The sequence below is a fragment of the Leguminivora glycinivorella genome, chromosome 23, assembly GCF_023078275.1.
Source record: "Leguminivora glycinivorella isolate SPB_JAAS2020 chromosome 23, LegGlyc_1.1, whole genome shotgun sequence".
NCBI lineage: Eukaryota > Metazoa > Arthropoda > Insecta > Lepidoptera > Tortricidae > Leguminivora > Leguminivora glycinivorella.
The window spans coordinates 8,157,767-8,229,855 of record NC_062993.1 but is presented as its reverse complement, the minus strand read 5'-3'; the positions used below and the strand labels follow the sequence as shown (position 1 = coordinate 8,229,855).

Sequence of the window (72,089 nt, the reverse complement as noted above, 5' to 3'; positions counted from 1 at the left end):
GAGAGGGGTTGATGAAATTCTTAACCCGTCACCACGCTAACTTTATAAGGTTTAAAGTGTTAACATAATACTACTTACTACTGGCCTTAGCGTCTATTTCAGACGATTTATGGTGCAATGTCCGAGAGACATCGCTTTTGATGACTAAAGACACATTATGCAAGAGCGACATATTTAACATAATAAATCCTTCAATATTTGTTACATTAATATTTTATGTAAAACTTAAATAATAACCACAAAATTAAAATTTTGAAAAAACCCCCGACCCTGACATTGTGGTCCGATTTTCATGAAACATGGCTAAGAACACTCCCGACTAACTCAGCTTTCAAACACAAAAAAAACCTAAATCGGTTCATCCGTTTGGGAGCTACGATGCCACAGACACACACACACACAGAAAGACAGCCAAACAGACACAAACACACACACACACACACACACACACACACACACACACACACACACACACACACACACACACACACACACACACACACACACACACACACACACACACACACACACACAGACAGACATTTCAAACTTATAACACCCCGTCGTTTCTTGCGTCGGGGATTAAAAACAAGCCATTTAAAATAACTAGCGAAAGTTCCTCCATTAAAAACTCGTATTAAACATTTACACACAACTTTAATAGCCAAGGAACCACCAAAAAGTCATAAAAATTAACGAACTGTCAAACAACGGATATGACAGGCGACAAGCTGTCAGCCGGCGGTGACAGGAGACAACTGTCAACTGACGATCATGAGCTCGTAACGACTTTAACGATACCACTAAATTAACAGAGTGTAAAACGACTTCAGATATTTAATATTCGAAAATCAAAGTTTAAGTGTAGGTATAAAGCTATTTTACAAGTTTACATTGTGACGTGTGGATGGAGTATAGTGAGGCTGAGGCATGATATCAAACGTATGTGAATGATGAGATTTGATGAGACGACGGGCGATACAGATGTGTCAAATGAGTTGCAATGTCTCTCGTAAAAGTAGGTACGGTCAACCAATTAGGATCCTAGGCCACTCTAGAACCGCACCTCGGACACTGGCGATCAAATATATGAAAGAGGCGCGTTCCTAGCACACATTCTAAGCTCGTGTAGGCTCGCTCTATTCTAAGCTCGCTAACGAGTACTATGCTTGTATGAGTGGCATATGACAGGTCGACTGTTCGCGTTTTTGACAGGCGGTAACTGTGAGGTAACCGAGAGGGGGTGGGCAGCACTTTCAGCGGGGAGCGGGAGTGGCCATACTGTACGATAGTACTCTTTATTATACTGTGCTAGAACTCTGTCTTATTGACACCATGCATTATTGGCCATTGAAATCACTTTTGACGTTGACTGTGAAAAGGTTCTACATTGGCCTCGGATTCAAATTGGTTGACTGTACTTATGTACCTACGAGCCATTAAGATATAATTTTGATGTCACAATTTCAATTGGTGACTTTATGGTGTTAAGATGCTAAATAAAACCCAAAAATACACGGTGAAATGACCGTCGAAACTTTGTATAGTGATTTGTGAGGTCATAATGAACAAGATTTGTATTGGTCGAAGCTATTGGTGCATGTTCTATTCGGTAGGGATGTAGTAGAGTTTAATAAATGAAACACATGTTGACTCTCCAAGGCCTCAATATGTAATGTCGATTAGAATACAGATAGAATAAGCTGATCATTATGAGTAATACAGTTTCCATATATAAAGCATCTAGCCTACTTAATCTAATTAGGTATGCTTACACATCACACCTTCCCCCCTATTTTTTTTTTTTTTTTTTTTTTAGAAAAGAAAAAAAAAATATTACACAAAAAAAATCATGTTTAACAAACTTTCAAATTAACCTACAATAAAAATACAGGTCAATCACTTTTATGTGTTATTGTATAATACGACACGCTCATAATTATGGTGAGGTGATTACTCTCTTAGGTTACGATAACAATAATATAATGAAATGTGACGCACACCTGGTGCACCGATGAGTCAATGATTATGACTAACTTATTACTAGCATAACTCGTTACATAAAATAAGGAATAGTTCTATTTTTATGGATTACATTTTGTTTATTTCCTATAGAAACTTTTACATTAACATCCATGTCTTCAATAACAGAGTATGGACCTAAATACACTGGGTCCATTTTTTCACGTCCTTCTTTTTTCACTAATAATAAATCGCCTATTTTATACTTAATTGGATTACATGTTTTATCATATCTTTCTTTTCTTAACTGCTTTGACATAATTAAATTATTTCTGGCGTCTTCCTGAGCCTTTTGCAATCTATACCTTAAAGCTATCGGATAATCATCGAAGTTATACACAGGATCTATATTATTATTAGTTATATTAGTTGGTAAATTACAAAGTTTTCCGAATACTAATTCGAAGGGAGTATACTTAGTTTCAGAATGCATAGTCGTGTTATAACTGAAGCACCAGAATTGAAGCCAGTTGCTCCATTCGTGAGCCTGGTTATCCGTCTGGATTCTGAGGAAAGCTCCCAGGGCCTTATGAGAGTTCTCCAAAGAACCGAGACTCTCATGGTGATATGCCGTGGATTGTATCTGATTTATTTTTAACAATTTACACGTATTTCGCATAGTTGAAGAAATAAATTCAGAACCTCGGTCTGTTGCTATCTCGCGCGGGATGCCGTAATGTAAAATAAAACCTTCAACGAATGCTCGCGCGACCGTTTCGGTCTCTTTATTGGGTAATGGGTAAGCCCATACGTACTTAGTGAGCTCGCACTGTATCGTCAATATGTAACTATACCCGTTGTTATCTTTAGTTAAAGGGCCAATTAGATCTAGATACACTTTTTCACATGCCGATGTGGCTGTGGTAGTAATAGACATCGGTTCTTTTATGTGTTTATGGAATTTTTGCTTTTGGCATTTATCGCATTTTTTTACAAAAGCTTTTATGTCATTTTCCATGCTTGGCCAGTAGTAGTGACGTTTTATATTATTCGTCATCCTACGCATACCCGCGTGTCCGCTAGTGGGTAAGATATGAAAATCATTCATGATGACTCGCCTGTCATCTTTATTCTTTACTTCTTTTGCACCCTTTATAATACATAGTCGTGGCCCGGACCACTTACTTATATTTTTTATATGTTGAGCTAGCTCTTTGATAATCTTTTCATTGTCTTTGTTTTTAATAACGCATATTTCGTTAATGTTTATAATATTGCAGAAAGCTTCCAATTCCCTCATGAAGAAAGCTCGTTTCATACATGATAGGGATACTGGTGCAACGCTAATAAGTGACAATGAGGGTGTATATACAAACGTATTGTTTCTGCTATAAATACAATCATTCATTTTCGCACACTTGCGATACTCTTCTGAATTAAAACTTAATTGTGTTGAATTGTTAGGTTTTTTTAGAATTTCGGCCACGTTTGGGTGATCAATCCAACCGTTTTGGAAATCCGTAGTGCCGGCATTTTTTTGCCTTTCTTTCTCTTCCATTCGCTTCTTTTGCCCACGTGTTGTTACGAACATAACTCTTTCACTCATGTCTTTCAGCTGTTCACTAGTTATCTCAACCCTTGATAATGCGTCTGCAGCCACATTATCTTTACCTTTCAAATACTCTACCACAAAATCGTACTCCTGTAAATACAATTTGAACTTGGTTAGGCGGCTGGAGGGATCCTTCATGTTAAATAAATAGACTAACGGCCTATGATCCGTAATTACTCTGAAACGTCGTCCAAATAAATAAGGTCTGAAATATTTTATTCCCCACAAAATAGCTAAAAGCTCTTTCTCAATGGTGGGATAATTTTTCTCCGCTTTGTTCAGGGGTCTACTGGCGTAAGCAACAGGTAAACCATCTCCGTTTGATAAAACGCAGCCTATCGCTATCCCTGACGCATCGGTGTGTATTCTAAACTCGTTATCTTCTGAAAAGTTAGGATATTGTAGCAATGGTGGGTTACTCATTGCTGTTTTTAGGGTATTAAATGCATCTGAACATTCATTAGTCCATACAAAGTCTACGTTTTTTTTAAATAAATTATTTATTGGCTGAGCTATTTCGGCAAACTTCGGAATAAATTTTCTGTAATAGTTCGCAAACGCTACGAACCTTCTAGCTTCATCTTCATTTTTTGGAGTTGGATAATTTTTAATCGCTAAAATTTTGCTTGGATCTGGTTTGATTCCATCTGACGTAACTAAATGGCCTAAATATAAAATTTCCTTTTTTAGAAACGTACATTTTAGTGGGTTAAGTTTAAAGTTGATCACAGATTTATCATGGGACCAATCGTGAAATCGCAAAAAAAAACTGTTTCATACATTTTGACTGTCATAATGCCGCTCATTTCTATGGACCAGATAATTTTTTTTTCGCGATTTCAGCATTGGTCCCATAATAAGAGTTGTTCATTGTTGTTGTTGTTGTTGTTGATGATCGTCCTAGGACACCCCATAGGTGCATAGGGCCTCCACAAGATCCTTCCAAGCCTTTCTATCTTGAGCCACCGCCTTGGCCTCGTTCCAACTCAGTCCGAACTCCCGCAACTCGTTCTCTACGCTCCGCCTCCAGGTGTGTACGGGGCGTTTGCGGGCTCGCTTTCCTCCTTGATGCCGCCACTCAAACGCGATACTGGCGCTGTTGGTAGCTCCTCTTCGAAGGGTATGACCGATCCATCTCCATTTCCGCTGAGCCACTTCCTGTGCAATCGGAGGTTGTCGGCATACACTCCACAAATCCTCATTTCTTATGGTCTTCGGCCAGAAGATACGGAGGATCGACCGGAGGGACTTATTGACAAACACCTGTAGTTTGTGCGTTAGCCCCTTTGTCACTCTCCATGTCTCACAGCCGAAGAGCAGCACGGACTTGACAATGGATTCGAAGAGGGAGATTTTTACGCGGCGAGTAAGCACGTTTGAATCCCAGACAGGCTTGAGTTGAGCAAATGCAGCTTTTGCCTTCCTAATTCTGCTCTCGATGAGTTGTTCATTATGACCTCAAAAGTCACTATGCAAAGTTTGAAAGGTCCCTTTTATTTTGGAATTTATTTGGAATTCCTTGCCGGCGCGGCGGCTATATTTCCGAGCTCATATAACCCGGCAACCTTCAAATCAAAAGTGAACAGGCATCTTCTGGGCGAGCTCACTCCATCGTAGGCCACGTCTTTGCCTTTGGCTAGTCTGTGGTCAAGAGTAAGCCCATTTATAATAATATAAAAAAAACCCCTGTATATCCCAATATCTGGTAGAAAAGTGACTCTGTTTATTTATTGCCACGTCAAACGGGATTACGGCACTGCAAAATCTGCGCAGAATTAGTTTGATCACACTTTATTACTTCAATCTCGCATTAAAACCGAGTTTTCGATTCCTATTCGAACAATCATATCGTCACTACTTTTAAAAATCTCGTATCTCACGCTGCTCCTCAAAGTTAAAACGCAGTAAGTCTATATGCATTCCATACATACTTACTACAATTTTCTATTCATTGACAGACGAAGATACAAATTTTTTTAAAAGTAGTGACGATATATTACCAAATAGGTAGTTAAAGCTATCAATTCCCTGTCCCACATTACCAGAAATATAATTATGACATCTCCATAAAAACATGCTTATTATCTCTCATCCCTAATAGGTGGGCGGAACAATATTTATAGTGTAGCCCCATCTATTATTAACTGACAAATAATCTTATTAATCTATTATTATAACTTTAAAACTCAAAATCATACGAAATGTAACCTTAAGAGCGTTATAACATTTCGGCGTCGGGCGAAATTAGGTATTTTACCCGCCGCGCGAGCCCAATATGCCGACCCTTTCTAGCACGTCTTATCACTCGCTCGCACTACAATAATGGACAAAACAATCTTGATCCTTTCTATGGAATTTTGATAACAACCACAATCTACTATCTCGATATAAACTTTTGGTTTCTAATAAACATTATTTTGTACGAAAATACGAGAATATAGCGCGAAATAATATCAATTATGTTAAAATTTATTTAAAAAATTAAAGTAATAATTATAAAAGTAGATCCCATCCCAAATATTTGCTTTTGTTATATGATAAGTATTAGAGTAAAGTATAATTATATCAATACTAGCTTTTACCCGCGGCTTCGCCCGCGTAATAAAAGTATTCATTAAGATTTTCATTTGGATCCGTAGGGACCGTAGGTTTCTCTGTAGGTATATTTATCTGCGATTATTTCGATTGCACATAATACTTTTGCTTGCAATGATTGTAGAAATATTACACATCGACCACAGCGTAGGAAATTCTATATACGCTGGGGAAACCTTTATAAACATCCCACATAGCCCGTATTTCGACACTATGATCGGTGGGTAAAAAGAACTTTTTTCTATTATTCCTTACAATTTTTTACATTTTGCTTATTATACTTATCGCAAACGTAATCTTCAAGCAAGCAAACAACGATCGTCTTAGAGCACATTGATTGTAAGAGACCGCCGACCGATTATCCGTATCCCGCTAACGATACCCATATTATCCGTATCCGTATCCGTATCGCTATCGCTATCGCTATCGCTATCGCTATCGCTATCGCTATCGCTGTCGCTATCGCTGTCGCTATCGCTATCGCTATCGCTATCGCTATCGCTATCGCTATCGCTATCGTATCGCTATCGCTGTCGCTATCGCTATCGCTATCGCTATCGCTATCGCTATCGCTATCCCTTCTTCTTCAGTCGGTCCCTCGCTGTCGCTATCGCTGTCGCTATCGCTGTCGCTCCCTATCGCTGTCGCTATCGCTATCGCTATCGCTATCGCTATCCCTATCGCTATCCCTATCTATCGCTTATCGCTATCTCGCGCTTTGTACGCTGTCGCTATCGCTGTCGCTATCGCTGTCGCTATCGCTGTCGCTATCGCTGTCGCTATCGCTGTCGCTATCGCTGTCGCTATCGCTGTCGCTATCGCTGTCGCTATCGCTGTCGCTATCGCTGTCGCTATCGCTGTCGCTATCGCTGTCGCTATCGCTGTCGCTATCGCTGTCGCTATCGCTGTCGCTATCGCTGTCGCTATCGCTGTCGCTATCGCTGTCGCTATCGCTGTCGCTATCGCTGTCGCTATCGCTGTCGCTATCGCTGTCGCTATCGCTGTCGCTATCGCTGTCGCTATCGCTGTCGCTATCGCTGTCGCTATCGCTGTCCCTATCGCTATCCCTATCGCTATCCCTATCGCTATCCCTATCGCTATCCCTATCGCTATCCCTATCGCTTTCCCTATCGCTATCCCTATCCCTATCCCTATCCCTATCCCTATCCCTATCCCTATCCCTATCCCTATCCCTTATCAAGATGTTTAATGATATAACACTTTAAGTTCTCGCGCTTTGTACACATATTTAAAGTCACATACAGGTCGAACGCGATTAATTAACATTATTTTTACCTTTTTTCCCAACGTTTCGGCCAGGTTGCACTGGCCGTGGTCGCGGAAGACTGACGTCCCAGCAAAATGTCACCGGAGATGTAAACAACACAAAACTACCCGATATTAATTTATATAAATGTTCGGGGTAGACAAATAAATATAATCTACCCGCTTTTAGTTAATGTTTATTTCCCACCATGTTTATTTTAAAGGTAAAAATAATGTTAATTAATCGCGTTCGACCTGTATGTGACTTTAAATATATGTTTAATGATTTCTTATCAAGTGCTAAAATATAAAGTTTCATGGTTTTATCATTTAAAATTAAGAAATGCCATACAAACTTTCAACCTCTTTTTCAACCCCTTCATCCCTTTTTTTCGAAATAAAAAGTAGCCTATGTTCTGTCTCAGGGTCTAAAGATTGTCTGTTCCAAATTTCATCAAAATCGGTTGCGTGGTTTAAGCGGGAAAGCGTAACAGACAGACAGACAGACAGACAGACAGACAGACAGACAGACAGAGTTACTTTCGCATTTATAATATTAGTATAGTAAGTATAGTATAGTATAGTATAGTATAGTATGGAGTATGGATGATGATAAAATAAGCCAAATACAATTCTAATTACTTCAAGGTGGTGCTCAGTAGGCCTAGCACATGATGGCCGCGAGAGTATGTCGCCGCGAGATAGACTACCCGTCCTTATGTCATTAATACAGTTAGAAGAAGACGTGTGATCTATCTCGCGGCGACATACTCCCGCGGCCATCATGTGCTAGGCCTACAGGGTCTGATGATGGAGCCAGATGGTGGTCACCAATACCAATGAACAATATGACTATACAACTTCGTGGTTTACATGTCATTCTAGCATTTTCACTTTCACATTTCAAGTGCATATACCACGAGTATAGGTTTTCGGGTGTGCTGATTTAAAAATTAATGATCGATTTGGAATCTGACATTGCTGACTGTCACTTTGACACAAAAGTCGTCATGGGTGTCGTAAAATAGGTTTTTGGGGGTGCTGATTCCAAAATTAATGGCCAATGTGGAATCTGACATTGCTGACTGTCACTTTGACACAAAAGTCGTCATGGGTGTCGTCAAATAGGTTTGCGGGGGTGCTGATTCCAAAATTAATGAACAATGTGGAATCTGACATTGCTGACTGTCACTTTGACACAAAAGTCGTCATGGGTGTCGTAAAATAGGTTTTAGGGGGTGCTGATTCCAAAATTAATGACCAATGTGGAATCTGACATTGCTGACTGTCACTTTGACACAAAAGTCGTCATGGGTGTCGTCAAATAGGTTTGCGGGGGTGCTGATTCCAAAATTAATGAACAATGTGGAATATGACATTGCTGACTGTCACTTTGACACAAAAGTCGTCATGGGTGTCGTCAAATAGGTTTCCGGAGGTGCTGATTTGAAAATTAATGACCGATTTGGAATCTTGACATTGCTGACTGTCACTTTGACACAAAAGTCGTCATGGGTGTCTTCAAAAAGGTTTCCGGGGTGCTGATTCCAAAATTAACGACTATTTTGGAATCTCACAGTGCTAATTGTAATTTTGACACAAAAGGAATCATGGGTGTAGTCAAATAGTTTTTAGGGGGCACTGATTCCAAAATTAATGAAATGATTTAAAAAGTAATGACCGATTTGGAACCTGACATTGCACAGTACCCCTGGAAAGGAAACCTATTTGACGACACCCATAACGACTTTTATGTCAAAGTGACAGTCAGCAATATCAGATTCCAAATTGATCATTAATATTGAGATCAGTACCCATGAAAACCTATTTGAAGACACCCATGATCACTTTTGTGTCAAAGTGACAGTCAACAGTGTCAGATTCCAAATTGGTCATTAGTTTTCAAACACCTCCGGATACCTATTTGACGACACCCATGACGACTTTTGTGTCAAAGTGACAGTCAGCAATGTCAGATTCCAAATTGGTCACTAATTTTGGAATCAGCACCCCTAAAACCTATTTTACGACACCCATGACGATTTTTGTGTCAAAGTGACAGTCAGCAATGTCAGATTGAACATTGGTCATTAATTTTGGAATCAGCACCCCCTAAAACCTATTTACGACACCCATGACGACTTTTGTGTCAGAGTGACAGTCAGCAATGTCAGATTGAACATTGGTCATTAATTTTGGAATCAGCACCCCCTAAAACCTATTTTACGACACCCATGACGACTTTTGTGTCAGAGTGACAGTCAGCAATGTCAGATTGAACATTGGTCATTAATTTTGGAATCAGCACCCCCTAAAACCTATTTTACGACACCCATGACGACTTTTGTGTCAAAGTGACAGTCAGCAATGTCAGATTCCACATTGGTCATTAATTTTGGAATCAGCACCCCCTAAAACCTATTTTACGACACCCATGACGACTTTTGTGTCAAAGTGACAGTCAGCAATGTCAGATTCCAAATTGGTCATTAATTTTGGAATCAGCACCCCCTAAAACCTATTTTACGACACCCATGACGACTTTTGTGTCAGAGTGACAGTCAGCAATGTCAGATTGAACATTAGTCATTTGGAATCAGCACCTCCTAAAACCTATTTTACGACACCCATGACGACTTTTGTGTCAAAGTGACAGTCAGCAATGTCAGATTCCACATTGGTCATTAATTTTGGAATCAGCACCCCTAAAACCTATTTTACGACACCCATGACGACTTTTGTGTCAAAGTGACAGTCAGCAATGTCAGATTCCAAATTGGTCATTCATTTTGGAATCAGCACCCCTAAAACCTATTTTACGACACCCATGACGACTTTTGTGTCAGAGTGACAGTCAGCAATGTCAGATTGAACATTAGTCATTAATTTTGGAATCAGCACCTCCTAAAACCTATTTTACGACACCCATGACGACTTTTGTGTCAAAGTGACAGTCAGCAATCTGAGGTACTACATATTCGTAATCTGAAAGTAATCAAGTCAATAATTTCAGTTATTTTGAATCGACTATGATTCCGAATTATTGGTAATAGTAATGATTGTATAGATGATTAGTGATTGCTTTACATGTAATGGTAATTTACCGTTTCACTTGATTACATTACAAGTAATCTGACACCCAGTAGTGTCAGATTACAAAGTAAAATCAAGTAATCGTGTAATCCGGAATCGATTACGATTTCCCCATCTCTGGGTTTAGTTATATGGTTCATTGGTACTGGTGACCACCATCTGGCTCCATCATCAGACCCTGAGTACCACCTCTTGTCAAAGGTCTTGTTGAGACGAACCCAACGAGCCTAAACACGAAGTCGTTTACTTACATGGTTCACTGGTACTGGTGACCACCTTCTGGCTCCATCATCAGATCCCGAGTACCATCTTGATATGTCTTATCATCTTGACCGTATTGTAATTTTCACATTTTTATCATCACAACGTTGTAATACTTTAACATTTAAACATAACAAAGTATTACAAAAGCAAATATTTACGGATCTAGGATCAAATTCGTTGGTCGCTGTTTACACACACACAATGCGAGGATAGCCCGTGTAGAAACAAGGCGTCCGACCCACACAACAATAAATATTCTCGACGTTTGCGATGAAAACTCGGAGACCAAAGCGACATACGTCTTACCTCCTCGAGCTCCGGCGCGGCACTGAAATAGCAGGCGTCCGTCGCCGGTAAAATAGCGACAGGAAGGCTAGTTTTCAAAAAATTGGCAAAAAATCATGATAAAATATTATAACGACAAATGGATAACAGCAGTTTAAGCACATTGTGCAGATTATTTATATACTAAAATAACTTCGATAACATGTAGATTTTCGGAGAAATGATCACTTGTTTCGATGTATTTTCAAGACAAAATTGAGTTCGTTTTACTTTCAATTTCTCAATTTCAAAGGATTAAATGATAAATATTGTTTAATGGGCCTTAAGTACAAGATATTTGGAACTTAAATTTACCTCATTTATGAGAGTGATCTTATCAAATTGTACATAATAAGAGCTCCGAATTCTGTGCTTCACGCGGTTTTTCCTAAACGAGCATCAGAAAAACAATCATTACTAATTGAAAAAGCTTTTTTTTTCATATGTTTTTTATTTAACCGACAGTTAATAAGATGTTCTAACTGAAACAAGTACTTTCACTGTCTTTTAGTATGAGTTAAGTGTACAATTTTGTCGATAAATATTGTGCATTTTACAATATATCGCCTTTTTTTGTCATAGCGCTCTTAAACTGTTCAGAATAAGTTTCACAGAAAATCTTGTCAGACGCAAATTTATCTCAGTTTTGTCGTATTTTTTTTGTTCCCCGCCTGCTCTTGTTTTGAAAAAGACGTCGGCCGTAATTAAAAATAAAAATTATTGTGATTGGTTTTGGCGAACTGCAAATTGGTTTTTATTGAGCCACGGGAAATGATATCTTTATTATAAATCTCTGGGAGGGCTAGTGTTGGGACACATTGAGTCTAAAGAGTCTGTTTTAGGGAGTGGACTTATGGCCTCAATCAAATTTTAATATATTATATTATCCAACTTACCTAACTCAACTGAACATACGCAGTTCCCTTCGTCAGTATTTTTATTATAAATCGTGTATATTGACGAACATGCATATATTTATTATACGGTTTTAGCTTCCTGTCGGTCGAGCATTTTTTTGTAGGTATTTGGTACAGTAGGTACATTTTTTTTACCTGATTTTCAACGAGTTGAGGTGAAGAAAGGTACACATATTTATGAACTTGACTGTACATAAGATACTAACTAGAATACTATTAAAGAGTACTTACGTAACGTGAATTTAAACTATTTATTTACATCTTGATCAGAAGCAGCAATTTTTCAATTCCTATACGAACTCTGAATATCTACTTTGACAGTATAGAAGTTGAGACAAATCAATTATTAAAAGATTAATTTTATACAAACGCAACTTGAATTGAAAGTGTTTTGCGCAATTGAGTTTTTATGTATTTATTGACGATTCTCAATGTTTAAAAAGCTAAATAAACGTACATTTAAGTCTAATTTATCTGACTCGAATCGACTCGAACTTGAAAGACTCGAATTTTTGCAATCGCTAGTCCGTGAATGTCTCAGTGAAGTAAAATTGAGTCGAATGACTCGATTGCAGATAACTTCGGATGGCGTATTTGAATTTAGAATTTAAATTGAATTTAGGTCGGAATCGAGTCTCAGTTAACTTATTAGTGTAATCAAAATGCCTGGGGCACGGTTTCTTTGAGGTGACTTTTTTTTTGTATAAGGGAAATGTTTTAGATGCCATCAGTGAAGGAGTCTGGCGCAATCGCGCAAGGGGACTAGGCAGGAAGGATTAGTCATCCGAGATCGTGAAAAGAGAAGGATTCTTCTGAGAGCCCTGTCCCTAATAAGGGACAACAGAATCACATTACCATCATAAGGGAAATGTTTTAGTTGGTATTAGATTTGTGTCACGGGTCTCTAACATGTCATAAGGACAGTTCAATCAAAGGGAAATTACTGTCAAAGTGAAATCACAGTGCATATACTGACATCTTTCGACACAGGATTGGAACTTTTGAACCCCTTTGATAATTTTGCCCATATTCTTTACTTGATATGTGTTATATTGTCAAATATTAATATTATTAATTCTTTCATGCATTATTTTAATTAAGTCATCTCGCTTTTATGTTACCAGCGCCATGTTTTAACTCCGTTCCTTGTAAGGAATATCATAAAATAAACAATTATAGTCATCAAAAACCTCTATCCTAAAGGATATTCACGATGACAAGGCAATTCAAGTAAAATAAACATTAATTTCGCATAAACAGAGACCAATATTTTATAAAGACATTTAGTCTCTGTATAGACTCACGTCCCTATTCCAAGGTAAGTACTTAGAATTAAAAAATATGCTATTTAGAAAATAAAGTGTTACCACAGCAGCTAATAGTAATGTTATGAGTATAAGTATGATATATTTTTTATTCTGCTAATGTAAGCGTCCAAATTAAATTTTAAGGAAAATAACTGAATCGTAAAAACACATCCTACTACTCAACCAGACAGTTTAATTCAAACACAACCAAACAGCTAACAAAATTACCGCTTCATATTTTTCAACATACTGTACAATCTCAATAATCCGGCACGTCGATGGTCCGAAACGTTCAGTAATCCGGCACTAAAATACAGATGCAAGTGATAATTTCAAGTGCAAGTTTACCATCTATGCGTAAATTATCAGTCTGACTTCACTTTAAAAGTAGCTAAAAACCAGATAATGGTCGAATGTTTTTTGAACTTATTATTTTAGCACAGTATTATTATACGACATACATAAAAAAAATATGAAAATATATGGAGAATGGCTCCAATTTCCAGTAATCCGAATTTTCCACTAATGCGGCACCTCCGTGTCAGCAACAGTGCCGGATTATCGAGATTGTACTTACTAACTAGTTATTTGGATACGAGGTTTTACTTCTATTCTTATGCGAATGATGTTAATGTTAAATTAGGATCGACCTTTGGCTACTGATGTGCATCTGTGTTAGTATTGATTTCTTTTAATATATTTATTTATTATTTATTTATTAACTTAAGTGTATACAGTTTATACAAGTACAGTGTCCCACAAAACAGTTTCCACGGTTTGACTGTGGGATCGTGCAGTCTCTACTCTCTTATAAAACAATCTATATCATTAAATACTTATGATAAACTATTTTTATACACAATTTATGAGGTAACTACGCAGCTTTTTACCAAATTTAACTTTGTTGGCTTCCTGTCTGGTGTCAGTGGGCAGGCTGTTGAGTATGTAGGGAAGGCGTTTGTGAAGACATCTATCGCCGTAGTAGTTAGTGACCCTGGGCACAACAAACTTGCCCGCAGACACCGACCTGGCCCCGTAGCCGAATGGCATTTCTCCGACGCCAAACGAAAGCGATACGCCGCTGGCTCTGTCGCGCCAATACGCAAGCGCGATAGAGATAGATATCTACTAGCGCTTCGTTTCGTGAGCGTTTCGTGAGCGATTGTGCCATTCGGCTAGCCACCCAGGTTCCACAAACATCGTTAGAGTGTAACTGGGTATGCTCTCGACTGCCATGGTTGTTATACAAAATTAAATATTTATGCTTATGACTCACCGGAAGAATATTACATATTTTGAACAAATTTCTGTAGTCTTTTTTATTTTTATCTTTAGTTTTATTACTAACTAACAATTTTAGGAATCTTATTTGCATACATTCTATCTTGTTTAGATTAGTTTTAGTTGTTAATCCGTAACAGTCTAGAGCATAACCAATTATCGATTCAACTAAGGATACATATAAATATTTTAGAATATGCAGAGGTACTTTGAATCTTAGATAATAAAATTTTCCTAATAATATTTTAAGCTTGCTACAAATAAAGTCAACATGTTGCGTCCAGGAGAAGTGTTCATCTACTTTAAGGCCTAAATATGTTACACACTTAACACGAGAGATGGGATTACATTGGCAGTCTAATATATTATTATGCATACAAGAAAAATTATGGGTTATAATAGGAGTTGACAGGTTAGGTACTTCTAGGTAGGGAGATCGAATGAATAATAGCTTAGTTTTATCAGCATTAAGCACAATACCATTATCATGCGACCAACGAACTACTGCATCGACATCTTGCTGAACCAAGCGGCAGGTGTCGGGCAGCTCACTCGCACTGCCGGCGCGCAATATGCACAGGTCGTCGGCGAACATGTGCGCCGAGCAGTGCCGCAGCACGCCGCACAGGCTGTTCACGTGCATCAGATAACTGACGGGTCCGGTACAAGAGCCCTGCGGCACTCCACACGACACCTGTCGCTCGTCGCTGAGCGCCGAGCCGACCCGCACACGGTACGAACGCCCGGTGAGGTAGTCGCGGAACCATTGGTTGAGCGGCTCCCCCACCCCGCACTCACTCATGGCCTGTAACAGCGTGCTGGTGTCTAAGGTATCAAATGCTTTACTGAAATCGAAAAATACTGCCACGACTACTTTTCTATTAGACAAGTAGGTGTTAATTTCATCTGTAAAGCTCGCTAGTAGCGTGTCAGTACTTTTACCTTTCTGGAACCCATGTTGGCACTTATTTATTATTACATTTTTATTCAGGTAATTACTAAGTTGTTGGACTATACATTTTTCTATAACTTTATCTACACTAGAGAGAATGGCAATAGGTCTATAATTAGAAAACAGTTTAGGAGATCCTTTTTTATAGATTGGACGGATTAAGGCCTGTTTAAGACCGTCTGGGAATTTACCAGTACGTACAGAAATATTAATTAGCTTAGCCAATACAGGACTGACTTTGTCAGATATTGTTTTCAGGTCTGACATGCGTATGAGATCACAGCCTGGTGCCTTTTTAGTACAAATCTTATTAATTATAATTATTCATAATACCTTTAGCTGTCACAGGTTGCCATCTCATACTCACCTCAGAGTTACTTACATACTCGTCTCGGCTTAGCCATTTTTCGTCACAGACATGTTTTATATGATTTATCTCGTTAGAAAAATTATTAGCGAAATTGTTACACACTGTACTGACATCGCCCTGTCCTACCATATTGTTAAGAATTTGCATATCTAAGGACTTCTCCTGTTTACCTAATATATTAGCTATATAATTAGCTATCTATCCTATTACTATTATTCTCAGTATTTATTTTCTTTCTTAGGCTAGGTATTTTTATAATATGATTATAAAAGTAAAATACAAAACCACATACAAAATATATAAACACATTATAAAAAACCTAACCTAGGGTGCCGCCAGCAGCTATACTATTATTATTATTAGTTCCTTAACCACAGTCTTCAACATAGTAAAGCGGTCGTCTCGATACCTAATGACTACCTTTACATTGACAGTCTTTTTTCCTAACTGGTCTCTGTCAATCGTCAGTATTTTTATTACAAAAGTTTTATTACCTCCAATTTCATTATTAATATCATCGCAAACCACTGGGTCGGGGATTGAAATGTCAGATGAGATCTCTAATTGAGACATTTGGCTTTAACAAACTCTTTGATGGTCACATTAAAGTTTTAGATCGATTTACCTTAAGGCGAAGTAGGTGCAACACAAATTCAAGAAGATAAAATCAAAAGAAAGAGGAAAAAAGATTTAACAAAAACTAATCGACTTATGGGCTCGGTGAATACTTGAATAGACTGCCATCTCTCAACACAGAATAAAACTTAACATCAGTTTTGGCCCATATTCTTAACTTCATATACAATATACAATATTAGCGCCATCTAGGCAACCATACATTTTTTGGTTTCATTCTTGATAGTTCCGAGGTACGTCTTTATACGGAGTTAATTATATAATTATGTATTTGCTAATAAGAATAAGAAAAGAATGATGGCAGAGCTGCTGACTCGAAGCACAGTATAATAAAGAGTACTATCGTACAGTATTGCCACTCCCGCTCCCCGCTGAAAGTGCCGCCCACCCCCGCTCGGTTACCTCAAAGTTACTGCCTGTCAAAAACGTGAACAGCATGGTACGCGTTCACCTACACGAGCTTGGAATGTGTGCTAGGGACGCGCCTCTTTCATGTATTTGATCGCCAGTGTCCGAGATGTGCTCAAAGCATACAGCCACGCTTGATTTGTACCAGAGGTAGGTAACCAACTAGGTACTTACCCTTAACACTTCATAAACCTATGGTCTAGTTTTAGTATACATCATCCACCACATTATAATGTCGACTTATATTGGAATAAATTGCTATGGACATTATTTAGTTATTTACATTTAATATGAGGATATAGTTTATGACTTCATGATGATGATAAATATGATGACCTTAATATAATTATATGTAGATATTTTGTTTTTGCATTAATTCAGTTGATTACTTAAGTAATCGACTATGTATGTGATCAAAGTAACCTCTAAAAGAAGAAACTGACTGACTAACTGACTGACATATCAACGCACAGACGAAACCGCTGGTTCTAGAGATTCCAAATTTGGCACGTAGGTTCCTTATAAGCACTAAGAAAAGGATTTGAAATTTCACCTCCTAAGGGGATGAAAAGGGGGTCAAAAGTTCGTATGGGAAAACAAGATTAGATTAGTACGCGGGCGAAGCCGCGGAAAAAAAGTTACCTAGTAATTTATATAAAATAAAATGACTCAAAATAACATGACTATTCATATAACATGTGTACCGGACCAATGGTTACGTTACACTACAAGAAAGTTATATAAGTAATAGCAAGTGAATTTCTATGTACAAACTATCCATATACTAATATACTAATATTATAAATGGGAAAGTGTGTGTGTCTGTTTGTTTGTCCGTCTTTCACGTCGAAACGGCGCGACGAATTGTCGTTATTTTTGAAGTGGAGATAGTTGAAGGGATGGAGAGTGACATAGGCTACTTTTAATCTCTTTCTAACCCCCACTTCCCTAACATGAGGGGTGGAAGTTTGTATGGATCATTCCGCAATTTTCGAATTTAAAGCGAGTGAAGCCGCGGGCAAGCTAGTAATAATATATGTGTTAAATAAGTCCTCGCTTCCAGCTTCTTTCATAAACCTACATATAAACTAGTAATATCATTTTATAATAAGAACTTTATTTGATGGCAGGGGACCGATTTTTGAATCTCGCCCATTCGATTTCGTGGAATTCGTTCAATAATATCTCCACTACTAGCGATTTAAATTCTACTAACAGAATCGAAAACGAGTGGTCACTACCACTAGTTTTAAAAATAGCATTACGTCTTCTTCCACAGACTTTCGAACGGCGAATTCGTGTGTTCGTATATATCACTATTCTCAAGAATATTTATTTTCTTATTATGTTTGACTGACATACCTAATGTCAAAGTATTTTATTAATTTATTACATAATATTTTTTGTGACACCTAAGACTTCAAAATAAGGGACATAAATTCAAAGTCCGAGCGCGGCGAGTGTTTTCGTCGCGCTCTGACGCCTCAAGGGCGCAAGCAAGGCTTGAGGCTTGACTTATGTAAGGAATTCTTACACGAATGCTTATCATGGATATTTCCAAAGGGGGACTTTCTTGGTATAATTAAACAAACTAAACATCGTTAGGTTGAAGTTACAGAAATTATGTATAGCATTAAAATGGAGTTAATATGATAGTGATCATTTATAATTAATAACCTAACCACAAAATTAAAATTTTGAAAAACCCCCGACCGCGACCTAGTAGACCGATTTTCATGAAACATGGCTAAGAACACTCCCGACTAACACAGCTTTCAAATGAAAAAAACTAAATCGAAATCGGTTCATCCGTTCGGGAGCTACGATGCCACAGACAGACACACACACAGACAAACAGACAGACAGACAGACAGACACGTCAAACTTATAACACCCCGTCGTTTTTGCGTCGGGGGTTAAAAACATGACGGCCGGTCTGGCCTAGCGCGTAGTGAACCTGCTCAACCTGCCTGCTACGCCGCGGTCTCGGGTTCGAATCCCGGTAAGGACATTTATTTGTGTGATGAGCACAGATTTTGCTCCTGAGTTGTGAATGTTTTCTATGTATTTGTATATTATAACATATCGTTGTCTGAGTACCTGCAACACAACCCTTCTTGAGCTTACCGTAGGACTCAGTTCACTCAGTCAATCTGTATAAGAATGTCCTATAATATTTATTTATTATAATAATATTTATTATTTATTACTAGCAGAGCAGACGAATCGCCTGGTAGTAAGCAAATACTGTCGTTCTTGGATGCTTGCAACACCTAAAGCACACATCGGACACTTGCGATCAAATATATGAAAGAGGCGCGTTCCTAGCACACAGTCTAAGCTCGTGTAGGTGAACGCGTACTATGCTTGTATGAGTGAAATATGACAGGTCGACTGTTCGCGTTTTTGACAGGCGGTAACTGTGAGGTAACCGAGAGGGGGTAGGCGGCGCTTTCAGCGGGGAGCGGAAGTAGCCATATTGTACGACAGTACTCTTTATTATACTGTGCCTAAAGGGTTGTAAGTGCAATGATTCTTAACTAGTGGAGTTTTGTGGAGCATAGCATAGTCATTATGTTGTACTTCTTGTTTTTAATAAATAAATAAATAATAAATAGTGAAAGGACACTACGCCAGAAGCAATAGAAAGACGTCTACAACTAGGGTTGTAAATAGAAAAAAAACCAAATGTTTTTTTCAGAATTATGAAAAAAAAACATGAAAAAAAACCGAGCACCCTGGTTTTTTTCTAAATATGTTTTTTTTTTTCAGATGAACAAATAATACGACAATAACGGTTTTTCGTGAGTTGTAACGTGTTTCAATAACAATAACGTACATTTTAATTCAATTAACATTCAGTATACAAACGTTTATTGGGGAATCCCCGATGCTGCGTGTAGCGTGGAGAGGCGGTGGTGTTGCCAACAGTAGGTAAATTAGTGATAACTACCAACTACAGATTTCGTAAATGTTACTTTTATAAGACCAGAAATTAAAGTTATTTGATTAAATTCGTTTAATAGTTAACATTAAGTCTAAAAAACCGTATAAAAGCTACTTTGCAAATATTGAGATTTCGTACTTTAGAAAAAAAAACATACTCCAGAAAAAAAAAACTGTTTTTTTCACGGTTTTTTTTCATGTTTTTTTTTCAAGCCAGAAAAAAAACCGTTTTTTTGCAACCCTATCTACAACTCTACTGCCTTTAGCCATTACCTATGAACCACTCACTTGTGCATAAAAATAATTTTCACCAGACCAACTGCAGGTAAAGGCTTACTTTGCTATTCGAAAACAGATAGCAAAATTGCATTTTATCCGCAAGAGGCAAAGTAATTTCATACAAATGTTATCTTGACATCTTGTCATCTTGAACTAGCTGGTAGACTTTACCTATAAATGATGATTTTGAATAATTAATATTGAATAAATTGATAGATTTAATTTAGTTTGATATTTTATAGGCAGTATTTTGTTCGTGTTGGTGTGGTGAAAAATGTTGTTTCATTCGGCGGCAGTTTGTTTAACCTTCATGCCTTGAAAGCCTCGCAACGCTCAAGATTCCACTTTTTGAACCACTCACTACGCTCGCGGTTCAATATTGGAATCTTTCGCTTGCTCGGGTATCAATATTGGCACGTGCGGTTAAACAAAAACTTTGCCCCCTTGTAAAACAAATAACTAATAAACACATATATGTATAAATTTCAATTTGATGGCTGTATCGCTCACGGAAATATCACAAAAGATTGTTCCACATTTACTACTATTATATATCCCAACATCAGAATATTTTCATTCCACAAAAACCCATCAAAGACCCATGTCATTTTCAATTCGGCACAGGAAACAAAAATCAAACAATAACATAAAACTTCTGTCGCTATCTTCAAAATCTTCAAAAAACTTCGCTGAGAACCATATTTCACACTAATTGAAGGTCAAAAATTGAACCGATCTGATGCGAACTACGATAAAAAAAAAAATTTAAAAAAATAATAACCATAAATAATGTCCACAGCAGGTGAGGATAGGTCCTTTTGTTCGACATTGAAAAAAGTCACTTTATGTCTTGTGATTTTGGTCAGCGTTATCTGTGACAAAACTTACGAGTCTATGGCGTAGCGTGAAATAGTTGGTAGTTTGGATATATATGGAGGTGATATAACCAACCAACTTTCCCTTATCCCATCCCTACTCCTACATTTAGCTGATTTGACCATTTCGTTGCTACTGTCACAGTATAATAAAGAGTACTATCGTACAGTATGGTCTTTCCCGCGCCCCCCTGAAAGTGCTGCCCACCCCCTCTCGGTTACCTCACAGTTACCGCCGGTCAAAAACGCGAACAGTCGACCTGTCATATTTCACTCATACAAGCAACATACAAGCATAGTACGTGTTCACCTACACGAGCTTAGACTGTGTGCTAGGAACGCGCCCCTTTCATATATTTGATCGCCAGTGTCCAAAGTGTGGTACTGTTGTCTCCTTGCGATATCAAGAGTTTTCTGAATAGGGTCTTCTATCAGTAAGACTAAATCAGCTTTCAAACAAAAAAAAACTAAATCTAAATCGGTTCATCCGTTTGGGAGCTACGATGCCACCGACAGACACACACACACAAACATAGAAACCGACAGACACGTCTACTTATAACACCCCGTCGTTTTTGCGTCGGGGTTTAAAAACAAAGGTCGTGTCTTTTACCTAAAGAAGGTGGTAAAATCCGCTCCACACGACTCTCCCAAGGGTCAGGTACACCGTTTTTTTAGCGATTTTTTTGGTAGCGACGACAACGATCGTTAAGTGGCGGACCTGTTTCGGCGCCTTTGAGCCCAAACGTTCCCGGTAGCGATATTGCTATCGCACTAATTAATCGCTTTTTTACAAACCTCCGCTTAATTGAGATGGAACTGGATACTAGTGCCGTTATTGTAGTTAGTGTGTGCTGTAATAAGTTAATTGTAATAATTATTTGACACCGTTGATTTGTATTTTTTCTGATTTTTTGCACGCTTACGCGCCAATAGTTAGAAGAAACAAGTTCATCTATTTGTATGGCGGCCGAGCGCGTCAGATTTTGTACTGAAGTTGTTACTTGCTTGTGATTTTAAATATGTCTCAGGCCCTTGAGTGCTCATAATTTTTGTGTTGTTTATAATATTTGCATTTTTAATGTTTTTGTTGACTTCAACTTATAAAAATTGACGCCCGAAAGCTGCAAACTGCGATTAAAGACGGACAACTCAGTGGATTTTACTGTTCATTTGACACGTTTGCTTGATCTAGTGGTTATCCTCTGGTATGTACAGTCAGCAGCAGAAGTTGCGTAGCGGGCAAGGTGTTCAACATGAACTTGACACGATCTTATTTTTAAGACAATAAGAGCGTGTTAGGATCATTGTGAACACCTTGCCCGCTACGGAACTTCTGCTGCTGACTGTACTTAACAAAAACGGATAAGTCATACTCATGCAAAGCTAAGTATAAGCAGCGATTTTGACAACCTCGCCATTACAAGAGTTCAGCATAAGTTAAGTTTAGTATACAATGTAGTAGACTGTAACACGTGGGACGAACTTGCATCGAACCGCAATGAGTGGAGAAGTATCGTCGCAAAAGGTAGAGAAACCCACTACAACACCTGGTTTCAAGACTTAGCCGTAAAGCGTTCAAATTGTTCAAAAAGACACAGTCGCGATACTCTCTCCTCGGCGGTGGGGCCTCAATTTACGTGTACGAAATGCGGACGGGCATGTCGCTCCCGGATAGGTCTATATAGTCACGCGAGATGTTGTCTCTCGCATTCAGACGCTGCTTAAATCATCTGTCAAGATGTAAGAGGCCTTATGATGACAATGTAGTAAGCAGCAATCTGCTCTTTTTTTTAGAGTAGGTGACTACATTACCTACAGTTGTAAATTTGAATGGATTCCTACATTAAATTACATGTACTCACAAGTTTTGTCATTTTTTACATCCTGTACAATGAAATTTCCGACAGTAACTTATAAAATAATTCTATACAATATTTTATTTATTGAATTCAAATAATGAACTGACACCACAACTTACGATTCCATTCCCTTATCTACCAAAAAGTATGATAGGAAAGCAATCTTTGTGGTCCTCGTAACAGGGATGATTTCGGCAGCTGTTGAGTATGTAAAGTACGAGCTTGCTAAAGTTTTTAATGCTTATAGTGCAGGTTCCCAGGCCATACTGACAGTGTTATTACAATTGGTTACAGAGAAACCCGCGAGTCAAAGACCTACTTGACAGGTTTTTGAGACCATCGTCTGAAACACAATCTCGTATCACTATTTCCTTTCTAATTTTTACAGAATTTCTAGGACTTTAGGCAATATGCGTAGAGGAGAGGCGCTGATTACCACAAAATCGTCGTTGGTATTATTAGAATGTCAAATATTAATGGTACCGGAAATAAACAAACAAATATAAAATCCATACTAATATTATAAATGGGAAAGTGTGTGTGTCTGTTTGTTTGTCCGTCTTTCACGGCAAAACGGAGGGACGTATTGACGTGATTTTTTAAGCGGAGATAGTTGAAGGGATGGAGAGTGACATAGGCTACTTTCTGTCTCTTTTTAACGGCCCGCTTCCCTAAAATAGGGGGTGAAATTTTGTATCGAGCATTCCGTATTTTTCGAATTTAACGCGAGCGAAGTCGCGGGCAAAAGCTAGTACTCTATAATTTTTAACATAGAAAATACGACTAAATTAGGGTAGCAGTAGCACCATTCGCCCGAGCCCTACTTTGCCCATTCGAATCAAATAAATTCAAATTTATTTTTCTACTCGTCGACTGTAATCTGTCAATTAGGACAACACAGATTAAACTATAAGTGCTAACTTTTCAGTGTTGGATACTCTATGGCAGTTCCGACTCAACTATACTAATCTCATTATACATAGTTGACTTTAGTTAACTGTAATAATTTCAAAAATAGAACTTCATACAATTTCTATACTAATTTGCGATACCTGGCAATTTTTTCTGCATCTGAAACACATTTTTTTAAATCTGTCGCGTTATCACAAACAATTGGTTGCTAGGTAATTCGATGTTGATACAACGGTGAACGACGCTATTAACATTAATTTTAACTTGCATGAATGATGATATTTCTGTCTATTTATGATGAAGATGATGACTCGTAGAAAAAGTATTGTATACAATAGTGATATAGTATAATTAAGTTTTTCACTCTCGTACCATACTATTAGGCCACTCAGCAAGCATCGTGGCCTAAACATGGTACTCAACTGAAAAGCTTTGTATTATATCACGATTGTATAAAATACTATTAAGATGAGTACGAGGAAAGTATTAATACTTGGACTTCGAACTCTACGCTGGTTCCTCAACTCGCGTTTGGAACTGCGCGGGCGCACAAACAGTTGACAGCAAGTTATATATCGCGACATTGTCTGTCCGTGTGTACATGCCAATCAGCCGGCCCAATGTATATTTATGTGAGTTTTCACTGTTTTTAGAAGTTCTGGCTATGACACTTATCGTGTGAGATTATTTTTGCCCGATTTCTTAATGTCGACCATTCAATTTCGTCATTTTAGTTCAATAATATTTCTACTAGGTGTTAGCGATTTAAATTCTTCTAACAGAACAGAATCGAAAACGAGTGGTCATTACCAATAGATTTAAAATTAAAGTTTTTCAAAAATAGCATTACGTGTTGGGAATTTAAAAATCGGTCCCCAGGAAATAATCGATTCAGGGTTTAGGAGAAATACTGACACCACTTTTTGTTACATATAAAAAAGTTAAAATCCTGTTTGCTAAGGCTATCTTAACCTTATAAGCTACTTAAGAGTCTTAAGTAGCTTATAAGTCTAAGATAGTCTTAAGTTAAGACTATCTATCTTTGGCAGTAGTTGACGGAGTATCCTACCTTTTGACTTGCAATTGGTTACTACTATTTTTCCTTTCTCAGTTTTAGACTTTTTTTTGTGTTAACTATTCTGTGTTTATCTCAGCTGCTAAAAGAGCATTTTCGGCGTTTTTAGTAAACCTTAATACTGCACTAATAAAAAGATACACAAGGAGATTTAAAAACAATTAGAGCAATGTAGCAAAATTACAACATTTATAACTCACAAGTTGGCTATCGTTGATCGTAATACCTGTGAAAAAATAAATGAAAAGTGAAACCACTATCCCGACGACTTTACATTCAAGTAGGTATTCCTGCTAGTTTTTTTACTAAAACGATTGGACCATGCATCAAATTTGAATGGCATGAAATATCGAATCAACAACTGTCATATTCCCAACAAAAATGTCCATTAGGGAGAACCTCCCAATTTTCTGTGTCGAATTGATTAGGCCGCGGGTCCCATGGATTCCCATAAAACTTGAGTTTTGTTGCCAAGCGACCTAGCCGAAGTTGTACTATTAAGTATATTATATTTTGTGGCCGAAGTGACAATCGTTGACACTACGTGGCGCTCAAAACGCAGTCTGGCTCTGTCGCGTCACTAGAAGAGCGATAGGAGAGCTACGCTTACGAAGCATATTAAAGCGATTGTGACGTTGGCTAGGTTAGTTTAGAAAAAATGGGTCCGGGTCAAGCGATCGCAATAAAATGCCAAAAAATTGCATCATAAGGTTTTATGAGAAGAAATGGTGACATTTATTGCTGTTACTATAAATTTATGATTTTCAAATGTTTTCGATTATATATTATTATTAGGTTTTCTTTAAATTTACCTGTTTGGATCATTTAAAATTGGCAACGCTAATAACTAGTGACTATAGGTATGCATGAGTAATAAATAAGTATCTAAGTATTATTGTAATAAATTATAAACCTGAAAATATCCGCTAAAGTTTGGACTTAAATACTTAGTAGTATTTTAATATCATAGGATTCCTGTGTTATCGGAATCAATGTTGTTTTTATTAACATTAACTTACCCTAAGCAAGGTGATTAAAGATGTAAGAAGAAAATAGTTGCCTATATACCTACATCAACATCATTGCTCTCAAATTTTTTAGCAAATCAATACCTAACTACTTTAAAGATCAAAACTTCTCTAAGGTCGTGAGACTTTTTCTTTTTATCCCAAACACGAGTCAAACGGACCCTACCGGCCATTAACTGCGCGTTGACAAAACATGATTAATGTCCCAATAAAAATATCTCCCAAATTCATTCCCGATATTAATTCTAATGCCTTTACCTCTTTTTGTGCGTTCGGGAGGAATCTGACAAGGGATTTATGTTGTATGGCCATTAGCCACACCCGAAGAGATCGTTTATAATTGTACCGTATTAATAAAATTCTTTATTAAATTATCAATAGTTTAATGGAGATTTCTGAAATATTAGGTACAAGAGGTATTAAGTTGATTATATGCGTAGGTTTAAAAAATCTGGTAACAACAACTTTCTAAGAAAAGACACGTCTGGAGACAAGTCTTTTTGAACTTATAGGTAGATAGTAGCCAAATAGACTTATAGCCAAATATATACATAAAATATGAAAGTCTCACGTTCAATTAAATTTTACATCTTCATTTTGAAAAATAAAAATGTTGTGGAATTTTTGGCAAGTTTTGATCTATGTGCAGACGAACTCACTCGACGTTTATTAGGTACTTTGTTCCAATAACCAACTGTATACCGTTTGTTCATTTTATGGTACCTAATGAAAATGGCACCAGAATAATAAGAACCCGAAAGTTTTAGACAATGCTATAATAGCTTATAAAAGTAACACAACTCCAGTTCATATAAAGGTGAAATTCATTCATGTGTCCTTATTATTTTTTGTATAGTCATACATCTCCTCATCCGATATATTCTCCAATAATTTAGGGATTGTCTCTAGCTGCTGTTCTTTGGCTTTCATGTGTGCAAGATACACGGTCCATATAAAGCTCGCAGCACTCACAAAGACTATTCTATTCTTCTCAGAAACGAAGTAAAAGTTTATAGTCTGTGCCGTCGGCCAGAATACTACGCCTATTTTGTAAGTCGGCCAGAATTTCTCCTTAACTTCGTTCACGCATGTTGAAAAAGGTTTTAGCTCTAAAGCGCTCATGCCGAAGAAGAAATATGCCATAGCTAAAGGGGAATAAGACACCTGTTCTATCGCCGCTCTGGTGATCGCTGTGGCTAAGGTTTTGTTCTTGAAGAAGCGACTTGTGTATTTCATCCAGCCGTAGAAGACAGGAGCCATGAAGAATGTCCCGAAGAAACCGAAGCGAGCAGCGCGGGCCCAGTCAGCGTTTTCTATAGTAGTTCCATTTGCTATGTACTCTTGGACAATGCTGCACGTCGGCCATATCACAGCGTAGGACACCATGCCCCGGATTAGAGGGTACTGCACGGGCAAATGGAGAACTTTGGTTAGTAATGTCATCGCTTTCCTTGGAATGGTTTAGTATTTACTTAAATGGTAGATAATAAGAGCGCTGATAAATGCTTGCCAAAATAGAAGGTACATATTTTGACACTGACTGTCAAAGTTCATTTATCAAGATCAAGATCTTCTAAAAAGTTTAAGATCTCATTTCATGTTTTAAACATAAGTTGTCATACTATACTCTAGCACAACAACTTTGTTAGTAGTATGTAATAGAAACAGGCGGCAACTAGGTGTTTAATTTTAATACTGCTTAGGTATATCCAAACTAGCTTTTGCCTGCGGCTTGGCTCTCGTTAGAAAGAGACAAAAAGTAGCCTATGTCACTCTCCATTCCATCCCTTCAACTATCTCCACTTAAAAAATCACGTCAATTCGTCGCTCGTCGTTTTGCCGTGAAAGACGGGCAAACAAACAGACGCACACACTTTCCCATTTATAATATTAGTACCTATGGATTATCTATTTAGATGAATTAAGATTTAAAGATGACCTCATGAACTAATAAAACAAATATCAATATTAAAAATTATTGCTCTCTTGACTAATTGCATATTCCGCCTAGTCATTTCCTAACCATTTTTACTTTCATCCTCCTATCTCCATCTATTTCAAATTGTACTTTAAACTTTAAAATACAGATGAAAGAGTTGTTTTAACAAGAAGAATCTTAGTCATAGATAAGAGTTTTAGAAGTTTTCTAGTAAATATTAGCCAGCAGGGTATCTCAAAGAGGATCGCCGACCAAATTGCTGTCTCGACCTATATCGGAGTCGATTGTTCCAAGCGGGTGGGCTTCGATAAACGATTGGTCTAATGATGATCGTCTAATTTCTACGATATTGTTTAGATAGGATCGACTAATAGGTTGGACACGAAGAGATCGCAAATATTTTAACAATAGCTTTGGTACAGCGTCTTGGACGATTAAATGATCGGACTAGCCACACTGATATCGTCACTACTTTGAAAAAATCTCGTATCTCACGCTGCTCCTCAAAGTTAAAACGCAGTAAGTCTATATGCATTCCATATACTTACTACAATTTTCTTTTCATTGACAGACGAAGATACAAGTTTTTTTAAAAGTAGTGATATGATGATGTACCTTATGTTCAACCTTACGTTCAACCGTGTCAGTCTTAGTAGTGAAAAGTTATGGAAAGTCATGGCAAATAGGTAAGTATGTACTTATCTGTACCTGTACCTGAATCTCACAATAGTACATTACTACAGAGGCCGGGACAAAGGGGGTTGCCGGCCGAAGACATATAGACGCAACCCCATTTCCCGCCGAGGTATGTATAGTGCTTTTCTCAAACATGGTATGAAATAAATAAAGTCTACTGAAAATAGTAACTTTGGATGGCTGTATCTCCTAAACGGTGCGTCGTAGCGCAAAAATAATCGAATTTTCGTTCCCCCGTATACGCTTATAAAAAAACAAAAAGTTAAAAAAAATTAAAAAAAAATGAAAAAAATTTTTTTTGTATGAAAACGCACCCAAAATCAAATATTGTCTAGGGCCCGTACCAGTTGCAGTCGGCACGTCTATAAAGCCCCTTATAGTTTTTTTTTAATTGGCTAAATACCTGGATGTTATGTCACAATTATCTGTGTTTGGAAATTAAAAAAGAGGACTTTGCCGGCCTTGGCCTGCAAGGTTTGTATGAAATTCCATTATCTATCAATCGTCCTAGCCGCACCTGCAATGCAACGTCATACTTCGCTGCCAATTATAAGGCACATAACATCAATATTTCATACCATGTTTGAGAAAAATATACTTACTCACAAGTCACTCACGATACACCCAGGGTATGCACAAATACTCACGATAATATAGTTATCTATCAGAGCTATCCTATGAAAATCATTGCCAGCTTGGTCTGACTCTAATTATACATGTAGGTTCCCATCTCTCATTGTATCGAATGGCTGAAATAACAAACACCCTGTGCCTAGTTCTTTGCAAGTAATAAATTGAAATAGATATCATACACGAAAGAAAAAACGGCAAGGCCCACTGGTGGCCGAGCCGGGAATCGTACCCGGGTTCTTTGCAAGTAGGTCAAACAGCTAAAAAAATTACTTTTCATTGGCTATGTGCAGTTCTCGTGTGTCAGTCTATTGTCAGTCAGTAAAAATGTCTTCCTGCAGCAATTTGGCTAAGCAAAATTACATATTTCCCATTAATTTGTACGCAACAGGACTAGATAAACTTAAACAATGTGTGGAGAGGTGCGTGTGCTGTTAGTGCATAATCTAAATTGGATTTTAAAAGAAATACGCTAAAGCATAGCTAGGTAAAGCAAGTACAAGAGCTACCATAGCTATGGATTTCTATGGATCCTTAAATCCAGACTTAAGTAGGTATACAATTTATACCGCAACTGTCTTGTGAAAAGGAAGACGGACTCAGGACCACACCTACGACCTACGGAACCTACAAGACCTACGCAAGGACGAGAATGCATCCTGATTGAATAATAGGTACCTACAATCTGCACCGAGTCACGAAGGTGAGTTGCCGTTTAGCTAGGTATACCGAACGATAAAATTAATATCCACCCAAGTATATTTGTCTAATAATTGTGTCGCTTAACTTCAAAACTGGGTAAATCCATTCTGCTATTAGGTTGATTATCTTTCAGATCATATTATATTTTTTATACATTCAACATTAAAGCGGAATGGATTTTCCCAAGTTTAAAGTTAAGCGACACAATTTTAAATTAGTTTTATAGTTTTCAATCACTCGAATACACCATTGAACTACATTGCTGCGCCATCTGTAGTCAAAAGAATGTAATAGTTTTTCATATGCATATAAGTTTAATTTCAACGACATCTATCGGGTATTGTGCAAGCTACAACAAAACTGGCTTAACTGCCATCTAGGGAGTGTAGTCTACAACTACAAATAAAGTAGCTTTTTAACAGCTCACGCAATATACGCAGTCTTCAATAGATGGCGCTGTAATCAATTACTAAACTAGTTCAACTACTCGTCGCTGGATGGCGCTAAATGCTGGATGATGTTTTATGCAAAGAAATTAAAATTAAAATTCAAAAAATGCAATAACATTTATTGTAATTGTAATAATAAGAAGATTGCCTAAATTTCACCTACCTCTTGTAAAATGAACTTTGGAAATTATGATATTTTATATTATTAAAACCTAAATGAATGCTAATTTTATTGATAGAGAAAATACCATAAATATTTAATTCATAAAATTGTTTACATTTCATTCCCATACGTAGATAGCACATAGGTATCATTATCAACTAAATATGCCTTAGGAATTTAGGGTAAAAAAGCTCCACGAATTTTACCAAGCCACTTGACAAATACTTTAGGATCATAAACTTGCTACTTTATTGGCAAAACGACACGTTTCGAGTTGAGGGTTTAGCTTTTTTTTTAATTTGACCACTTTGAGATTAAGGCCTGTTAAAGGTATTTTATGAGGTGTAAACAATCTTTAATTTTTTTTTATATTTTTAAGCTACGTAGTTTACGTACTTTTAGATAATTATTTAAGCTTTTTATAAGTATGTATGCTACTTTGTAATGTTTATGGTTGCTCCTAATAAAATTTACATTTTAAGCACTTACACAGTAGTTTTATGGCGGAATTTCAGAAGAAATACCTTAGGCATGGCAATTTCAGCATAAGGACCCTTCTATACTGAATCACAAACAGATTAACTAAGTATTTAGAGTAATCGATAACTAACAATTTTTATCTAAGGGACCTTCTCGTTTTACCTACTTAATGAATCCTAAATCGTAAAATTAGATTAGGTAAATTCCATTTATTGGTTATTGGTAGGTTCTTGTTTTACAAAAGCTTATGCCCATTACAGAAAATCTCTTATTTAATCTGAGTTGACCTATGTATGTATCTTATAATAAACAGGTTGTATAAAAATGCATGGCAGAATTGGCAGAGGAACTAAAATTGACAATCGCGCTTCATTTCATCACTTGATAAACTTTGAACCTTCAACCTATGTCACCACTATTTCGCATCTGTCAATCTGTCTAAAAAATTCCCATAGTTGCCGAGCAGGCGCCACCATACCTTTACAGTTGTAACTAATACCAAACACATTTGTTTATATCTTTGTATCCACTGACTATAAACAGAAATATATTTTATCTTGACCTTTTCTCATGAAACCTGATGCCGTCTGGCTCACTGACACCTAGAAAAAACGGGACAGACACACAACTTCCCTGTATTTCTTCTCACCCTTACTACTTTATAGTAAAAACTATTTTTCTTAAATTGTTTTAAAGTTATGTTGGTCTCAAACGGATGCTTTTACATTTATTGGGCAAAAAAATGGGCACGTGTTGGTCACTTCCTATTATTGTGTCGAATTGCACAAATGTAAGAAAAAATGGGCTGTTACTACGAAACCAGAAGGATGAGGGTTTTTATATCCATTTTATATTGGAAATCTAAAACTCAAAATTTGAACTGATTCTCAAGCGGAACCAGTGATTTTTGAAAAAGGTCACCAAATTAATGAAAAAATATTTTCCCCTCATTAGCTCGGAAACACGTGTTTTGTCCTTTAATACCAGTGGGTAAAAACGCATTTTATCCACTAGTGGGTAAAGTAATTTGACCTTGAATAAAGTCAATTTAACTGCTTTAAAATTGATAAAAGTATGTGAATCTAGTAATACAGATGATTTACCACCTGTGGAACTACGGAAGCAGTGATAAACGCATTTTTTGCGTTGTAGTTTCCTCGCTATAGTGAGGGGAAAAGTTTTGTGTTACACTCGGGTGCAAATGTATTTTACTTCTCGTGTGTTAAAAAACTATAACAAATAACTATTTCTTAAAGTACATTTAATATTTTTCTTTGTGTTAACTAATATTTTAGCTTTGTAGCGTATGCGTCATATCATAAGCGAAAGGCGGTCTGTAAAATTCAATAAAATTCTATTCTATTCTATTGTGGCGCAGTTGGGAGCGCGATGGCCCCAGCAAGGTAAAGGTCGCAGGTTCGAGTCCTGCCGGAGGCTCTTTTAACCTAATACATTTATCAGTCTGTATTAAGGTGGCTCGCCTAGGTTACCCGAAGCTCAGGCTGCGTTAGATGGCGTTAATCTGCAAATTACCAGTCTTATTTTTTTTGTGGAGTCGTACAGGCATTTATATACTTTCAATTATGCTTCGCGAACATTTAATATTAAAATTGACGTATTACAACAAACATTCAACTTCTCATTGTAACGTTAATCCCCTTAATGTAAATAAATTTACTATTTTACACTATTTTTAAGTACCACTCACACATACAAACAGTGTTTTTGTATTCCTTCTAGTCGATAATTTCACGCGGCGACAGCTTGTTTAAATAGCCTTGCGGTAAATACGTGCCATCGCATGATTTGCATGGAAGTACTGGGTTCGAATCCAGGACTTTTTCTCTTTTTTTTTTTAATACTACGTCGGTGGCAAACAAGCATACGGTCCGCCTGATGGAAAGCGGTCACCGTAACCTATGGACGCCTGCAACTCGAAGAGTGTCGCTTGCGCGTTGCCGCCCCATTAGAAACTTGTACACTCCCCTTTGCTGCGTATGCACAGTAAAAAGGAGTGTACAAGTTCAAAGGAGGGTTTGGGTTGCCGACGACTCAAAGGACAAATTAGTTCCGTAAGTCCTCCCGTCGTCAGCACCCCGCACCCTCGTTGAGCTCTGGCAGCCTTACTCACCGGCAGGAACACAACACTATGTGACACTATTTTTTGTTCGTCGAACTCAGAATTTCTAACATAATTATCCTAATCTGATATTTAAAAAAAAATCCAAAAAGTATAGATAAATTTTAGTTTCTAAACTACGATCCGAATGATTTTTTTTTCTAATTGTTTATTTTTGATGGAGCAAGGGTATTCAAATCGCTTTTGAAATCTTAAATTAGTAAATGAAAATGCAATAGTTAACTGAGTAACGTAATGCTTTAAAAACTCAAGTGGACTTTTTTTATCTAAGGAGTGATTTCGATAAAATATTATATTTAGCGAGGGTATTAAAAGTTGTGTTTTATATCTCAACTTAATAAATAGAAAATCAAAATGACAATAAAAAAATCAATATGTTCTCTAAGACAAAATTGATACCTTCGGCTCTCCATTCTTGCTCAGTCAATAAAAAAAACGAAATTTATATCCAAAAAAATACAAAAAGTTTATATAATCCTGGGAATCGAACGCACCTTCACGGCGTGACAGACGATTGTTCCCCAACGACGCCATTACATAACACGCTGTTACCGACGAAATTGGGCTATACATAAATATAATTATTTAAATATAAATAATAATGTCAAATCCATACTAATATTACAAATGGGAAAGGGTGTGTGTCTGTTTGTTTGTCCGTCTTTCACGGCAAAACCGGAGCGACGAATTGACGTGATTATTTAAGGGGATTTAGTTGAAGGGATGGAGAGTGACATAGGCTACTTTTTGTCTCTTTCTTACGCGAGCGAAGCCGCGGTCAAAAGCTAGTTTATTATAAATGGGAAAAGCTGGTTACTCTATAATCTGAAGTGGAAGAATTCGTTGTTTCACCAAAGATAATTTGTGTTTGTTTGTTTGTCCGTCTTTCACGGCCAAACGGAGCGACGGATTGACATGTTTTTTAAGTGGAGATAGTTGAAGGGATGGAGAGTGACATATGCTACTTTTGTCTCTTTCTAACGCAAGCGAAGCCGCGGGCTAAAGCTAGTACAGCACGGGAAGCATGGTCGCGCGATAGACGATAAAATATCAGGCCGTCCCTGTCGCACTATTAGTAAGTGCGATTATAGGGACGGCCAGATGTTTTATCATTTATCGCGCGACCATAATTGCCTGCCTGGACCAGATTATATTGATGATAATTATTATTTGTAACCATTTAGTTAATATTGTCTTCAGTTACCGCGATAGTTACTCATGAAATAAAAACTATGAAAACGGATTAAATCGTGTATAATGAATTTACAATTTATCCCGACGTTTCGAACACTACAGCGTTCGTGGTCTCTGAGCTCAGCGGGTGACTGAGGAAAAATTACAATGTGCAAAAGCTACCCACATACCTACATACATATTCATATATATAACTATTTAGTTGTTGAAGAAAAACATTCACACAACAATAACATAGGTCAACTAGCTCAGTAAATGTAAGGAAGTCAGCACATTACTAAATTACTAATACTATGCCACACTATGACCTATGTACCTGACCTGACGTGTAATATTTTATTTTATCAACAAAGGCACAATAAAGATTGTAATGTATTTTTGTATGAAAATAAAAAATAGGAAAGAAATATAGTAAGAGTCTTTTTTAATAGAATATTTATTCTATTAAAAAATAAAAATAAAACTTAATAAATCCAAAAAAAGTTCAAATTATTAACAAAGCGCCCGGAATCGAACTCGAGATCTCCTGTTTCATAGTCAATGCATTTGACCGAGACGCCATTTCGATTTACACTAGCAGTGTCGAAATACACGATATGTATCTTTATTGACAAAATGCGTCATTATTTCTGAGTCTGCTTGAGTTAAGTAAACCAATATCTTTAAATAATTACTTGTCAAGAGCCAAGTGTCACTGATGACAATGTCAACTAAAAATGCGCGAAATATGACGGCTCTGTGTCTGTACACAAAATTTGGCACACACATTTTCGTAAAATTAATAAAAAATTCACATGGATTTGTCCATGATTTCTGTATGAAACAATGTATTTCGTTCAATACTGCGACGATGGATAATGTATAGTAGATGTATGCGCATATTTTTATTTAGTTGTAGTGTGCGGTGACTAAATAAATGGTAGATGTTTTTTGTATGGAAAGCGAGCCACCTTAATATAGGTTTATATATAGCTGATAGACTTTTGTTTGTGTTTTTTTCTGCAAATAGGCAACTAATTTATGTAATTATACATAACCATAAGTCATAAATATATACACATAGACCGTCCCACTTTTAGCGTCTACCTATCTAAGCTACATAACAATTATCATTAATCTAAGTTGATCATAAAATCGCCCAGCGCTCGCATCGTTCCGTCTCTCTCGGTGATTAATTAAGTCCTATGTAAACTCATGAGTCATTAGTAATCACCCCGCCCATTACAAATATGTGGATTCGTGGAACTCATGTGATTTTATGTTCACGTAATAATTATAAAAGTATACATAACCTAGGACCTTTTAACGAAATATTTGCATAACTTAACCTAACTACATGATACATTCTTCAGTATCAATTAATTTTTACATGCTATAAATAAAAGTTACATGACGTTCAGCCATCTGTTTTAACGTTGTGCTCAATAACGACAATAACTTAACTGGTATTTTTCTTTCTTCAGCTATTTAATGAACAAGCTAGGCGTTTAATCCACTGGCGATTTAAACATCGCCTAGTCCTACTTTCAGCGCGTGCCTACCATCTATATAAGATACCTCAATTTATCATTAATCAACTCAATGATGCAATCGCTCGGCGCTCATCGTTCGCATCGCTCCGTCTCTCTCGGTAATGTAAACTCATTAGTAATCACCCCGCCCATTACAAATATGTGGATTTGTGGAACTCATGTGATGCCTTTATGTTCACGTAATAATTATAAAAGAATACCTAGATAATTAGAACCACGTAATAATTAGAATAGATTACCTAGTAACTTTCAACGAATTTGCATAATATAACCTAACCAAACATCATAAATTCTTCAATGCCTACGTTACGGTTTCATGACGTATTAACCCCTGGAACGCCGTTGTCAAAAATTTGTAACCTTCAATCTGTTAATTACAGTTTAAATTGTCTCGGACAGATCTGGAACGAAGCGGTTGAGGGGTTAAGCCATCTGTTTTAACGTTGTGCTCAATAACGACCATAACTTAAATGGTCTTTGTCTTTCTTCAGCTATTTAATGAACAAGCTAGGCGTTTAATTCACTGGCGATTTAAACATCGCCTAGTCCTGCTTTCAGCTCGTGCCTATCTACTATATAAGATACCTCAATTTGTCATTAATCAACTTAATGATAAAATCGCTCGGCGCTCGTCGCTCGCATCGGTCCGTCTCTCTCGGTGATTAATGAACGCGTATGTAAACTCATTAGTGATCACCCCGCCCATTACAAATATGTGGATTTGTGGTGTGTGATGATGTCTTTATTACTCATCTAACTGTTACTGTATGGTCTGTATGTATGTCACTTTAAAATATTACTCTAGCATTTTGTTATTACATCGCACAACTTTCATACTTTAGCCTGTCGTAATGAGGGTCGTCACGGGCACATGCCAATATTGATACTCGAGCAGGCGAAATATTCCAATATGGAATCTTGAGCGCCGCGAGGGTTTTAACTTTCAACACTAACACGGGGAAAATACATATTAACTGTAAACATCACTGTAAATGTTTACCTACATACATATAATCACGGCTGTATCCCATAAAGTTAGGTAGGCAGAGCACATGAACTACTAAGTTTCAGTGCTACTCTTGTCAAAAAGGGGTTGAAAGAAATCCAAATTGTGACATTGCAGTAACAGGTTGCCAGCCTCTGGCCTACGCCACAATTTAACCCATATCCCACAGTCGACTTCTACGACACCCACGAGAAGAAAGGGGTGGTGAAATTCTTAACCCGTCACCACACGGTAAATATTTATTAAACATGAATTATTCAAAGTCATCATTTAGGTACATATATTAAACGTCAATTCTACGAGACGAATAAGGGCATGAAAAATTTTTATGAATTTATTTTGCACTGTTGTGAATAAAATGCAACTTTGTCATTCGTTTTTGAAGTAGCAAGAGAGTCTTTTTCCAGTTGGTATGGTAAAAATTAAATGTTGATACCCTTAGGTATAAATACATGGAAGCAAATAATAAATAATGACCTAATTAAAAAGCACACATAACGCCGCGTCACCCAAACAGCGGCAACTTCACAGATCCCACTTGGTTTCGGTAACCGAATCGAGAGTCCAACTCGCTGTCAAACTAATGTAATAACCCACATAGACCAGTGCCGTAGCTGAATGGCATTTCTCCGACGCGAAACGAAAACGGAACGCCGCGAAGGTAGTCTGGGTCTGTCGCGCCAATTCGCAAGAGCGATAGAGATAGATATCTACGAGCGTTTCGTTTCGTGAGCGTTTGTGCCATTCGGCTACGTATATACCCAGTGTACACACTCGCGTCGAGGTCTGAAAATCTTACTCGCCGACAGAAACCACAACATCGCCTAAGTGCTATTTTGCTGTGGTTTTCTGTAAGGTTAAAGTACAGTCAGCGTCAATAACATCGCACTAAGAGAAGGCCTCAAATAACTGACCCGACCTTATTTCTGGAGCCATTACAACGTGTCAGAACAGCGAGACGCGAAGTGTTAACAACTATGTGCCTTAAATTACCTAGGTATAAAATTGTTTAGGTTCAAGTCAACCAATTGGAACCCTAGGCCACTCTACAGCCATGTCAAAATGACAAGTAGGAAGAGATATCTTACAATCTGATTTACCTATAACGTCACTAGTTCTACAGTGGCTTCCAATTGGTTGACTGTACACCAGTGGCGGCTGGTGAACATTTCTTCTAGGCAACACTGAGCAAAAAGAAACTTACCTTAACATTTAAGTACTTTACTAGTAATCAATTTTAGGCAAGCCGGTGGGAATCGGCTTCATGGACCAGCCGCTGCTGCTGTACACTGAGATAAATTTGCATTGTGAATTTAACAAGTTCGACTTGTTGCGGGGTTGAAACAAAAGTATTTTAGTAAACTAAATAAATCACAATAGTGATGATACAAGTTGAATTTGTTCAAACAACAAGGTCAAACTTAAAAGATATTTGATTGAATCAGCCAAACATCTGTTTAAAACAATATGAGTCATGTTGCTTTTATAAAATCGACTTGATTCAAATATATTTTTCATTCAAATGTCGAGTAACTTATTAAATGTACTAGTTACACTACTTACACTTAACAAAATCTAACTTGTTGTTTAAGCCAAATATTTTAACCAAAAAAGTTTGTGAACGAACATGAAAACTGGTAGTTTTTTTTTCTCAGTGTACTTACGTAGTCCACAAGTCTCGGTAAAGCCCTTTGTGGTTTTACATTGGTTTTCGAGCAATGGACTCACTATTCCTTTGGAATAATATGCCTGATCGTCGATCGGCGACGAACGATGGGAGTAAACATAACGCCTCGCACCTCACTTAAACAAAACGCCTATTATCGCCTCGTAAAGATCCTATTTTATGCAAGGCGATACGCCTGTAGGTGAGATTAGTCAACGCATACAATCGGGGGCCGATTTTTGAATCTCACATACGGGATTTTGTCACTAAAATACCGTTGAAAACGGTGATTTGCTTATTATTTTCATGCAGTGACAATTTTCTGAATTCGAACGCGTGAGACTCAAAAATCGGCCCGCAGGGTCGGAAATTTCAACTTATCAAAAATATGATATCTTTTTTGTTCATTGCACCACGTCGTTGGCAAAGATTCTTGCCGCCTGATGGCAAGCAACCACTGTAGTCCATGAACGCATGAAAAAAATGTATCCTCGAGCCTAACGCGAGGCATGCCTAATCGAGTTTGGTACCTACTAGGTAGGTAGCTGTAGTATATAAATTAATTTTTAATTTAACGTTTTACTAAGTTTGTATTTATTTATGTCTCAAATATAACACATCCACCTGGTGTAATCTTGTATACTTATTGCAGAGTAATTTGTAAGAAAATAAAGCAGTAAAGATACCTATTACCTAAATAAACATGCAAAATAACTTTCAAGACATTTAGAATAAAGTAAGTAGCTTTTCATCATCAGAACTATGTATGTCTACAAGCTACTTACAAGAGTTACAAGTTACAGTGAAACATAAAATATTAGAAAATAAATAAAATGAAACTATCCATGTATATCAGCACAAAAATTTGTTTAGTAAAATGTAACTAATTATAATTCAAATTAGTTAAGTGAAATATAAGTAGTAAAAAGACGACTGGGGTATATTTTTACGCCAAATTTATATTTTTACTAGGCCTAGCACATGCAGATCCGCTGCCACAGTATAATTGAAGAATACCTCATATGTTACGAATACATCCTAAATATTTCAACCAATTGACACAATTTTATAAACCATGAAATAACCCAAATATCTTACGCCCAAATGAAATCACCCGCTTTATTTACCGTAGTAAACATGGGGACGAGACAGGGACAAACATACATCAAACCCCATGTGTGTGAGTGGGATAAACGGGAGCCAAGCTCCGCCCATGCCACTTGAGTCCGCTTGGATTGGCTTCGCCGCAAACGCCATCAGTCTTCCACGGTTAGCCCACAACACAAGTCTATCAGTGACCCACTAAGTTATGGAGGTGTTTGAACAACACAATGAGATCTCAACATCTTTCAACAACAACAAGCATAACTACAATGAGTGCAAAGAATTCTACAACTACATCGAAATCGAAGATAAGAAAGAAGATTACCTAGACAAGACTTATAGACCGAAGCTAGAAGATACAGCGCATTTAAACACACCATTTTCAGTGAAGGATATACTCAATATCAACCAGACGAACATATACAATTACGAAAGAAGCGAAACTTGGAAGAACGATCGACGATACGACTATACGTACCAGCCTCAAATGTGCCCTGAGTACTTCGGGCAAGTGTATCCAAATATCCCTATGCACAACATAGAGCCATATTGGACCGAGACTTACCACGACCAGAAGATTGAAGAATACTATAGCTACAACCCATACTGCCACAATGTTTGTCAAAACTTCGACCAGTACGTTATACCACATGTAGAACCTTCGAAGGAGCTTCAGAGAGAGCTGCATACTCCTACGCAGTTCCAGGAGAGGTTTGCTGAGAAAGTGCCACCTGTTGAGGATCCGCCGCAGTATCCAGCTATGGAGACGTTTGAGAAGATGCCAGCAGTGTCTAGGAGAAATTCAAGTAAGTAGCTAGTAATGTTTTTAGGTTAGGCTAGGCTAGTAACTTATCTCTTTAATAGAAAAGGCTGAAGCTTTTCTATTAAAGAGATAAGTTGTTTTAAGCGTTTTTGATACAAAGATAATGGCAATTAAATTAGACAAATGGATTGACCATAAATATGTCAAACACGAATTGGTAGCACACAACTTGAAACGATTTAACTCATAATGTTTCTTTGAGTAACGCAACAACTTATGGATTATAACAAAAATAGGCTAGAGAGGACTTGCACAGATATTAAAAGATTTTCAGGTTGTTGCACAATTTGACGCAATTTTCTTTAATTTTTTTTTCCTGATTCGTGAACACGTAATAAAAAAGGGTTTGAAATAACTCTTACAACTCTCTATTGTTTGTTAACAGAATCTCCGACAAGCCCCTGCTCAGACAAGATGGACAGAAAAGACAAGCGAGCCAAAAGAAAACCCAGGATCCTGTTCTCCCAAACCCAAGTCCACGAACTGGAGAAACGTTTTAACGCCCAAAGATACCTCTCAGCACCGGAACGAGAAGAAATGGCCAAGTACTTGCATCTCACTCCCACGCAAGTCAAGATCTGGTTCCAGAACAGAAGATATAAAAGCAAACGGATCAAACCGGATGAAGTTAGCACCTCTACTGATGCTAAGCCGAGTAAGAATGTAGCCAGGAAGTTCTTCAAACCAGAAACTAAAGAAAAAGAAGATTTAAGCTTTGATAACTTTAAACATATCCCTTATGAAAAAGACGAATCTTTATCAACGACTTATTTCGAAGATACCTTTCAATATGAAGATAATCAAGACAAGTTTTTTAGGGAAAAACCTGACGAAGTAAAAGTTAGTTCTAATATGGGAATGTATAACGGTAACTATTCTTACGAAATGCCTAAGGAATACGAAACGCCTGAAGTTAAAAAGTATTTTTCTAAAATACAGTTTGTTGACAGTTTTTAACAAATAGTTTTGGTGCTTATATTTAAGTTTTTATTGTTCTGACTGTTATGATTTGATATTTTTAAGTTGTTTTTAATAGTTTTATACTTACGTATTTTTTTAGTTTTTGACTGTCTCTAGTTATTTACATCTTGCCTTCAAATGTGCTATTTTCGACTGAATGCCAAAGTATTGCAATTATTTTGTTATCATGTACTTAATTTTGTAAAAACATAGAATAAGTATTATTAGATAAGTCGTTTTCTTATTTTTAAAGTTGACTGTACTTAGTTATTAAAACATAACATAATTAGGTACTCATGCCAAAGTATAAGATATATATATGTAAATAAATAAATCATTATTAGATAACAAATTTCATTCCATGCTCGTTTAGCTCATTTTCCTTTCTTCCAACTTTGTTTCTTTGCACAAAAACATAAAATCATTGTAAACAGATGATAATTGCATCCTTTTTGGCAAAGATATTCCTACCAATATTCTTCTTTATCAAAAAAAAAAATGAGAAGGCAGAAGTAGGTATATTATAAGCCTAAATAGTCACGAAGTAAATGTTGGTGTCCTAAAATATACCTAAATAAATACCAACCTATTCGAATTTGGAAATCAGAATTCTTTGTAATAATTACTTATAGTAATTGTCAAAATCATGTTTCAACTATTTTACTCTCATTTTAGACCTTTAACAAAAACCTCGTGTTTTGGGCGCCCTAACTCTTGGACCCTTAGAGAGACCCTAGATAGAAGCCCTCAGATTTCCTAGTAGTTTCACTCAATATTCAGCACTTCATTGAAACCCACCAATAGATCGCAATTCGCCAATAAAGCTGTGGCACAGTATAAAGCAGTAATAACTCTTCTAACAAACTTCACTCCGCGCGGTGTGTCGAAAACTACTCTCCATATGCACCGAATACATGCGAAACTGGTAAGTATTGGGCTGGACAGTCGGGGCCGCGTTCGCGCGCTGTGTTGACGCGTTGAGTTCGGGAGAAAATGACGTCAGCACCGAAGACATATTTTCGTTACTGTAGTGCTTATGGGTGTATGGAGAACAGTTCTCAAAATGCGGAAATGTCAGAATGTTCTTTAGAATTCCTAGACACCCAGAAAAGTAAGTGGTTGTTATATTTTTGCAGTGTTAGGTACATTATTGCTTACGTAAATGGCGTAAAAGTGAGATTTAAAGCTAGAATGACACATTAAAATCAATAAGGATTTATCTGTAACGACATTTAGGTAGATGCTGCGATCTATCTAGCTCGAAAGTTTGGTACCTACTTAAATATTGTGCAAACATCTATTCAAACATTTTATGTAAATACGATTTCGTCAGTATTTAAGAAAGAAACACGTACTTGAATCTTTATTAGATAAAAAGGTAGAAAGAGCGTTGGTACTAGCATAGCGCCATACACAGTTACTACGAGTAGGACAGTAGCACAGGTACAACCCTGCGTGACCTTGCGCAGTAGTAACGACCGCGTCGCCGCTGCCGGAGATTAACTACTGATTTATCCTTATACTGTGGCTGTGGGTCAAAAACTGTTTTGTACCAGTTAAGGTCATGCGACTTTCCCTTGGGTCCCGTGGTATTTAAGTATTATTATAACGAATGATTTATAAGCCTATTTTTTTGTTGAACTTATAGTCTTCTAGGGACCCATTTCTCGAAGCTACATTTACAAGTGGTTGTCAATGTCTAATATTACAAGTTGGAAAGAGACTTCCGCTTGTAACTTGTAACTTTCAAATTGAAATAGAGATCATACACGAAAGAAAAAACGACAAGGCCCACTGGTGGCCGAGCCGGGAATCGAAAATATTCAATAAAATAATTTGATTTGTTCCCTAGTTGAATAGATGGCAGCACCATCTCTCTCGCTATATCGTAATCCTGCAAAGAATTCATATAGGAGGTGCAAGTACTAATTGCTCGCCCTTAGAATTGGTCAAAAGGCGCCTAGCCTTATTAAAGATAGCATACACTAGAGACATTTCGTCGGGTGCCACGACGGGCGGGTGGTCTAGTGGTAAAGACGTTAGCCGCGTAAGCTGAAGACCCGGGTTCGATTCCCGGCTCAGCCACCAGTGGGCCTTGTCGTTTTTTCTTTCGTGTATGATATCTATTTCAATTTATAATTTATATATAGTAGTGTAACCTGTGTGACTACTTGAAAACTTCCCTAGTTAGTTTAGTTAGTACTTTCAGTTTTGAGAAATAGGCCCCTGACCTTCTATTTATTTCTACTAGAAAAATGCTTGTGTTCTAAAATTTCCATTGTGATGGTAGGTACTTACATGGATAGGTCCTTGGTGTTAGCGATGCGATTGGTATTTGATTACCTAGATTAAGTAGGATTATTATTTAATTGAATTTAGTTTTTTTATTAATTATAATTTGTTTTTTACTTATTTATTTACAGCTAAAATGATCTTTAATTAGCTTTTATTGTTGTTTACACTCCCCAAGTTTCTCACCGCCCGCCACAAGGCGTTTTTGTTCAATTTGTCCTTATCTGAATTGCTACCACACGCCACACTCTGTCTGGGCGCAAGCGACCGACTTATATATTATGTTATAATTTATATATAATATATATATATATTAAATGCGGGTTTAACAAATCAACTTGCTATATGTGTTAGACAAATTTTGACTGTAAATTTATATTACTCTGTAGGTATTCAATCGACCTAGGCACTAAACTTTTTTCTATTTTAGCGTAAGAAAACAATAAAGCATAGGCCAGATGGATATATTAAAAAAGTAGCACCAACAACTCATAATATAATTAGCAACAGGTCTTCACATACCTATGTAGTACTATATTATATTTTTATTTTTGTCAATAATTTCGGTACTTACCTTTTATCGTTGACTGACTGTGCTTTTCTAGAGACAATAATTATATTAGGGCGTGTTGTTTTAACATGGAGTTCCTATGGCCACCTCCTATTTCCATCATCAGAGCAACTCACTGGTGACATAATATTGCAAAGTAACCTAACTTCTACATTAACACATGCATAGATTTTCGTTTCGTTTTTCTGTGAACGATTTTAACGGAGTCATCTTGGCTAGGCACCGACGACGGCGCCGGCGCTATCCAACATGTGTTTCTAGCACAGAATCACAGAATGCAACTAGAAAATATGGTTAAGTGCGAGTCGGAATTTCAATAAAACCGTTCCGTGGTGTAATATAATTATAAATCTTTGTTAACTAAGGGCCACATGCACCACCCGCGTAACTCAAGGTTAGGGTCCCCCCACATCTAGCGTCTCGCGAGCGTCGCGTCGGGCCAACTGTATCGCCTTGGCTTGCGTGGGCGACGGTCGCGCGATGGTCGCGCGACGGCGATGCGACGCATAGGTACGAAATCAAACCTTATCGATATGGAAGTATGAGACGCGACGGCGACGGTCGCGCGACCGTCACCCACGCAAGACACGGCGTATGGGCAAAGCCTGACGCCGCGTCGACGCGGCGTCTTTTTCCATACAGTTGGCCCGACGCGACGCTCGCGAGACGCTAGATGTGGCCCCGGACAGTGGGCTGTCAACAGGCAAATACCATATAAAGAAATTGAGGCACGATTCTTAATCCTAAATAAATCGTCCTTGGTGGAACCCTGAAAATGCCAGAGCGGGTCCAAAAGCCGGTATGACTGACCTGCCTGGGAACCAAACCCCACCTGTCCCTAAAAGCTTTTACAGTTTTATGGGGAGCGTGCGCGGCTTTCAACTTTTTTTGTTTTTTTTTTACTAATGGCTGTAAAATTTTAAGCTGGGATTAAGTAATTACTGTTTAGTTTCATTGGTTTATGGAGTCATTAATGAGGTTAAATGCGGTTAATGTTTTCACGCTAAGAAACATTATTCCATTAGTTTTCTTATCTGCGGGTACTAGGGGTAGGTACATACTTACTTCATCTTTTTCAGTCGTTCCCTCAATGCTGAGGATAGTGACATCCTGACATCATGTCATTCTGTTGAAGACTAGGTCCCTCCATAGGCAATAGGCATCTGTAGGTACCTTTAAAAAAAGGAATGATCTAACTACAAACATACTTATTATTTTTTTATTAATTACTTGTAAATTGTACAAATTCTAATTAGATTATGTTAGGTGTATTTCTTTCTAAAATTCAGAATGGATAGAAAAAACATCAAAAAGAAAAATGTTTTTTTTTTCTGTTTAGAAATTATATCAGATTTTTTAGTTTTCAACAACTAACGCTTCTCAATAGGGTAAAATAAATATTCAGAGTATTTTTTTACTTATTACTTCAACTATAGTTTTTGGAGTTTTTGAGGATTTTATTTAAAAATTTCAAAGTCTTTTTCCATCAAACAAAACAAATTATCCATCAACTCGACATTGAGTGATAATATTATTTTATGAACTATCATAATCACAAATGACAGACAGACGGACAGACAGGTGAGCTAACACAGAAGCTATCAAACGTTCAATATAGTGAGATAGAGCCGTTTATATCCCGTTACGCAAATACATACGCTACGGGCTAATTTTGTACATTACTGACGTTTATATTGAAATATGGTGCATAACATATTTCAATATCATCAATACTGACAAGTATATTTTATTAAGAGTCCATGGTAACTGCCTACATGTATTGGGACCGAAATTATATAACAAAATTCCAACACTAATAAAAAATGCCCCAAGCTACTTCGGGTTTGTTTCGAAATTAAAAGGTTTTTTAGTCCAGAAGGCCTATTATTCCGTGACTGAATTCATGACTGAATAATATTAGTAAAAAAAAAAATGAAATTTTTGATCGTTGTTTGATATTCATGTAATTAATTGTTTTTATTCTCTAATCCAGTATTTTAAGAGTAATAATGATGACATATGTATATAGCTGTAATATTGTTGACAACGTATGCTTAATACTAATAAAGATGAATATGAATATGAATATGAATATTGTCCCACTGTTGGGCAAAGGCCTCCCTCAGATTTCTCCACGTATCCCCTGAAGTCTCCCACCAGTCCTCGTCAAAGGCGTTAAGCTCGTCACGCCATCTCTGGCGAGATCTACCGCAACGCCTTACTTGTGGTACCCAACGTGTGGCTACCTTGGCCCACAGGGCATCCGGCATCCGGCAGACGTGTCCCTGTGTGTTATCTTATCTCTCAAAAATGCCTTGCCACAAAAATCGCCCACATCCCCCATCACGAACAAGATCTAAATCCCGCATGATATTGTACCTGTCAGGGTAGTTTTTGATGCGAAGTATACTCATCGTGAAGAAGGCCAATTTATTTATTTATTGGCCAAAAGTGGCACTGAAACTTGAATAGTGTTTTGTGCTCTGCCCTTCTATGGGATACAGGCGTAATTATAACCTCCTGGGGTTCAGTGTCCTGATACTAGGACAAAATACCTATGATGAAATTTGAATCTACGTTAAATGGAATTGAGTTGCTTTTGTTTTGATTCGTTCGATTTTCAAACAAAAGAAATTCAGCCCTGTTTTCTAGGACCATTGATTCAAATTTGATTGGCAAAATTTTTGTATGGTGTGTTGCTAGAGGGTATGTATGTATGTAAAGCCTAACCAGAAATATATGACTACGCGCCATATTGCGTAATTTCACTAGAACTATTTTTACCATACTATACTGAACTGTCAGACTGTCACCGCATAGAGAACAACAGCACTCTCTTGACTTGACAATATAGTCATAATTATATTTCTGGTCAGGTTTTATGTATGCATGTTAGCACACTCAATGAAGCCTATCTCACGGGAAATAATTCGTGTATAGACGAATTTTGGCATAGTTATAGGGAATGGTGTTCTAATCCACATACTCAAAGTACTGATGGGTAGGGGAGGAGCTAACGGGTGGAGGGGGGTGTAAAGGTCCCTTTTTTTAGTTTTTTGCCAATAACTCTTAAACTGTGGCACATAGCAAAAAATGTTCTGAAACACAACTAATCTTCATAAAATTCTCTACAAAAAAGTCTTATACACTTTTTATCTGGGACCAATCGTTCATGAGATATGGAAGGGAAAAGATGGACAATAAAGGAATAAACTCATTTGTTTATGAACAATACGTTTATTCTTATAGAGACGTGGTAGCGTGTCAAGCCAGGTTCAAGTAACAAAAGTAGCAAGCAGCACCGTGTGTAATATTACACGAACCGTTTGGAGCCACATTTGACCCCCTTCTAACTCAAAAACTATTTCACATATACGTGTTATAATGCAACGTAAAAAGAAACCAACGCGCGTAGTAAAAGTATGAGCTATAAGCGCTCCTCAATAAGCCCGGTACTAGCAGCCCGCCTTAGTGCGTTTTCACATTATCCGATCCGATATCGGAGTTCGGAAGGATTTCAAAGGCAAAAATCCAAGACGGCGCCTTAAATGTACGGGATATCGGTCCTACTTCCGATATCGGATCGGATAATGTGAAAACGCACTTACCCCGCGCGCGCGCGCAGCCCTTTATAAGCCACCGCGCGGCCGGCGCTTGCTCATGCTCATCCCAGTCGTCCTCAAAACGTCGACGTAAGACCGCCCCACAAGGATGGGGCGCGACCAGATACAGCCCTCACAGCGCCCAGCGCGGATGGGGCTACTCACACCCCAGCAGGGGTGTTGAACGACATTACAGCAGCGCTTGCTCAGTTTGTCTCGCGCAGCGATCCGATCACATTGTAGCTGACTTGACGAGCAAAGCATCACGACCGCCCAGTATTGCTTTGATGGGATAAATTCATAAATAAAATTCCTAACTATCTTCCGTCTCTACTTCGATGGGAGCTCCGTTAGTGCATGATCCCGAGCATACACCACAGACACTGGAGCAGGCAATTCCTGCTTTTCGGCAGCCGCATCGCACCCCACCCACACCCAGTCTTGCATCGGCAAAATATAGTTTTGAGAATGGAGTCAGGTGCCACTGGGTCGTTGGTTGTCACTGGCTTTAATATGCCATCGCCTCTTCTAGTTCATCCCCATTCAGTAGGTGGTAAATAAATTGTACGTTAAATACAAAATATTTGTACGCCTGCTTGAATATTGAATGCACGTGCTAAACTTACCTCTATTTTAGGAAAATTTTACTTATTGAATCCGAAAAAAAAGGCGTACAAATATTTTTGTATTTAACGTACAATTTATTTCCCGAACATTTAGTTAAGGCGCCGTCTTGGATTTTTGCCTTTGAAATCCTTCCGACATCCGATATCGGATCGGATAATGTGAAAACGCACTAAGGTGGGCTGCTAGTACCGGGCTTATTGAGGAGCGCTTATAGCTCAAACTTTTACTACGCGCGTTGGTTTCTTTTTACGTTGCATTATAACACGTTTATGTGAAATAGTTTTTGAGTTAGAAGGGGGTCAAATGTGGCTCCAAACGGTTCGTGTAATATTACACACGGTGCTGCTTGCTACTTTTGTTACTTGAACCTGGCTTGACACGCTACCGCGTCTCTATAAGAATAAACGTATTGTTCCTAAACAAATGAGTTTATTCCTTTATTGTCCATCTTTTCCCTTCCATATCTCATGAACGATTGGTCCCAGATAAAAAGTGTATAAGACTTTTTTGTAGAGAATTTTAAGAAGATTAGTTGTGTTTCAGAACATTTTTTGCTATGTGCCACAGTTTAAGAGTTATTGGCGAAAAACTAAAAAAAGGGACCTTTACACCCCCCTCCACCCGTTAGCTCCTCCCCTACCCATCAGTACTTTGAGTATGTGGATTAGAACACTATTCCCTACAACTATGCCAAAATTCGCCTATACACGAATTATTTCCGCCGACGGACAGTTAAATGTCTTCGTTAGGCGTGCTATGTAGCCGGTACCGGACATTAAGAGAAGCAGCGGTCGTCAACCTGCTACAGGCGAGAAATATTGTTAAGAAATAAAACAGGCTTATAATCACTTTTCGGCGAAGGAAAACATCGTGAGGAAACCGGACTAATCCCAATAAGGCCCAGTGAAGTAGTGAATAACCTTTCGTTTGGAAGGTCATATAGCAGTCGCTTTCCTAAAACTAGTAACTACACGCCAAATCTTGGGATTATAAGCTCTCAAAGCGGAGACAGGCTCCCATGAGCCGTGACAAATGGTAAGCGCAAGGAGGATGATGATGAAACTTAAATAGCGTGTTTTCAATATTTAAAATCTTCTTCTTCTAACTTTAGACTTAAGAGCTGTGCTCTGGTCGGTGGAGCAATTTCCAACTCGTCCGGTCCTCTGCCAACTTCTTCACCTTCTGGTACGACACGACCTAAACCTTTTCTTTAATTTGGTGAAATAGTTTCTCCTAGGTCTTCCTCTTCCCCTCTTTCCTTCTACTTTTCCTTCTACGATGTTTTTGAGAAACAGGTCGTGTCGTAGCAGATTTCCAACTAGTACGCCTCTTCTGTTTTCTATTGTCTTTAATATATTTCTTTTTTCTTTAATCCTATCTAGAACATTTAAATTATTCTAGAATACTTAAAATATGTCACGAAAATTTTACTCCTCTACGAGTAATAAAGGAGGGCACTATTTGTAACTAACTACTTTTTTTTTACATTTGAATTCTCTCTGACTGACTGATTCGAGTACGAAAATAATAAGTATAAAGCGGATTAAATACATTACTGCTTGACAAGACGAATACCCACAGCACAACCCAATATAGAACCTTTTCTCGAAATCAAGTCGGTTATAAAATAGCATTGCCATCTAATCAATTAAAAAATAAATTACCATTACTTTTCCCCGAACAATCCTTGCCTCATAGACGAGGAATGCATGCAGACATCAGACTGATCAGACAGACGAGTCATACACGCAATATTAATATAGATTAAACTCTATTACAACTATCATAATGCTCAGCAGTGATCAGCCTGTCTGTTCCGCATATACATTTGATGTATGGCGCACGTGGTGTTTGATGTATTAATATTGGGGCTTTTAAGGTTATCGCGGGGCAAGGTATCTGGCCCGATAGTCCGATACCATGCCCCGGGGCACACCTAAAAGGGGTAAGGGGTTTAGAAAATACAGTGTGGTGTGTTACCAGCCAGTGGGCTTTTTAAAGAAGCGTAATCTAACAATGATGGAATAAAAGTAAAAAAAAATATTTAATATTCTTTCTAACAAAAAAAAAATTGCTAGCAATGTAACGCAAACGATTGCTAATGGACCATATAATTATCAGTATTAATAAATGCTCGCGTCATGGTAACACACTGTCATCATCATCCTCCTTGCGTTATCCCGGTAACACACTGTGTATTATCAGTAGAGAGCGGATTTCAGGTAGCGATTTAAATTTATATGAGTAAAGATTATGGATATGACTCGCATAATTTTTCTTTTTTACACACAAAAAAATGTATAGGAACATAAAAATAAACAAATACATATTGGGGGACACCTTATACAAATGAACCTAGCCCCAAACTAAGCAAAGCTTGTACTAGGCGACGATATACTTACTTAAATAGATAAATACATACATACATACAAAACATACATATAAAACCCTTTTTGATGCTTTTGTGAATATTGGGCAAATAATAGAATGATGATAATTAATAAAAATGTTTGTTATTTTTTAATAGTTTATTTATTTAAGTTTCTCTTCTTTCAATTTTACATGTAAAATGGTGCAATAAAGAATATTTATTACTTACTTAAATATTTCGTCTGTACATTGCACACTTCTATTACGACTCAAAGAATATAAAAATAAAAATAATTCGCTTCTGTACACAAACTCCAATATTTAGAATAAATTACTTTTCTTTAGTGTTTCTGTAGCTTGTTGCAAAAACAACATTAATTGAATCTACTTATTCAGCGAAGTTTGCGGTGTGCGATGTAATAATAATAGGTTGTAAGACCTTATTTATAAAGCACATGACATGTATTTAAAAGATTGCACTAGTCATATCCATATTAAAAATCGCTACCTGAGATCCGCTCTCTAATTATCAGATATACAGACTTGCTTACGCCGACGACACCTGTAACAAAAAAAAAATGAGAGGGCAAACTCCGAGTGTACGCTCACGTGATGACACAAGTCGACCACTTTCGTATAAACTGTGCTCAATATCATCACCAAACAAAGAGCAGACCTCCGGCTTAGTCTTCCACTATCAAACGATACCTCATCCCAAAATTATCTTGAGCTAATCATCGATTTTCTTTATCTTCTTCCACAAGAGAATTTTTAGATGAAGAACATAACATTATACCTCGTATTTGTATTAAATACTCTTCTGTACCATACAGCACTATTAAAAATGGCAGATTACCACAACCCTGTGTAACTGTACGCCATTACTAAGCTCCGTACACGCTCGTTAGCTTTTATTTGGACACCGGACTCCCGTTCCAGCGCCGCGGTACACTGCGGGACAATTTTATGTGGGATATAATATAATATAGTAAATTACGATACAAGTGCGATAAATATTAAGAAATTCGGAACTTGTGGCGTTAAATTAAAGCACGACTAAAGGGAGTTTTAAATCTACACGAGTTACGAAATTCCTTTTCGCACGTGTATCGTAAAACGTTTTTCAGTACAGATAGCACTCTGCAGTTTCGACCTGACAAGAAATGAACCACTTTGAGCACAAATGACCATCTGTACTGAAAATTAATTTTACGTTTCCTTTTCAGTAGGTATCAGTGGCGGGGCGTCGATACAACTCGATTCCCAACGGGTTCCCTAAAATTATCTAATATCTGTAGAAGTCCATACAAAACAGATTCCGAAAACCCCTCCGGCTTTACCAACGAAAATTTTCACGCCCCGCCACTGGTAGGTATGTTAATGACAGACTGTACGCAAACATCCAAATTAGCTGAGCAGGCATTTTATTCTGTAACTACTTCATAATTCGAATAAAATTGCCCAAACTCGGTTTACACGGTGACATCTGACAATCGAGATTTATTTATCTCTAGGAATTTTCAAATGAGCCGAAACAATTTTCAAATAGTGCAAGTGTAAACCAATAAAAACTGAAAGAGGATGAGTTTAATAACCACATGACATGAATCTACGGTTGTACTCACGTTATTATATCGCTATTGCTGCGACATGTTTCGGGCCAATTCGGAGGCCCCTCTTCAGGCATATAGGACTTTACGCGGCGGTTAATCTCCGTAAGTCCGTAACCCGTATAATAACGTGAGTACAACCGTAGAATCATTAATTATTTGAATACGTTTCACGAATGCTTAACGTGTTTATACACATGACATGAGATTAGTTTCGTCATGTCAATTGGTTCAATTCAAGTACGAACCAATGTTAGTTCTTTTTGCACTCAATAATAGGACACTCTTACTCTTGCACAGATTGACTAATGATAAGGTCAAGGAGGTTTGAATGATGGGATTTGTGGGTGCTCAGACATCGACACCGTAAAAGTGTCTATTCTGTTTCGATTAATTAGTCCTGAATGGTCGCACTGTTGTTGAATAAGCTCCGTGACGGAGTTTCAGAGAGTATAAGGTTTTTCATAAAAGGGTTTACAGATTTTCAAACACAGCGCACCAGTAACAAGAACTCTTGTTACTGGTGCGCTAGCATACCTACCATAACGTAACTACGTTAGCATACCTACGCAACGTGACGCAAGCAGTCACCCTGTCTGCGCTGACGCATACGGTGACAGCTAGGGCATGCAGAACCGGACCGGTTCCAAAAATTTCATTTCCTGGAGTCCCGGTTTTTTCCCGGTTCTTAGTATGTTTAAGGTTTCATACCAAAAAGATTCAAAAACAACCCTAACGCCGTGTCTTGCGTGGGCGACGGTCGCGCGACCGAAATCGTATGCGTCGCATCGCCGTCGCGCGACCATCGCGCGACCGCCGCCCACGCAAGCCACGGCGTTATGGCGCGATTATCTCCGCCTGTCTGTGTGTTTTGAGATAATTAGCACATTGGATTTGAAATAATTAACAACTTTTGCCCCTGTAGTTTGTCTGCGTTATACATATACCTAAGGAAGTACAATAGTACCATGGTTGGCAAGCAATGTTGCAAATTGCATTATTTGAAATAATTATCATGTCTATCTTGTCAGATTTTACTTTACTAATGATTTACAAATATTAAAAATGCCATTGCCACAAACACAAATTCAGATGGAATAAAAAAAATAAAAAAACTAATATTAAAAAAAAAAAGCGGGAGCACCGGTTCCTAATTTTTAGTCCCGGTTCTTCCACCACCATAAAGTTACCGGGATTTCCCGGGAAATACCGGGAGCACGTCCTAGTGACAGCTTACCAAGAGGCGGGCCGAATTATTTTTTGCTAGCGTCATGGTTTTAAAAAATAAAACATTGTAAAAAGTCACCTGTTTTCATTGTCCCGCAGTGCACGCTAGTATTTCTCAGTGCTATCGCTCCACATGCACGATTTAATACCCGATTAATTGCCGGTCGCTCCCAGTTACTCATCCCACTCGCTCATGACAAATTGGATATTTTTAGTTTACATTCGTTATATTTATATAAAAATGTACAACATAGGTACCTATTTATCGTATGGCATAAATATTATATACACTCATCGTCACTGGATTACAATGGAAACTTAAATAAAATTAAATTTTTGCCGTTGCCAGGTACGCTACTGCTTCGTCTGACAAGGTTTTAAAGTCGTCTTATGACCTGTGTATTTAGTTAGGGGGCACTCCAGAATGATGTGGTTGATAGTCTGATCAGGGTGCCCACAGTTGCAGGCAGGAGAGGAGCTCCAGCCCCATTTATACCAGTGATGGCCGCAGTTGCCAACTCCTGTTCTTAGGCGTTAATATGTATAAATAAATAAATACTATTGACAACATTGACAGCTCATAAAATGAACCGATAGTTTCAAATGTCTGCTTCTTTAGGTTTTTTAATATGCAACCTTTCCAGAACTAAATTAGGAAAATTTTAATAATACAGACTAAAACAAATACTTTCAAATTAAATTTATAATTGTAAGTATTATTTAAGTATATAAAAATATCAAATATATTCATATTTTAGTGTATAAAACAATAGAGTATTTTATTAAAATGATTGTTTAAGATACCTACTGACAGTTGATGAATGACAGTTGTGCCAAAAGTGCCTCATATAAAAGACCTCGTGCTTCGTTCTTTTACATTCTCTCTAAATGCTAATAAAAATGAAGTATAGTGCCCAGCGAGGGAAGTACACAGCTACACATCATACTAGACCCTTCTCAGTTTTGTAATCTTGGGAGTTAGGTTGTTAGGTACTTAGAGCCCAACGCAAATGCAAAGGGGAGGAAAAGGGAACACATTTCAATGTTATGTATAAGTGTCAGTTATATGTCAATCATGGACCATATGACAGATTATTTACCTATTAAATACTAATCACGTAGTCTAAAATACTTATAGGTAAGGACTAGGAGCTACTTTCGTCTGTAAAGTAATTGGGTAACGTAACGACACCCAAATGTGACGAAGGACGAATAATTTTTTTCCCAGTATTCCACTGCCATTTTTCCTAGGATGCTTTTTTATCCGGTGGGAATTAAAATCAACAGACACGTTCGTTGCCTCTATGTCAGGCACATGAAAGACAAGAAATCAGCAGCTTATCTGTCGCCGACAAAAACTTGCGCCGGCGCCACCGCCCCTATAAATTATATTGGCATTTGTCAATAGCACGCCCCCGCCCGCCCCGCCGCTGAAAAACTCAAGTGGCTCGGAAAAAGTAGGGCCGTTTTGTTGGCAATTTGTTTTTTTTTTTTCATTGATTATTTGTTAGAAAGTTAAAAAAACATATTCAAATACATGTAGTTGAAAATCAATTATTAATTATAATATTTTCTAATGTATTTTGACCTTCTATATCCGGCAATTAATGGGAACCAATGTTTTAATGTCGAAAGCAGGAATTTTCCGTTAGAAAGTCTCCGGTATTTTTGAAAAAGGACGACTAGTCATTTTAAATCTAGTGGTTTTGGACACTCGTTTTCGATTCTTGGTAGAATTTAAATAGCTAGTAGTGGAGATATTATTGAACGAAATTCACAAAATCCAATGGTCGACATTCAAATGTCGGCCCCCTGTCTTAAGTATTTGAAATTTGAATTATTCTGGATGAACTTTTAATCTAAAGAACTAAGTATTTATTTTATCCATAAAGTATACAATTCCTATTTATCACCTTTTAACCATAGAAATTTCAAAATGTATTAAAAGCCCTTTTCTCTTCAATAATTCCTCAGACTTTTCTTCATACAGTATCAATAATTCCTCAGACTTTTCTTCATACAGTACATGTACAACTGAAATTTGCTGCCACAATTTCTTAGCATACCGCCATCTAGCGAGTTTGAGAGGAACTTCCATTTCAGACACAGGGAGCGTTGCAAATTCGAATACCACCCTCATCCCCTGCTTCCCTAGTACTCGCAGACAAAAACGCGAACCCTTAGCATAGAAATGAACCCTGTGTACAATGCCATCTAGGGAGTTATTTAAAAAACAAACCTACTTGTTCACAACCTCTGACATTCTACAGAATTTACTGACCTTATTGCAATCTTATTTTAAAGACAGTAAGGATATTTTATAGTTAAATAAGCGAGTTGCTGTAACATCGAGTTTCTAGTATAAGTTGACACCTCAAAAAGTAGTTGCTACACTGAATACTAGGCCAGCCTTGCTGGTTTCTTAGTAAGGGAGTGAGCAGGCTTTAAGAATTTTCATTACGGCGAAAACTCTTGCAATTTCATGATCTCCTAGTAACCCGGAACAAAGTGTTTTGCAGCATTTAGCTTGAGAACAAAGGTTTTCTTTTATGGAACAAACTCAAGTATTTTAAGGTCAGATTTTGCTATGTTACGATTATTATGAATTTTTATTTGTTAATACAAAATATGTGGAGTCAATTTAAGTATAAGGGTTACGAGATATTTGAAAAGCTTTATAATTACCTATCAACGACGGTAGAAAATCAAACGTACAAAAATTTACTTTTAAACACATTATGGAAAATATGTGCCGTTCAGGTTGACGCGCAGATTCGTCAAATCTAAGCTTTGATTGCATGACAATTCGAGTCGAAACACACATCATCCTAAATGTCACGATCAACATTATTATGTACAGTCGACTACAAAGAGATGTATCCATTTTTCACCTTATTACAATGCAATAAGGTGAAAAAGTGGCTACATCTCTTTGTAGTCGACTGTACAATACAACGCGCACCAACGCCCTCGTGCTTAGAAGAAAAGTCCCAGAAAATTAAACTACATTTTCTGTTTCAAGTGCCATCTATGTCGCCGATTTGGAAAGTCCCGACAGCGCTAAGCTCCTCGCTATTTTGCGACCCTGGTGTCCGCGTCAGCAAAAACCTCCAGCCATTTTGATTTCAGACACTTGGAATTTAATTGGGGAAATTCGAAAACAAATAAACCACCCCCGCTCCTTAAATGTTGAATAAATAAAATAAAGAAATAAATATTATAGTACATTCTTACACAGATTGACTGAGGCTGATATAATATACAAATACTTATTTATATACAGTCAGCAGCAGAAGTAGCGTAGCGGGCAAGGTGTTCAAAATGAACTTGACACGCTCTTATTGTCTTAAAAATAAGATCGTGTCAAGTTCATTTTGAACACCTTGCCCGCTACGCTACTTCTGCTGCTGACTGTACATAGAAAACATCCATGACTCACGAACAAATATCTGTGCTCATCACACAAATAAATGCCCTTACCGGGATTCGAACCCGGGACCGCGGCGTAGCAGACAGGGTCACTACCGACTACGCCAGACAGGTCGTCAAAGTCAATAACACTGTAATGCAAGCGCTAAATTAATTTGCTTTACTGTGAGTACTCAAATGAATACGAGTAAAGTTGATTTAAGTTAAAGGGGAAATTAGTGGGTATTCTCCTCCCCTCTCTCTGACTACCAGAGAGAGCTAAGGGAGGGGCGAGTCCCACATACCACCCCATCCCCAACGGGCTTCCATAGCCCGGGGGTGAGATGCGTAAACGCATTTACCCCTGCGACAAAAAAAAGAAAAAAAGAAAGGCGATACCTACTTACATAATTTAACCTGTATTCCCAAACGGGTTAGGCAGAGCAAAAGAAATGAAACTGTTTTAAGTTTCTGTGTAACTCTTGGCAATTAAGGGGTTATATTGCTGTGGAAAGTGTGATATTGCTGTCACTGGTTGCCAGTCCATCGCCATAAATATGGTGCTTTTTTTTAACCCCCCCCCCGACGCAAAAACGACGGGGTGTTATAAGTTTGACGTGTCTGTCTGTCTGTGTGTGTGTCTGTCTGTGGCATCGTAGCTCCCGAACGGATGAACCGATTTAGATTAAGTTTTTTTTTTGTTTGAAAGCTGAGTTAGTTGCGAAAAGTAGTGAATTTATTTTCTTGTCCGGTCGAACTTCAAAAGGCTTGCTGACAGTGTTTTGAATATTAGGTATTATCAACTCTTTACAGTTGCAGCAAACCCCGACGCAAAAACGACGGGGTGTTATAAGTTTGACGTGTCTGTCTGTCTGTCTGTTTGTCTGTCTGTCTGTGTGTGTGTCTGTCTGTGGCATCGTAGCTCCCGAACGGATGAACCGATTTAGATCTGGACCAAGAAAGGAGACTTGAAGATGTTTCAGCTGTCCATGGGCGGCAGTGATCGCTTACCATCAGGCGACCTGTCTGCTCGTTTGCCTCCTATAGGTTTAAAAAAGAAAGAATATTAATACACAATGTTTGTCTAATATCAATTAAAACGGATCACCGACTACCCCCATATTAAGTTCCATATTTGATTTTCCGATCCCCATACACATAATATCGGTTACGCCAAACAGGCCGAATCTGTGCACAGTGGGCGATTATGGTGTCGGTTACACACATGTGGTTATTGTCAGGGGTAATAATAAACGGGAGAGGTTTATGGTAATATCCATACTAATATTATAAATGGGAAAGTGTGTGTGCCTGTTTGTTTGTCCGTCTTTCACGGCAAAACGGAGCGACGAATTGACGTGATTTTTCAAGTGGAGATAGTTGAAGGGATGGAGAGTGACATACACTGAGAGAAATTTGCATTGTGAATTTAACAAGTTCGACTTGTTGCGGTTTATCCGTTTGAATCAGCCAAACGTATGTTTAAAACAATATGTGTCAGGTTGTTTTTATAAAATCGACTTGTTGATTCAAATATATTGCCGATTCAAATGACAAGTAGCTTGTTGTTTGAACCAATGAGCACGTAGGCGCTATTTTAGCCAAAAAACTTGTTGAACGAACATGAAAACTGGTTGTATTTTCTCTCAGTGTAGGCTACTTTTGGTCTCTTTTTAACGCGAGCGAAGTCGCGGGAAAGAACTAGTAATAAAAGAGATGTGTATTGACCTGTGGCTTGGAAATTGTAATATGTATTAGAAAGCTGTCTGTTAATTTAGTATAGGTGACAAACTTAAGAAAGTCACCTGTTGTATGTGTGAGTGACGTGTTCGAATAGAGAACACATATTTGAAATTAGTAACACAAACAAAACAAACGCCTATTCGAACACGTCACTCACACATACAACAGGTGACTTTAAGTTTTTCACCTATAACGGCTATAACATATTTTTCCCCTTACTAGCTCGGAAACACGTGTTTTGTCCTAAAGGAAAGGTGGTATTAAAATACCAGCGGGTAAAAACGCATTTTATCCACTAGTGGGTAAAGTAATTTGACCTTAAATAAGTCAAATTAACTGCTTTAAAATTAATAAAAGTAAGTGAATCTAGTAATAAAGATGATTTACCACCTGTGGAACTACTGGAAGCAGCGATAAATGCATTTTTTGCGTTGTAGTTTCCTCGCTATAGTGAGGGGAAAAGTTTTGTGTTACACTCGGGTGCAAATGTATTTTACTTCTCGTGTGTTAAAAAACTCGCAAGTTCAGGATTCTATTCTCGAACCACTCGTTTCGCTCGTGGTTCAACTATAAGAATCCTTTCACTTGCTCGTTCTTCAATTCCACACTCGGCGTTAAAATACAACTTTGCCCCCTTGTATAACAAATAACTATTATTATGTTCTTTGTTGGGGTTTTTGCTGACACTGATTTCTATTGATTGTTCGTTGACGCCCGTGGCTCCCTCCTTTTGACCAGAAACTCATCATTGGCCACGACGACGATGATTTGTGCTGGTGTTACACGGGCAACACAATTCCAAGCAATTTACATACCATTGCCGCGTTTGCTCCATAGTTAGTTGGTGCCTATTTAACAAACGCGGCAATGGTATGTAGATTGCTGGCAATTGTATTGCCCGTGTAACAGCACCGTAACATTCGAGAAGCACCTTTTTGGTGACTTACTTTATTAACAGACCAATGCGAGAGACATAATATGATAGTCTACAAGAAAAGTTTGCGGAAATCGGCGCCGAAACACATTGGCGTTGCTTCTGTCTCTTATCGGCGAGTGCAGCAAACCATGACTCATCAGTCTCATCACAAATTATTCTGGGGTGTCATTTAATTGATCTCCAAAAAAAAACATTTTTTTAGGGCCAGCTCCGTACAAGACTATCCATATACTAATATTATAAATGGGAAAGTGTGTGTATGTTTGTTTTGTCCGTCTTTCACGGCAAAACGGAGTGGCGGATTGAAGTGATTTTTCAAGTAGAAATAGTTGAAGGGATGGAGAGCGACATAGGCTACTTTTTGTCTCTTTCTAATCCCCCACTTCCCTAAAATGGATGGTGGAAGTTTGTATGAAGCATTCCGCAATTTTCGAATTTAGCGCGAGCGAAGCCGCGGGCAAGAAAGCTAGTGCTTAATAAAGACACCTGGGTGGCTAGCCGAATGGCACAATCGCTCACGAAACGCTCACGAAACGAAGCGCTAGTAGATATCTATCTCTATCGCGCTTGCGTATTGGCGCGACAGAGCCAGCGGCGTATCGCTTTCGTTTGGCGTCGGAGAAATGCCATTCGGCTACGGGGCCTGAAAGTTCTTGGTATTTGAGAAACTATATAAGGATATTACAGACAACGTATCAGGAATATTATCTGGCTTGGTAAACTAACCCTTGCCTTGGCAGCGCAGCGGTCATGCATTCGTGCATCTTATTCCGATAATAAAATATGACTCATTTTCGATCCACTATTGGATATACAATATGTATTGAATTTGGACTAAGCACAGTTTTAACGAATGAAAAACCGGCCAAGAGCGTGTCGGGCCACGCTCAGTGTAGGGTTCCGTAGTTTTCCGTATTTTTCTCAAAAACTACTTAACCTATCAAGTTCAAAACAATTTTCCTAGAAAGTCTTTATAAAGTTCTACTTTTGTGATTTTTTTCATATTTTTTAAACATATGGTTCAAAAGTTAGAGGGGGGGGACGCACTTTTTTTTCCTTTAGGAGCGATTATTTCCGAAAATATTAATATTATCAAAAAACGATCTTAGTAAAACCTTATTCATTTTTAAATACCTATCCAACAATATATCACACGTTGGGGTTGGAATGAAAAAAAATATCAGCCCCCACTTTACATGTAGGGGGGGTACCCTAATAAAACATTTTTTTTCCATTTTTTATTTTTGCACTTTATTGGCGTGATTGATATACATATTGGTACCAAATTTCAGCTTTCTAGTGCTTCCGGTTACTGAGATTATCCGCGGACGGACGGACGGACGGACCGACAGACATGGCGAAACTATAAGAGTTCCTTTGACTACGGAACCCTAAAAAGGAGAGTTCTCGAGAGCTCCAAACATTTTACAAGCATGATTTATATAAAATATACCTTCAGTGGTTGTTTATTTATCAAGATTTCCTTTAGATTATACTTCAAATAAATAAATAATAAAATTTATCGAGCTTCTCAAATCCTAATAGTCTTACCTTTTCAGCTAAAAACCAAGCATCGCTATTTGCGCCCAGGGGGCTATTTGGAGGCCAGGCATAGTTGGTTTTGACCCCACGGTCCCCACGCGCCTAAAATAAATTTAAAATATTTAATAGATAGAAACTATAACATGAGAAAATGGTACACTATATTGTAATTTTTCTATACTTTAAGACGATACAGGAGGGGTCAATTCTCCATACAAACGCTCTTGACTATTTCCTCCCTTGTTTTTTAAATAGAGCAATGATTTTTTCAACACAGATTATTATATTTTTTATCTGGGTCGGACCGTTTCGAGTTTTTTGATATTTTTATTTTTAAAGACGCTTGAGCCAATCAAAAATTTCCGAAAACGGCCTTTTTCATTATGGCGCAAAAAAGGTTAAAATTGGTAACAAATAGCCAAAAAAACTAAACCTTTCCATTTTAGCATTTTCCCTCCTGTATCGTCTTAAAGATAACATGATGAAAGGTGATGAATGATCATGTATTCATGATGGCTCTTTTAGAGCAAAAGCCCAGAACAGCCAGACTTTCCTAATTTTATGTAAACTGTAGAGTTAGTATCGACATTTTAATGTCTGCATATTCTCTTTGAGTTCTTGGTCCATAGGTTATCTAATAAATATAGGTATCCGTTTTTCTACAACTGACCGTCTAAATTAATTTGCAAATTCATCCCGGCGTGACCCCGCACAGTGGGCCATAAAAAAGGGTCAGTAACAAAATCGTTGCGTAAAATTCGCCCGTGAGTTATTGCAACCAGAAGGCAGGCGGGTTGGCGCCAGCGAAACCAGATGCGAGGTGCACTGTCTTTGCTTGTCAGTTTCGTTTTTTGTGACAGCTATTAGGTGTCGTGTGAAAAGGTCATGGTGTGTGATTTTTTTGCATTCTATTGGCAAGCTATTGGTAACAACGATAGGCAATTCCGATTCACAATTAGTATTATGATCCTGAAATAGAGTTGCCGGGATGCCGGGGGTTACATCGGGACATTTTTAAAGCTTGTGGTTTCCTGGTGTCCCCGTGAAGAAAGTTTGCGGAAATCGGCGTCGAAACACATTGGCGTTGCTTCTGTCTCTTATTGGCGAGTGCAGCAAACCATGACTCATCAAGTCATCAGTCTCATCACTAATTATTTTGGGGTGTCATTTAGGTAATCGATTTAAAAAAAAAACTATTTTCAGGTCCAGGGGGCCGATTTTTGAGTCTCACTGTCACTAAAATACTGGTTGAAAACGGTGAACTGCCTATTATTTTCAGTGACAATTTTCTGAATTCGAACGCCGTGAGACTCAAAAATCGGCCCCCAGGTTACGTTTTCATGTCTTTCGGACGTATTTTAAGTAAAATAATATTAAGTTCTTTGTATGATTTACCTTAACCAGTTTAACCCTCCTTACTGAGTTACACTTTCATTTTAATTTGACTCACACAATCATCAACAATAGGCTAGTTTCCTATAGGTACTTAAAATAAAATATTTTATGCAGTGCACGAAATAAAGCACTACGAAATTAGAAGAAATATATGGACCGTAGTTATGTTTAAACATAATTTCTATTTAATAAGCCAAAGAGAAAGATATAAAGTAAATGAATTGACCGTGACGTCACTCCTCACTCCTTAGTATTTCATAGTAATTCCATATTAGCAAATCGTTTTGACAGTTCTTAAAAAGAAGCTGATTTGACTAATAGGAAACTAGCCTATACACGTAGCTAATAAATAAACATACAACAACATACAATCACGCCTGTATCCCATAAAGGGTTGGCAAAAAGGGGTTGAAAGAAATCCAAATTGTGACATTGCAGTACAGGTTGTTACAGGTTGCCAGCCTCTCGCCTACGCCACAATTTAACCCATATCCCACAGTCGACTTCTACGACACCCACGGGAAGAAAGGGGGTGGTGAAATTCTTAACCCGTCACCACACGGGATAATAAAACTTTACTAAACTAATAAACTAATAAATAAAACTTTTTAATATATCGTATTAACAGAACTACATGCAAATAATTCCCAATGCCCACAGTCCGTCCCATATTTACTTATTGAACCATCCCAATAGTGCTTTGCCACGTGGAAGCATAAAATAAAATCTCATATTATCTGGGAATTGAAAATTTCCATAGTCAATATCTAAGTATACTTTTGTTTCCTGTAAAAAAATCCATCATCCGATATTTTGTCCCTAAATCTCCCTTTTCTTGCACGTTTAGGTACTATCGATAGTCAAAAATCTGTCAAAACATAATTATAAAATTACCGTTACTCCATAAGCGGCCATTGTCCATCGGTCTTACCCGGGTGGCTTCTACTGCTGAATCTACCAGGACCCCATGATGTGAGGAGGTTGAATGCCTACATTTTCAGGGATACTGCTAAAATCAATACTTGAGAATTACCTACATAACGCCCTCTGTGAGCGAGTAGCGAGAACTTGTTTTTGTACTCATTGTGGATTTATTCAAATTAATAGATTTTTACATTTTAGTCATAAGAAATTAGATTTTTGTAATCATTGATAATCAAATCACAAATTAACAATAATTACTGTTATTTCAAGAGTGGAACTATCAGCATAAACTTGTAGTGTATCTTAGCAGCATGTACATGCTGCCATCTAGCGGCGAATAGCGGTACGAAGTCAACTGTTCGAGGACGCTTCATACCTTACTTTAGTGGACTTGGAAAGGAAAGAACGTAACAGTACAATTTTTTATCAACAGATGGCAATGTGTACGGTCAAGATTTTGATGCGTAAGTCCGTTTTCACATTATCCGATCCGATATCGGATGTCGGAAGGATTTCAATGGATCGGTCCGACATCCGATATCGGATCGGAAAGGGTAGATGTAGATGCCAATCAGCTTAGTCGAACCCGTTCCCAATAGCGCTATGCTTTGTGGAATAATGAACATGATTGGTGGATATCAGACACATCCACGTGGCGCATCACTGCTGGAAAGGCACCCTAAAGGTGCGTGATGTCCGTTCATCAGTTTCGTCTGTCTATCAGGAGGAACCTTTTCACAGTGAACGTCGAAGTGACTTCTTTGACAAATACAACACGGTGTCAATAAGACAGAGTTCTAGAGTAGCCTAGTATTCAAATTGGTTGACTTGACTGTACTGTACCTACTGAATTCATTAAGTAATAAATTATGAAATAATCCGTAACTATAAAGACATAATATAATATTTGCTTTGAAAAATACGTTTTATCAAACGGAGATGGTTTACCTGTTGCTTACGCCAGTAGACCCCTGAACAAAGCGGAGAAAAATTATCCCACCATTGAGAAAGAGCTTTTAGCTATTTTGTGGGGAATAAAATATTTCAGACCTTATTTATTTGGACGACGTTTCAGAGTAATTACGGATCATAGGCCGTTAGTCTATTTATTTAACATGAAGGATCCCTCCAGCCGCCTAACCAAGTTCAAATTGTATTTACAGGAGTACGATTTTGTGGTAGAGTATTTGAAAGGTAAAGATAATGTGGCTGCAGACGCATTATCAAGGGTTGAGATAACTAGTGAACAGCTGAAAGACATGAGTGAAAGAGTTATGTTCGTAACAACACGTGGGCAAAAGAAGCGAATGGAAGAGAAAGAAAGGCAAAAAAATGCCGGCACTACGGATTTCCAAAACGGTTGGATTGATCACCCAAACGTGGCCGAAATTCTAAAAAAACCTAACAATTCAACACAATTAAGTTTTATTATTTTTAAAATCGGGACTTAATCGCGTATAACTACATATTAAACTGACCTCCAACGTTTCAAGGACGGCGTTGTCCCCGTGGTCTCGGAGAAGACTGGCTTGAAATGACATCAACACCTTCTGACAGCCGCGCGAGTTTTTCGAACTACCCGCACTTGGTTTTGATTATCAACTTGAACTGTTTGCGCACTAGGGATGTTACTCTGTCGACATACAACACTGACGATATTTGATTTAACGACTGTCGATATTATTTTCGGCTTACACTTATTAATGACAGGATTCCATGTGGATGAGATCCTAAAACCTTCGTCCCGATTGAAATTGCGATGTTTTTTGATTTCAATGGCTTCACGCACTTTTCTACTGTAGAAATGGCGTTCCGTGGAAAGGACTTTAGGGTCATGTAGTTCGATCCAGTGGTTTGGCCCTGACTCTAACAAATGTTCAGCCACGGCAGACTTGTTGACCTGACGATTTTTCACAGCCGCGATGTGCTCCTTTACCCTTTCTTCTATGGTGCGCTTAGTTTCTCCAATGTAGGAGCTACCACAACTGCAATCAATTTTATAAACGCCAGGTGATTGAAACGGTATAACGTCCTTAGGTGATCTTAGGCTTCCTGCAACTTTGGATAATGGCGTGTACACCGTCTTTATAGAGTACTTTCCAAGTACTGTACCAACCTTATCCGTCACACCTTTAACATACGGCAGAAATGCCGGTTGTCTGGACACCTCAGGACGTTTCCCCCTTGCCTTCCGCGTAGGGATATACCGTTTTCGGCAAATATCCTGAGGGCTGCCAGCATCCGCCTCTTGAAACTGCTAATAAAAAACAATTATTCGGACTTGGACAAAGTGCAGTGTGAGTTGTACGAAGTACATTGTATGTGTAGTTCAGTGTTGTCACGCGAGGATTTCGATTTACTCGATCGCATTACCTACGAGCAAGCTGGTCGTATTTTTGAGTCTAGTAGTGATGTGCATAACAGAAAATATGATAGACTGCTTTATCGATATAGGAGAAACGTGAGTACGGGGAATATTCGCGATGACAAAACTACCACCACAGTTGTTAATTTATCGAGTGCTACTTTGGATGATGCAACTGTCAGTGTACTGGAGAAGGGGTTGAATTTTGCTATAACCCCTAAACGTATTCCTTATGAGACCGTGATCTGCGGTGTTGAGGAGGCCATAACGCGCAATAAGGTACCGTCGTGTGACGCGGAAGCGTTAAGACAGGATGTTGCCGTTATCCTGAGGAGAGCCAAACTGCCAAAGAGTAACACCACTACAGAGGAGAGGATAGCCCTTAGAAATCTGAAGAATAATGAAGATATCTTAGTACTAAAGGCTGACAAGGGGAATGCCACAGTAGTGATGGACACAGCGGCTTATGATGGTAAAATACGACACTTGCTGGATGACGATCTTGTGTACAAACCTGTTTCGTACAACCCTACTGCTAGGGCTACTCGTCGCATTAGGGCTGTCATCAGAGACTGCAGAGAGATTTTCGAGGAAGACGTTTTCAATCGTTTGTACAAACCGAAGATTGTGCTACCGCCTAAGTTGTATGGTTTGCCAAAAGTACATAAGATAAACGTGCCGTTGCGGCCTATCGTGAGTCAGATTTCTTCTCCCACTTACGATCTTGCAAAGCATGTTGGATCGGTGTTGCAGCCGCTTGTGGGTGGTACGTCGTCTTTCGTGAAGGACTCTCGTCACTTTATAGACATCCTCAAAGAAGTAACGCTGGAACCAGATGAGATAATGGTGAGTTTTGATGTGGAGTCACTTTTCACCAATGTTCCCGTTAAAGAATGTCTAGAAGTTGTCAGAAGGAAACTGAGCGATAGTGGCATGTCGGAGACAATAATGGTGCTGCTGAGGAACTGCTTGGAAGGGAGCTACTTTTTGTATCGCGGAAAACATTACCTCCAGATTGATGGGGTTGCCATGGGTAGTCCTGTGGCACCGGTTCTGGCAAACATCTGGATGGAGCATATCGAGGCCAGTGTAGATCTGCAGCCTTGGGCAGTGAAGTTGTGGAAGCGATATGTGGATGATGTTTTCTGTATTATGAAGGGTGGTAAGCAGGAGGTGGAGCAACTTCTCCAATATCTTAATTCTATTCATCCAAGGACTAAGTTTACGTACGAATTAGAATCACAGCGCAGTTTGCCATTCTTAGACGTGAAAGTGATTGGTCGAATGGACGGAACCCTAACTCACACTGTTTACAGAAAGCCTACGCACACTGACAGGTATTTGAATGCCCTTTCTCACCACCACCCGCGCCACCTGCAGTCAGTTGTCTCATCGCTGGTGAATAGAGCGTATGATCTGTGTGACCCTGAATATTTGAAGGAGGAGTTGTCACATATTCAGGAGGTGCTTAGAAGGAACGGGTACAAGAATAAAAAGTGGCAACCTAGACGGAAGGCAAGGGGGAAACGTCCTGAGGTGTCCAGACAACCGGCATTTCTGCCGTATGTTAAAGGTGTGACGGATAAGGTTGGTACAGTACTTGGAAAGTACTCTATAAAGACGGTGTACACGCCATTATCCAAAGTTGCAGGAAGCCTAAGATCACCTAAGGACGTTATACCGTTTCAATCACCTGGCGTTTATAAAATTGATTGCAGTTGTGGTAGCTCCTACATTGGAGAAACTAAGCGCACCATAGAAGAAAGGGTAAAGGAGCACATCGCGGCTGTGAAAAATCGTCAGGTCAACAAGTCTGCCGTGGCTGAACATTTGTTAGAGTCAGGGCCAAACCACTGGATCGAACTACATGACCCTAAAGTCCTTTCCACGGAACGCCATTTCTACAGTAGAAAAGTGCGTGAAGCCATTGAAATCAAAAAACATCGCAATTTCAATCGGGACGAAGGTTTTAGGATCTCATCCACATGGAATCCTGTCATTAATAAGTGTAAGCCGAAAATAATATCGACAGTCGTTAAATCAAATATCGTCAGTGTTGTATGTCGACAGAGTAACATCCCTAGTGCGCAAACAGTTCAAGTTGATAATCAAAACCAAGTGCGGGTAGTTCGAAAAACTCGCGCGGCTGTCAGAAGGTGTTGATGTCATTTCAAGCCAGTCTTCTCCGAGACCACGGGGACAACGCCGTCCTTGAAACGTTGGAGGTCAGTTTAATATGTAGTTATACGCGATTAAGTCCCGATTTTAAAAATAATGATGTGTAATAATCGTGAAAATTAAGTTTTAATTCAGAAGAGTATCGCAAGTGTGCGAAAATGAATGATTGTATTTATAGCAGAAACAATACGTTTGTATATACACCCTCATTGTCACTTATTAGCGTTGCACCAGTATCCCTATCATGTATGAAACGAGCTTTCTTCATGAGGGAATTGGAAGCTTTCTGCAATATTATAAACATTAACGAAATATGCGTTATTAAAAACAAAGACAATGAAAAGATTATCAAAGAGCTAGCTCAACATATAAAAAATATAAGTAAGTGGTCCGGGCCACGACTATGTATTATAAAGGGTGCAAAAGAAGTAAAGAATAAAGATGACAGGCGAGTCATCATGAATGATTTTCATATCTTACCCACTAGCGGACACGCGGGTATGCGTAGGATGACGAATAATATAAAACGTCACTACTACTGGCCAAGCATGGAAAATGACATAAAAGCTTTTGTAAAAAAATGCGATAAATGCCAAAAGCCAAAAATTCCATAAACACATAAAAGAACCGATGTCTATTACTACCACAGCCACATCGGCATGTGAAAAAGTGTATCTAGATCTAGTTGGCCCTTTAACTAAAGATAACAACGGGTATAGTTACATATTGACGATACAGTGCGAGCTCACTAAGTACGTATGGGCTTACCCATTACCCAATAAAGAGACCGAAACGGTCGCGCGAGCATTCGTTGAAGGTTTTATTTTACATTACGGCATCCCGCGCGAGATAGCAACAGACCGAGGTTCTGAATTTATTTCTTCAACTATGCGAAATACGTGTAAATTGTTAAAAATAAATCAGATACAATCCACGGCATATCACCATGAGAGTCTCGGTTCTTTGGAGAACTCTCATAAGGCCCTGGGAGCTTTCCTCAGAATCCAGACGGATAACCAGGCTCACGAATGGAGCAACTGGCTTCAATTCTGGTGCTTCAGTTATAACACGACTATGCATTCTGAAACTAAGTATACTCCTTCGAATTAGTATTCGGAAAACTTTGTAATTTACCAACTAATATAACTAATAATAATATAGATCCTGTGTATAACTTCGATGATTATCCGATAGCTTTAAGGTATAGATTGCAAAAGGCTCAGGAAGACGCCAGAAATAATTTAATTATGTCAAAGCAGTTAAGAAAAGAAAGATATGATAAAACATGTAATCCAATTAAGTATAAAATAGGCGATTTATTATTAGTGAAAAAAGAAGGACGTGAAAAAATGGACCCAGTGTATTTAGGTCCATACTCTGTTATTGAAGACATGGATGTTAATGTAAAAGTTTCTATAGGAAATAAACAAAATGTAATCCATAAAAATAGAACTATTCCTTATTTTATGTAACGAGTTATGCTAGTAATAAGTTAGTCATAATCATTGACTCATCGGTGCACCAGGTGTGCGTCACATTTCATTATATTATTGTTATCGTAACCTAAGAGAGTAATCACCTCACCATAATTATGAGCGTGTCGTATTATACAATAACACATAAAAGTGATTGACCTGTATTTTTATTGTAGGTTAATTTGAAAGTTTGTTAAACATGATTTTTTTTGTGTAATATTTTTTTTTTTTAAAAAAAAAAAAAAAAAAAAAAAAAAAAAAAAAAAAAATAGGGGGAAGGTGTGATGTGTAAGCATACCTAATTAGATTAAGTAGGCTAGATGCTTTATATATGGAAACTGTATTACTCATAATGATCAGCTTATTCTATCTGTATTCTAATCGACATTACATATTGATGCCTTGGAGAGTCAACATGTGTTTCATTTATTAAACTCTACTACATCCCTACCGAATAGAACATGCACCAATAGCTTCGACCAATACAGAAGCTTGGTTTTTTAACCCCCGACGCAAAAACGAAGGGGTGTTATAAGTTTGACGTGCCTGTCTGTCTGTCCGTCTGTCTGTCTGTCTGTCTGTCTGTCTGTCTGTCTGTCTGTCTGTGTGTGTCTGTCTGTGGCATCGTAGCTCCCGAACGGATGAACCGATTTTGATTTAGTTTTTTTGTCTGAAAGCTGAGTTCGTCGGGAGTGTTCTTAGCCATGTTTCATGGAAATCGTTCCACTATGTCGCGGTCGGGGGTTTTTTCAAAATTTTAATTTTGTGGTTAGGTTATCAACACTGTATTATATCAGGTAAACGAGCTTTCGCCCGCGGCTTCGCTTGCGTTAGAAAGTCACTCTCCACCTCTTCAGCTATCTCCACTGAAAAAAAATCACGTCATTCGTCGCTCCGTTTTGCCGTGAAAGACGGACAAACAAACAGACACACACTTTCCCATTTATAATATTAGCAAATCATTAAAATAGCAAACATTTATTTCAAATCAAATGAAATGAAACGTGTGCACTGTGCAGCTTCAGTAAATTCAGAATTCATGGATTATTCTAAAACGAGTTAATAAAAGATGAAAGTTCCTAATTTGAAGAACAATGAGTGCACTCATTTGAATAAACACTCACGATTCCGATCACTGCAAGAGAACTCGTCTTAAAATTCTTAAATAGGTACCAATATCACTTGAGCTCAAAACCCATAATTAACACTGCTCCATTGACCCTAAGCCCGACACATTATCCGATCCGATATCGGATGTTGGAAGAAATTCATCCAAGATGGCGCCTGATGGAATTGTATGGGATTACGGTCCTATATTCGAATATCGGATCGAATAATGTGAAAACGCAATACGGTCTAATAGAAACCTTGTTTTTTTTTTCGAAACTATTAGGCTGTAACTGAAACCGAATAATCTTCTGACGCTACCAAAAATACAATTTCGAAAGGTTCAAAATGTTGGCAACAACTGCTTGAGCCAAGTCAGAGATAACGTATATACATGACAACTGTAAAATGCTGAATAAAATAAAAATATTTTGGTACTTAAATATTTAAAAAATGTAATTTCGAAGATACATCAATCTGAAGATATATTCTAAACAATTCAACGACGTTTTGTTATTTTCAATTGGTTTTGATACGACCATAACGATTAGTGGGGGGAGTCCGCGAGAGTCCGGGAGACTTGAACCAGAACATTAATAAAAGTATCAAAATGAAAATATTACCATACACGTGTCATGTCCAAGTAGGCATCTTTGTCAGTCCGGTCGTGTGTAGAATATTGTTCTCACCTGTGGGATGGGTCAGCGAAATACCAGCTTGCGGCGCTCGAGTCAGTCGAGAGGAGGGCCAAGAGAACCATCAATGACGAGCTAACCAATTCTCGACTACTTAGCCTGGAGCATCGTCGGAAGGTTGCCAGCTTATCGGTATTTTACAGGATACATTTCGGAGAGTGCGCTGAGGAACTGTGCAGTGCAACCTTGTTCCTCCGTCCCCATTTCACTTTAGGACCACCAGACAATTGGCAATGCGGCATCGCTTCACGGTTAGTATTCCAAATATACGCACTAAGCGTTTCGCTTCAACATTTATTTTGCGAACCGCCAAGGAGTGGAATGCCCTGCCTGAGTCTGTGTTTCCGCATGAATACAATCCAGGTCTCTTCAAAGCAAGAGTGAATAGGTATCTCATAGGTAAGCGTGCTCCACCGTAGACTGCATCATCACTTACCATCGGGTGTGATCGTGGTGAAATGTCTACCTATTCATACTAAAAAAAAAAATGGATTGCTGATAATTTCATTTTGGCATGTTATGCATGAAATGGTTCAAGCATGTTCAAATCTCCCACAGGTTCAAAGCTCGCAG

The 72,089-nt window shown here is 38.0% G+C and overlaps 2 protein-coding genes across 2 annotated transcripts; one reads left to right on the top strand and one right to left on the bottom strand.

Moving 5' to 3' along the window:
* Nucleotides 1-26,792: 26,792 nt before the first annotated feature.
* Nucleotides 26,793-27,407, bottom strand: LOC125238204 (mpv17-like protein). The gene has a single exon (XM_048145477.1). It carries the CDS (start codon nucleotides 27,405-27,407, stop codon nucleotides 26,793-26,795), a length of 615 nt encoding a protein of 204 aa, XP_048001434.1.
* Nucleotides 27,408-39,848: 12,441 nt separating this feature from the next.
* Nucleotides 39,849-41,601, top strand: LOC125238449 (homeobox protein Nkx-2.2a-like). The gene is made up of 2 exons (XM_048145802.1): nucleotides 39,849-40,471; nucleotides 40,874-41,601. The coding sequence occupies exons 1-2, from the start codon at nucleotides 39,871-39,873 to the stop codon at nucleotides 41,443-41,445; spliced, it is 1,173 nt and encodes a 390-aa protein (XP_048001759.1). The 5' UTR covers nucleotides 39,849-39,870; the 3' UTR covers nucleotides 41,446-41,601.
* The last annotated feature ends 30,488 nt before the right edge of the window (nucleotides 41,602-72,089 follow it).

Coding starts and splice junctions, on each gene's coding strand:
- LOC125238204 (XM_048145477.1), bottom strand. CDS start 27,407: ATGACATTACTAACCAAAGTTCTCCATTTGCCCGTGCAGTACCCTCTA.
- LOC125238449 (XM_048145802.1), top strand. CDS start 39,871: ATGGAGGTGTTTGAACAACACAATGAGATCTCAACATCTTTCAACAAC. Junction 40,472..40,873: donor AGTGTCTAGGAGAAATTCAA/GTAAGTAGCTAG, acceptor GTTTGTTAACAG/AATCTCCGACAAGCCCCTGC.